At 44.5% G+C, this 71,358-nt stretch overlaps 2 protein-coding genes and 1 non-coding gene across 3 annotated transcripts; 1 reads left to right on the plus strand and 2 right to left on the minus strand.

Moving 5' to 3' along the window:
- The first annotated feature begins 23,497 nt into the window (after positions 1–23,497).
- On the plus strand, positions 23,498–29,842 carry LOC123927049 (agouti signaling protein). Its single transcript, XM_045981530.1, has 4 exons — positions 23,498–23,735; positions 24,573–24,742; positions 25,998–26,059; positions 29,526–29,842. Exons 1-4 carry the CDS (start codon positions 23,728–23,730, stop codon positions 29,700–29,702), a joined length of 417 nt encoding a protein of 138 aa, XP_045837486.1. The 5' UTR covers positions 23,498–23,727; the 3' UTR covers positions 29,703–29,842.
- A 5,718-nt stretch (positions 29,843–35,560) lies between these two features.
- On the minus strand, positions 35,561–48,332 carry AHCY (adenosylhomocysteinase). Its single transcript, XM_045981405.1, has 10 exons — positions 48,178–48,332; positions 43,664–43,854; positions 42,479–42,554; positions 40,844–40,993; positions 39,831–39,943; positions 39,162–39,369; positions 38,986–39,073; positions 38,768–38,885; positions 37,588–37,782; positions 35,561–36,473 (listed from the first exon to the last, which is right to left on the minus strand). Exons 1-10 carry the CDS (start codon positions 48,203–48,205, stop codon positions 36,342–36,344), a joined length of 1,299 nt encoding a protein of 432 aa, XP_045837361.1. The 5' UTR covers positions 48,206–48,332; the 3' UTR covers positions 35,561–36,341.
- A 21,357-nt stretch (positions 48,333–69,689) lies between these two features.
- On the minus strand, positions 69,690–69,794 carry LOC123927333. The gene has a single exon (XR_006815419.1). It is a non-coding gene; the product is annotated as a U6 spliceosomal RNA (small nuclear RNA).
- Positions 69,795–71,358: the final 1,564 nt, after the last annotated feature.

Genomic DNA, 71,358 nt, shown 5'->3' on the forward strand with positions numbered 1-71,358 from the left:
GGATCGTGACCTGAGCTGAAGGCAGTTGCTTAACCAACTGAGCCACCCAACGCCCTGGAGAGAAGAATTTAATCAATTAGAAAGTTTGCAGTCAAAATGGAGGTAACATAAAGTCCTTTTCCAACTCTGTACTCTATGCTTCTGAAATCTCCACCTCTAATTGATTTATTCACTCTGAACAAGAGAAGGATATATACAGCTATATTTGCCCATAAAGACCTCTTTCTTAATTATGCCCTAAACAAGGTCCTTATCTCCCCTGTCCTGTCCAGTTCCCAGTCTGTGTTTTTGCTGATGAATCCTCCAGTTTGGGGAATGACACCACCATTCAGACTGTTAGCATCCTCCATTCCTCCCTTTCTAATTGTTTATCAAGTCATGTTGGTTTTATTTCCAAGTTATGTTTTGACTCTGAATCCTGCTATTGGAGAGAGAACCCAGCTGGAGTTCAGCAATCTCCCTGAACTAAGATGGAGCTGGAGATCCAGGGAGGCCAAAGCAGCTAGAATTCACAGAACACAGTTTCGAGAAGAGAAGAGGGCTTCACAGAGACAAAGCACTCCATAGATCAACAGAGAATCTCCCTTGAGTCTTCAGTTAAATAACAATCAGAACATCATTTGAGGAAACTACCTGAGGCTGGGTAAAGTACCACTGGAAAAGAGCAAAGAGAATAATCCTCAGATTACCAGCTCCAATAAGATAAAATTCACAATGTCTGGCATTACCAGGATGCAAAGAAGCAGGAAAATATGATGCATACTGAGGAGAAAATGAATATAAACAGATCAAGAATTGCACAGGAATTAGAATTAGTAGATATATGTAACAGTTGTTACATATATATTCCATATGTTCAAGAAGTTAGAGGGAAAATTGAAAAGGTTAAGTAGAGGGGCGCCTGGGTGGCTCAGTTGGTTAGGCATCTGCCTTTGGCTCAGGTCATGATCCTGGGGTCCTGGGATCGAGTCCTGCATTGGATTCCCTGCTCAGTGGGAAGCCTGCTTCTCCCTCTCCGACTCCCCCTGCTTGTTTCCCTCTCTCACTGTTTCTCTCTCTGTCAAATAAATAAGTAAAATCTTAAAAAAAAAAAAAGTAGCGTTATGGAAGATAATTAAAAAGATATTTTTGGAAAATATGGAAGATATTTTAAAAGACCTAAATCTAACTCTCAGAGATGAAAAATAAAATATTGAATATGAAAGATACATTAGGTAGGGTTAATATCAAATTAGAGATTATAGAAGCAAAGATTAAAGAGCTAGAAGATAAACCAGTAGAAACAATCCAAAATAAAACACAGAGAAAAAAGACTTAAAAGTAAAAAAGAATATCAGTGAGCTGTAGGAAAACTTCAGGTGACCTACTATGTGTATAATTCAAGTCCCCAAAAGAAAGGCAGTACAGAAAAAATATATGGAGATATATTGACTGAAAAATTTTCTAATTTGATAAAAAACTATAAAGCAATAGAGCCAAGAGGTTTAATGAACCCTAAAGACAGAAGACATGAAGAAAACTATACCAGGGTGGGGGAACAGGTGGTGGGTAATGGGGAGGGCACGTTTTGCATGGAGCACTGGGTGTTGTGCAAAAAGAATGAATACTGTTATGCTGAAAAAATAAATAAAATGGGAAAAAAAATAAAACTATACCAGGGGATGTGATAATAAAATTGCTTATACTTAGAGATAAAAGAGAAAGTGTTAACTTCTGTTCTTCATCCCCGCTCCTTTAGGTTAGGCCCTCTTAATGGTTTAGCAGGACTTTTACTATAATGTCCGACTAATCTCCCTAGTTCTAATTTACTTCCATACTAGTGTTCTCCCTTCTCCGCTATCAGAGAGTTCTTCAGTGGTCCCTGAATGAAATCCAAATTGCGTAGTATGGCAAATAAAGCTCCCTTAGCATGGCATATCTGACCCTTTTTTCTCTTTCTGACCTCAGCATCTCCCCAAACTACATTTGCTCCTGTCCTCTAGCTACATGGAACTGTTTGTGGAAACATCTGTCCTGTCTCTGACCTCTGTGCCTTTGCATGTACTGTTGCCTCTGCTTTGGAATGCCTTTCCTATACTTGGTTTATTAATCTGTGGTCCCCAATCTAAAAGCTTTTGGAAGGCAGGGATTGCCTTTCCTCTATGTAGTGTCTGCTATAAAGCTCAATACATATTTTCCAGTGAATGAAATTATCGCTTAAATTTTTATTTTTATTTAGCAACAGCCCAACATTCTGGGAAATCTGTTATTATATACCTATGCATTGAGACTGAAGATAAACTATCTTTATTTTCAGAAGCTATAAAACTTTCTTCTCAAAAAAACGTGCTGGTTGTTGATACATTTGTCTTTGGCTTTATTTAATTTTTAGCTCATTGAGGGTCACGAAGATTTCAACTGATGATTGTGTTTAGAAGGAAGGCTATTATGTCCCTGAGTGCCAATAATACCAATATGCCTATGAATGGCTGTATTTTCTGGATGGCTTAAATACATAGCAATTTCTTTTATGAATGAGCATCAAATGTGATCCATTTCCATGAAAAGACAAGTGCTCTTTTGATATTGTATATATACTGCCCACAAGCAATTAGGAATATTTTTTACACACATTCAGAGAATTTCTACATAGGTATTAGAGACTAAATGCAGAAGCTCGTGGCGCATTCACTGCCAATGGCCTTATGGAGCATAATTATGTTGAAGAAGGCATAGACTAGAGTTTTATCAAGGTTAATGTTTAAGACCATCTGCATTGAGGTAAGTAGCAATATGGTTTCGCTAAATTGTATTTAAACTGACTGGACTGGGGAGTACCTGGATGGCTCAGTTGGTTTAGTGTCTGCCTTTAGCTCTGGTCATGATCCTGGAGTCCCGGGATTGAGCCCAACATCTGGCTCCTTATTACAGAGAGCCTACTCCTTCCCCTGCCCCTCAGCCCACTCATGTTCTCTCTCTCCTTCTTTTCTCTCTTTCTCAAGTAAGTAAATAAATAAATAAATAAAACCTTTTAAAAAATAAACTGACTAGACTTGAATTCATAAAAAGTGTTAATTTTTTATTTTTAATCCAAAGTCTACCTTTAATTTACAACACACAAGAGAGTTTGGGAACACATATAAGCTAGTCCTGATGTCATTCACTAATTTATTCAGGAACATTCAATAAGTAACCACTATATATTAATCAGCATGCCATGTGTTAGAGACACAGAGATGAATAAAATAATCCTTGACATTAGTGAGCTCCTCATCAAGCAATGATTCTGAAGTGAGATCAGGGAAGGCATATGCCCTTATAAAGATAGACTGTAGTTTTCAAGGGCCAGTTACCAAAGTACCACCCTATCTACCCTGATTCTGATTGTAAGGGAGAAGGATTTGCTCTCTGATGGAAATGTGCTACATGTGAAGACACAGAGGTAGTGGGAAAACTCAAAATATTAACGCAAAACTTCAATATTAACAACCGTGTAAAGGCTACTGTAAGAGTACCCAATTTTACCTAATAGTGGTCAGGAAATATCTGATAGGCAGCAGGAAGTACATGTTTTGAAAAAAGGTCTCAACCACTGGAGATACTAATTTAAGAGTCATCAATTTGCATGCGGGAGCTGAAGCCCTGAGAGTGGACGAGATGACTCAAATAGAGTGTACGAAGCTGGAAGAAAATAGTGAATCATCATCATCATCATTGTTGTCATTGTCATCATCCTCCTAACCATTTACTGAGTGATTTTTACTCTGTGCCAGACATAGTGTTACAGGATCACAGGGTTCTTGTCTCACAGAGTCGAAGAATGAGTCTTGCAGACACAAAAGGGTGAAGTGAAGTGAAAGTTTATTTAGTGAAGGTGAGAGCAGAAAGGAAAGAAGCACTCTGGAGTGAGAGGTTCCCAAATGGGTCTTCACTAAGGGATTTTAGTGTCAGTCTTTTATTGAGAACTGACTGGGAAGCTTGTGGCCTTGAGTTTCTTGCACCATCTTGGTTTGAGCATGGACTATTGATAACACCCTTAATGACTTACTTCTTTGAAATTTAGTCATTTTCTATGATACATTGTAGCTGCCAAAAAAAAAAAAAAATACTCCCTAACATCTAAGGCCACGTGGTCTGTTTTCTTATCTTTTGTTCACTCTGCCTTAGTGCTTCTGCCTACCAGGAATAGTGTTAAAGCCAAGCCAGGGGCTCCCTATCTCTCTCTGCCTATATCTTAACCCTTTCCTTATTCAATAGTGCCAAGTACTTCAAATGCATTATATCACTTAACCTTCACAAAGATCTTACAAGTTTAGGTGTTCTGGAAACTTTGGGCAATGCTAACATTTAGAAGGCTGGCAAATGAGGATGCTCTCTATTAAGTGGATCTGAAAGGAGAGCCATCAGAGAAACAGGACAAGGAAAGGGGTGATGTCATAGAAACCAAAGCAGGATTGTGTTTTGGGAAGACAGGTCAGCAGTGCCACATGCTGCAAAGAAAGGAATCGGGGTGCCTGGGTAGCTCAGTGGGTTGAGCGTCCGACTCTTGATTTTAGCTCATGTCATGATTTCAGGGTCGTGAGACTGAGCCCCACGCTGGGCTCTGTGTGTGTTGAGTCTGCTTGAGATTCTCTCTCTCCCTGTCTCCTCTGCCCACCTCCCACTTGCATTCTCTCACACTCCCTCTCTTCCAAATAAATAAATAAAATCTTAAAAAAAAAAATAGAAAGGGGAGTGGTAGGGAAAGGGAGAAAAGAACAATAGAAAAGATGAGACTGAAGAGCTTAGCCAAAGTGTCTTATTTCCAGAAAGAAGGTAAGAATGGAAAGGTGTGACCAAGAGGTCTAGTGGAAGAGTAGGCCTTGAACAGGGGCAGGGACTCTTGGGTTGAAAGAAAGGAGTAGAAGAGATAGAAAGAACTTAGAGGAATTTATTACTAGGGGGTTCTCTTTTCATCTTAAAAGTGGGAGGTAAAGTCATCTGCTGCAAATTATGTGGGCAAGGGGCTTGAAGAGAGCAAGGAAAGTTTGTGATGTGGCAAATAACTGCTTATATTCAAAACATTGTATCTGATCTTCTGAAGACTCTGCTGAGGACTTTAATCAGAGTTGTAAATGGCAGGAAATACATCCTAACAGCTTCTCCTCTTTTGCAAAAAAAAAAAAAAAAAAAAAAAGTACGGACTCTCTAGATGGGATCTCTTCCTAATAAGATTTTGGAGATGGGGTTTTCTCTGTGCAGGGGAATGGGAATATGCAGTATATAGAGGAGTAAAAAATCATGAATACAGATAGAGCAAAATCATGAATGGGTGTTGTTCTATTTAATTTTTTTCATATATTTGAAATGATTATATAGTTTTGAATCACATAAAGTTTATGTTTTCTCTTTTTTAATTTAAATCTTGCTTAGCATATTGGTTTCTGCAGAATTCATCACTTACATACATCATCATTTACATACAACACCCAGTGCTCATCACAGCAAGTGCCCTCTTTAATATTCATCACCCATCTAGCCCATCCCCCACCCATACATAAATAAAGTTTCTAATGTGGAACCATTCCTGTGGCAATATCCTTCTTGATCATAAACTGAATCTGATTTGTTTATATTTTATTTGGGATTTTTACAACTATGTTCATGGATAAGATTAATTTTTTTTTTTTTTTTAGCTTCAAGGGTATGCTAGTCCTATAAGCTAGCATGATGTGTCAACATGTTTAACAACTTTTTTTTCACCATTGTTTCTTGCACTCTCCTATTTCCTTCTAGGTTTTGATTCTGGTTTGAGTACCTTCCTTCATAGTTCTTTCAGTAAGAGTGTTTTGATGGTGAATGTCTTAAGTCTCTATAGGTCTTTATTTTCTTTTTAATATCTTATTTATTTATTTGACAGAGAGAACGCAAGCATAAGCAGGTGGAGCACCAAGCAGAGAGAGAGGGAGAAGCAGACTCCCCACTGAGCAGGCAGCCCAACGCGGAGCTCTATCCCAGCACCCTGGGATCATGATCTGAGCCAAAGGCAGACGTTCAACTGACTGAACCAACCAGGTGCCCCTCTTTAAGTCTTTAAATACATTTATTTCACTTTTAAATTATAGTTTGTCTAGGTATAGACTTTTAGGTTACCCTGTCCATGGACACCTCTGTATTTGATTAGTTCTAAACCTACTTTTATGTTAATTTCTCAATTCAACATTCCTGAACTATGTAGATAGTATGAATTTGAAACACATGGTTAATGTAGTACATGCTTGGAGAAGTAGTTTCTCTGCAGTATCTATTTCCTATCCATAGTACCTGCTTATGAGCCATAATTTTCTTGTGACCCCAGGGTGCCAGAAATAAAGAAACAGAGGTGCAGCTACTTTAGAAAACAGTTTAGCAGCTTCTCAAAATGTTAAATATAGAGTTACCATATGAACCATCGATTCTACCCAAGAGAAATGAAAACACTAGTCCACGTAAAAACTACCCAAGTATATAGTTCATAGTTCTGCAACTAACTAGCTTGAGTGAATCACGTAATTGCTCTGGGTTAATGTTTTTTTTTAATATGTAAAAAAGAAATATATATTAAATTATTTCAAAGGACTCTTCCAATAATAAAGTTCTGTGAAGTGGAAATGGAAATAAAATTGGAGATGCATTGCTTAGTAAAAAGGTTTCCCATAGTCATATGTGCTCAAGGATAGAAGATAAAAAGTATTTAGCATGCTTATTTATCTCATTTGTCCTTAGAAAACAAAGACTCCCTGGAATATCTTTCACTAGAGGAGCTAAAAGTTCCTTACCTGGTGAAGAAAATGATACTGTGAACTCCAGAATACTGTCAGGACAGCTTTCAAGTCCAGTGGGATGACTATACAGGTTAGTAAAAGGAAGATAACTTACAGAAGGAAAAAAATTCTTTTGTGTGCATCATGCTCCGTGCTAATTACTTTATATAGTTGTGTCATTTACTCTTTATGTATGATGTAGACTTATTGCCCTGATTTTTTTAAACATAAATTTTTGGATAGAGGGAAAATTGAGGGGCACCTGGGTGGCTCAGTTGGTTGGATGACTGCCTTCGGCTCAGATCATGATCCTGGAGTCCCGGAGTTGATACCTGCATCAGGCTCCTGCTTGGCAGGGATTCTGCTTCTCCCTCTGACTCTACCCTTTCTCATGTTTCTGCCTCTCATTCTCTCTCTTTCTCAAATAAATAAATAAAAATCTTTAAAAAAAAAAAAAAGAAAATTGAGGCTCACAGACTTTAAGTGATTTGAAAGTCCATATTCTTATCGTATCTTATCCCATCTCTGTCCAGAGAGTCAAATTCTTCCATGGAACTTTCCTAGTCCTTCCATAGAAACTTCCTTGGCCATTTGGCCCGCAAGAATTTCTTCTTCTGCACTTCTCTGGTGCATATTACCTATACTATCAATCTCACACATACAATTTTTTGCAATGTTGGTTATATTCACTTATTAATAAGTAAGCATTTATTGAATAGCCACCATGGAATCCCACCAGGCTGTATGGATACACAGAGTTAAAATCTAGTGGAGGAGACAATACCATTAGCAGTTTACTCACCAGCCTGGAACACTCCCCTTTTAGCTCTCAGGAAAAGAAAAATCGTACTAGTGAGCCTGAAAGTAGCAAAACTAAGTTTTAAAGGAAAGGAGAATTTTAATTAATGAATTACAGTAGCACACACTCCATTAGCATCAAGGACAAAACACAGAGGAGGTAATGATTGACTGAAAACCTTCAATTTTCTTAAGCAATAGGACTCTTTCCAAGCAGAGGGGATTTGAACCAAGCTCCAGCCCCATGGACAGTTCAAAATAGCTGGTGTCATACTGTCTTAACCCATTCCACAGTAGGGGGAAAGGTTTTACTTATCACTTGCTGGTAACTAAGAATGGCTTCAGGAAGAAGACTATCTATTTCAGCTACTGTTCTAGCCAGTTATGCTGCTAACAACATATCCTCAGATAGTCTTCTTGAGTGCAAGAGTAACTTTCATGAGTAATTTCACCATCTAGTAGATGGTGAAGGTCCTCAGATGAAAGTTGTGTGAGCCAAGTCTGATACATAGAAAACAGTTCTGCCAGGGGCACCTGGATGGCTCAGTCAGTTAAGCATTGGCTCTTGATTTCAGCTCAGGTCATGATCTCAGGGATCTGGGATCAAGCCCCATGGGGTTCTGCACTCAGCAGGGAGTCTGAGGATTTCTTTCTCTCTCCCTCTGCTCCTCCCCCCACTCACATGTGCACTCTCTCACTCTCTCTCTCTCTAAAATAAATAAATCTTTTTTAAAAAACTTAGAAACAAGAAAGAAAGGAAGGAAGGAAGGAAGGAAAAAAGGAAGGAAGAAAGGAAGAAAGGAGAAAAGATTCTGCCCAGCTTTGGTTTCTTCCTGGTTCTTTTAGTCAGTCTGGATCTTACCCTCTGGTAATTATGTTACATTTTTTCCCTTCGATTTCATGTTCTAGGATACTGAGCCCATGAAATTTAATAAGTGCCTTCAATGTGCAAAGAAATATGGTAGATACTTAAAGGAAATAAACAAGAGTAAGAGGATTCCTGCTTCAAAGAGTTGTGAGTCATGTAAATAATTATCTAGAACATGGACCTGGTAAAGCCATGTTCTTGCGACCAATACTTTTGCCCTTAAGAGCCTTATATATCTGCCAGATATATGATCTTATACCTTCCACCCCATACTGTAAAATAAAAATCATTGCTGTCTTCAAGATTCTGGGCTGGGATATGTTAATGAATCCTGGTCTTGCCTACCAATAGGCTTGTCCCAGAAATGAACATTGCAAGCATTCTCTGAAGTGAAGCTAAATTCGGACAGAGTATCTCTTGGTCTTACCATTGTAATCTGAGAAAGAGAGAGACCAGTCCTTGTTATTTTCTAGGGTATTCACCCCATATCCTTCCTAGAAGTGCCCTTGAGGAATATTTCAACCCAAGCCTTATACCACCTATGAAGCAGGAGGTAGGCAGGTGAATAGAATCTCTCTAAAATGTAGAAGGCAGGTTAAAGGAACTGGAATTTACGTATTATACATATTACATCTCATTTAAAGTTCACACTAGCACTGTGGAGTATCATTGTCCCTATTTTACATCTGGGGAAGCTGAGGCCCAAAGAGGTTAAATAACTCGTTAAGGTCACATAGCTAGTAAGTGGTATTGATTCAACTTGGAGAATGGCAGTGGATGAAGTCCTAATTAAGAAATCTGTTGGGGGCACCTGGCTTCTCAGTTGGTAGAGCAGGCAACTCTTGATTTTGGGTTTATGGGTTAAAGCCCTATATTGGGCATAAAGCTTATAAGAAAGAAGGAAAGAAAGGAAGGAAAGGAGGGAGAGCAGGGAAGAGGAAGAGGAAGAGATGAAAGAAAGGAACCTGATGCGTTCTGGCTGTACCAGGGATCTGTCATAGCTAAGTGATGTTTCAAATTATCAAACTGCTCCAAAGCTATGGACAGGAAGCCCCTACACAGCAGGCTCAACTTCAGGGAGACCCAGACAATGCCTGAAATTCAATTGCACCAAATCCTTTGTGTCCAAAATTAAGTATTGTGCATTTCAATTTATGGCTCCTTCCATATTAGAAATGTGATAGAAAAGTAGCCTTAAAGCAAAATAACTCACACCAAGGAAACTCTTACTGAGTTGTAACTCCCTGGGAGGTAGAGATCCTTGAGGCAGAAAAGGCCAGGGAGCAGGAGAATATAAAGGGCCCTGAGCCCCCGAGAGCACAGAAGATCTAGGAGGACAAATAAAGTGGTCTGAGCATGGCACCATAGCTTGAGGTTATTTACAGCTCAGGTTTGCATAAAAAGGAGTGGGAAAGCAGGGCTACCAAAGTCACGGAACTAAAGCTTGGTCTCTGAATTCACTGACGCTTCCCACTCGGCCATTTCCAGGGGTAAGTCCAAAGGAGAATTGCTTCAGAAATCTGACAGTTCAAGTCTGCTCTGGTGATAGAAGGATTTCATCACCAAAATTGGTAAGAAAATGGGCCGATGGTGATGACATGATATACTAATGAGGTCAACTTATTTTTCTGCAAGGAGCATGGCAAGAATTCTCTAAAAGCAATAGACAACCCCCAAATACCTTATATTTAACTTTGAGATTTGGGGTGGCATTGGCAGCAGTAAAGTTTCTCATTATGTTTAACTTGGGTTGAAAATCGAAATGTGTAGCCTTTGGGAATGCACTGATTAATGAATGAGGGGGACAAAGAGGAACCAGTTGATTACTTAGATGTTGCCAGGAATGATCCACAATGAGAAGGGGAGTCATAAATAAATAAATAATTCTAACCACAGAAGTTGGTTTTTTGTTAGAATCTGGGCACAAGGCCTCAGCACTATACCAGGCTGGGCAGAAAGATTCACTGGCCAGAAGACTTCTGAAATCTTTTCCATAGCTGATTTATACCCTTTCAGAGAGGAGTTTGTTTTCAATCTTTGTTTTCCTTTGACATCTAAAGTCCCTTATCAGAAGAAGAGTAAATTCCCTACTGCAGACTAGGACAAAGAATGTAAGGTTTGTCAGTTTCATCTCTGTCTACAGGCCTGATAACTTTAAGGTGGACTTCTTCAGGGCTGGGTGTCTAATGATGGTGTTTTCACTTTTCTCTTAGGATGGCCTTGAATTTATTTTTTTTAAAAGATTTTTTTTATTTATTTGACAGACAGACATCACAAGTAGGCAGAGAGGCAGGCAGAGAGAGAGAGAGAGGAAGAAGCAGGCTCCCTGCTAAGCAGAGAGCCCAATGCAGGGCTTGATCCCAGGACCCTGGGATCATGACCTGAGTCGAAGGCAGAGGCTGGCCTTGAATTTCTTAAACTGACTTTGAAAGACTCAGATATTTTATTTTGTAAGTAATAGTTATGGGACGCCTGGGGTGGCTCAGTGGGTTAAGCCTCTGCCTTCAGCTCAGGTCATGATCTCAGGGTCCTGGGATCAAGCCCTGCATTGGGCTCTCTGCTTAGCGGGGAGTCTGCCCCCCCCCCCCCGCCTCCCTCTCAGCCTATTTGTGATCTCTGTCTGTCAAATAATAAATAAAATCTTTAAAAATACTAGTTACAGATTTTATCTATACATCACTCATGTTACCTGTGCAAAATCAAGAAAATTTACCTGAATGGATATAAACTTAGGGTACCAGTCCCTTATGTATGACAGATAAGGAGTGTTCCTTGATGATAAGTAAATATAATTACATTATACTTACATATCTCTTTACCTGAAACATGGGCTCTTTGCAGACAGAGGCAATGTCTTTATATCCATTTCTAATATAGTGCATAGCATAAACTAAGTCCCCAATCATTGTTTGAATGATTGAATGTCAGAAGAGTATTCATAGGTTTAAAAAATGCCTTTAATAATAGAAACAGAAAAATTATTTTAGCTAAACCTCAGTTACCTGACGTTCTCTTGCCCCAAATCCCTGAACATTTTAGCTAGTGAACTGAATTAATTTTTCTGAATATATCTATGCCAAAATTATATAGTGACATTGAAAAAAACATTTATTAGACATTTCAGTGCCCAATTTGGTGATTACAGATATTGGCTTCTCTCCTTGTCTACACACTACTGGGTCTCCAAAGAGCTCCAGCTGGAAGAGACGCACATATCTCAGATATTCTTCTCCCCAAACCAAGTGTGGGGGCAGAGCTCTGTTGTGGCCACCAGGGGGCAGTGCAGACCTGCAGATGGGTTTCACAGGTGCACCTGAGGAGCCCAATCTTGCCTGAGCAATCCCAATCTCGTATGCCACTCTGCCCGGCAACATTTTCTCCCACTTCCAGGGGATGTCTTTATCCAAGTCTACCTTTGACTCAGGCTCTTTGAATTGGTAAGAGAGGAACCGGACGGGAATAGGCATGTTTCATAGAGCATAATGCACACCCATACACACATACCTTGGAACACTTCTAGTTTCCAACTCCTGAGAGGCAGGTTAACAAATCAAGTTTGTGGTTTCTTTGAACCAAGAAACCTAAATACTTTAAAGGAAGGGCTGAAGGCTGGTGTTAAACACTGTTAACAGGTAAAGCTTTGTTCCATGACATATGGGTTGTGGAAACATTACATTTCTTTAGTTTTCTAGATTAAATATCCTTGGCTCCCATCCACCAATGGGTATAAAATCCAACCTTGGTCCTTTTTCAGGGGCTTATAGGTATTTGGGGAAACTCTCTAATCAGTGCTGGCCACCCTTGAAACTCTTTGCCCAGGACTATTGTCTATTCTAGGACCTTTTCTCTAAGCCTAGCTGGGGCATGGAGACTTCTGCTGAGGCTCCCACATAGCAGTGCCTTTGCTCACCTCCCTGAGCACACAGTCCTCCCCATTCAAGGTTCTGCCATCCCAGGGGTCTATGGGAGAGTGGAAGCAGGACCTGGCTGTCCAGGAAGACTACCATGCCCTTTAGCACCATTTGTTTCAGAGCCAGGCTTGGGAGATTCTCTCTCCTCTGCCCCCCCCCCCCCCCACCCCAGTCTAATCCAAAGAGCACTTCCTTCTCTCGGTAAAAACAACTTTGTCACCTCTGAGACTCTGGGCTGATTTCAAAAACAAAAGTCTCTCAAATGCGTTCATTTATTTTCTGGGTGAGAAAAGTCCTGATCTCCAGAACAAAAGACCTTGGTCACTCTTTTGGGTTGGGGAGTATAGAGAAAGTTAAGAATGATTCATTCTTTCACGAAGAAAAAAAAAGGGGGGGAGGCGATACCACAGATAATAAGACCATTAATTCCTCAAGCAGGTTGAAAAAAGGCCTCATACCTTGTTCCCAGAGTGTGGGGCATCTCCAGGAAGAGGCAGTAGGCCAAACTGTAGGTGGAGATCCATACTGATACTATACCAGCCACAGACTGGGGAATGCTTCAGGTTGGAAGTAAGCAGCAAATGGCTCTGTCATCTTCTGCTATGTCCCAGATTAACTGGAGAGGATGGCACTGGTACTCCCGTGTTCCAGTTCCTGGGAGGTGGTCTGATTTAGGCCTTCTCATTTCCTGATCTGAGGAAGAAGTTTGAAGAACCCATGAGAGAATTGCCCCTAGATCCCATCTAACCCTTGAATAATGAGCTGGATAATGGAATAATATAAGAGAGCCCCCCAATCATTGATTTCTTTTGCATAAATTTTTATCTTAATTCATTAAAATATTGTCATTTTGAGTACTAAGATTTTTGTCACTCCCTTAAATTTTAAAGATTTTTTTATTTTTAAGTAATCTCTACTCCCAATGTGGGGCTCAAACTCATAACCCTGAAATGAAGAGTCATGTGCTCCACCAATTGAGCCAGCCAGGCACCCCAACATCCCCTTAAATCTTACACCCTTGATGCATGTCTTGCTTATCTCACCCTAGTCTGTCCATTGGCAGCTGCTCCTGCCTTAGCTACCTGGAGCTCTTGTAGTCCGAGGGAGGTGGGGAGTAGCCTGGGCCTGGCTATGTGTGAGACCCTTGGTAGGACAAAATCATCTCACCCTGACCTTGGGTCAGAGTTGGGGGCCCAGTATCCTGGCCTAGCACTTCTCTCAGACCCAAAGCTGGACTGTATTGAGGCTACACCTGTGAGGTGCATTGCGACCTTTGAGCATCAACCCAAGAGTTCTTTGACTGATTTTTGTCATTGATGGAGAGAACTTGCTAACATATCACCACTCCTCAGGGGTCATATAAGATCACTACAGAATCTGGATTGTTCTGATATTACTAAATCCACATCTTTAGCATGGCCCATAATAAGACTAGCCCTTCATCATTTCATCCATGTTTCTAACCTTATCTCTAGCCATTTCACCATGTACACTCTGTTCTCATCTCGGGGAACAGTTTGGTCTGCCTGCTGTTTTCCAGGCATAACAAGTAACTTTCACGCCTCCACGCCTTTGCTCATGCTGTTTCCTTGCCTGGAATATCTTTTTTCTCTAAGGTCCAAATTATATGCCATCTCTGTAATTTCCCCTGAAATGTTCCCCTTACTGAATTCCGTAACAGTCCTGATAGACTCCCATTTTCATGTAGCTGTTTCTTCTGTGTCTCCTTATCAGGTGGTGAATTCAAGGAAATGGCTTGAGAACTCAAGCAAAAGCAACTCCTGATTTTACTTCCTCTCCCCATCCTCTTCAGCCCATTAGTTCATTCACCTTTGTATTCGCAGCTCTTAGCACACAGAAAGTACTTAACAAAGGTTTGTTGACTATGATGAAAGCTGGAAGGCAACAGACAAAATGTGGTGGTTCTTTTATTTTCACTTTCTATTTCCCCTTCTCAGAAGATTGATTACTGGTCCCAATTTCCTCTCCTGATTTCTCTTTTTTCTAGCCGTATGCATACCATTCCAATTTTACTTAGCTTTCCTTGGCTAGTTCTCCCAATCCCAACTTTCCCCTCATTTATTCCATTGTTCAGTTCATACTGATTGAACATCTGATGCTCTGCAGGCACTATTCTAAGGCATTGAAGATGCAGCAGTGAACAAGATAGATAGGATATTTTCAAGGAGCTTACATTATGGTTGTATAACTCAGAACAAAACAAGTAAACAAACCAGATATAGGTATACTGTGGGGATACTAAGTTTCGGTTCCAGTCTACCATGATAAATGAGTATCTCAGAGCAAGTCAAATGAATTTTTTTGTTTCAACCATAGTTGAACATATGCTATTAAGTATGAGTTATGTCTAAAAAATGTACATACATTATTTAAAAGACATTTTGTTGGGGTGCCTGGGTGGCTCAGTCGGTTGCATCTGCTGTCAGCTTAGGTCATGTTCCCAAGGTCCTGGGATTGAGCCCCACATCTGGCTCCCTGCTCAGTGGGGAGCCTGCTTCTCCCTCTCCCTCTGGCTGACCCTTCCCCTGCTGTGCTCTCTCTCTCTCTCTCTCTGTCAAATAAACAAATAAAATCTTAAAAAAAAATAAAAAGACATTTCATTGCTAAAAGAATGCTAACCATCATCAGCACTTTCGGTTAGTCCTGATTTTTTGCTGGTGGAGCAGTCCTGCCCTGACGTTGATGGCTGCTAACTGATCAGGGTGGTGGTTGCTGAAGGTTGGGGTGACTGTGGCAGTTTCTTAAAATAAGACAACAGTGAAATGTGCCACAAGAATTGACTCTTCCTTTCACAAGCTATTTCTCTGTAGCGTGCAATCCTGTTTGATAGCATTTTACTCACAACAGAACTTCTTTCAGTCCTCTCAAATACTGCCACTCCCTTATCTAGTAGGTTTATGTGATACTCTAAGTTCTTTGCTGTCATTTCAACAATCTTCACCAGGAGTAGTTTCCATCTCAAGTGACCTCTTTCTTTACTCATCTGTAAGAAGCGACTCCTCATCCATGGAAGTTTTATCCCAGGATTGCAGCAATCCGGTCTCACCTTCAGCTCCGCTTCTTGTTCTCCTGTTATTTCCATCACATCTGCAGTTGCTTCTTTCACTGAAGTCTTGAACCCCTCAAACCATGAGGTCAAACCCCTGCTAATGTTGATATTGTGACCTCTTCCCATGAATCACAAATGTTCTTTTTTTAAAAAAAGATTTTTACTAATTTATTTGATTTTTACTAATTTATTTGACAGAGAGAGAGGCAAGCAGAGAGAGAGGGGGAAGCAGGCTCCCTGCTGAGCAGAGAGCTTGATGTGGGGCTCGATCTCAGGACCCTGGGATCATGACCTGAGCTGAAGGCAGAGGCTTAACCCACTGAGCCACCCAGGCGCCCATTCACAAATGTTCTTAATGGCAACTAAAATGGTTAATCCTTTCCAGAACGTTATTAATTTGCCCAGAGCAAATTATCAGAGCAGATGAATCACTATCTATAGCAGTTACAGTCTTGTGAAATGTATTTTTTAAATAATAAGACTTGAAAGTCAAAATTACTCATAGATCCATGGGCTGCAGAAGGATGCTGTGTTAGTAGGCATGAAGACAACATGAATCTTGTGTATCTCTTTCAGAGTTCCTAGGTGATCAGGTGCATTGTCAATAAACAATAATATTTTGAAAGGAATCTTTTTTCTGAGTCATAGATCTCAACATCATAGATCTCAACAGCAGGCTTTACATATTCAGTGAATCTTGTAAACAGATGTGCTGTCATCCAGGTTTGTTGGTAAATTTACAGAGCATAGGCAGAGTAAATTTAGCATACTTCTTAAGGGCCCCGGGATTTTTAGAATGGTCAGTGAGCACACTGACTTCAACTTAAATCCACCAGCCTCATTAGCCCCTAGCACAAAAGTCAGCCTGTCCTGTGAAGCCAGGCATTAAAATTTTCCTCTGTAGCTATGAAAGTCCTAGATGGCATCTTCTTCTAGTATAAGGCCATTTCATCTAAAATCTGTTGTTTACTGTAGCCACCTTCATGAATTATCTTAGCCAGATTTTCTGGATAACTTCCTGCAGCTTCGGGGCACCTGGGTGGCTCAGAGCGTTAAGCCTCAGCCTTCCGCTCAGGTCATGGTCTCATGGTCCTGGGATGGAGCCCCGCATTGGGCTTTCTGCTCAGCAGGGAGCCTGCTTCCCCCCCTCTCTCTGTCTGCCTCTCCGCCTACGTGTGATCTCTCTCTGTGTGTTAAATAAATAAAAATCTTTAAAAATATATTTTAAAACACCAAACTTCCTGCAGCTTCTACATCATCACTCACTGCTTCACCTTGCAGTTATGTTATGAAGACACCTGTTTTCCTTAAACCTTTAGAACAAACCACTAGTCGCTTTGAACTTTTCTTCTGCAGCTTCCTCACCTCTCTCAGCCTTCATAGAATTGAAGAGAGTTAGAGCCTTGCTGTGGATTAGGGTTTGGCCCAAGGGACTGTTGTAGTTGGTTTGATCTTCTATACAGACTACTAAAACGGTCTCCATATCAACAATAAGGTTGCTTTGCTTTCTTATCATTTGTGTGTTCACTGAAATAACACTTTTAATTTCCTTCAAGAACTTTTCCTTTGCACTCACTACTTGGCTAACTGTTTGATGCAAGAGGCCTAGCTTTTGGCCCCTCTCAGCTTTTGACATGCCTTCCTCACTAAGCTGAATCACTTCTAGCTTTTGATTTAAAGTGAGACATGCAATTCTTCCTTCCACTTGAGCACTTAGAGGCCACTGTAGGGTTATTAATTGGCCTATTTCCATATTGTTGTGTCTCAGAGAACAGGGAGGCCGAAGGAAAGAGATGAGGGAAAAACCTATTGGTGGAATAGTCACCGCACATAAATTTATCAATTAAGTTTGCCATCTTACGTGGGCACAGTTGGTGGCACCTCCAAACAATTAACAACGGCAAAGATCACTGAACACAGATCACCATGACAAATATAATAATAATGAAAAACTTGGAATATTGTGGGAATTACCAAAATGTGACACAGTGTCACAAAGTGAGCAAATGCTTTTGGAAAAATGGCACCAATAGACTTGCTCAATGCAGGGTTGCCACAAATTTTCAACTTGTAAAAAATGTAATATCTGCAAAGCACAATAAGGCGAAGCACAATTAAATGGAGAATGCCAGTAATATGAAAGAATGAGGAGTTCTGGGAAGGAAAGAAATGATGTGATAGGGAATAAGAAGGGATCCCCGAGAGAGGTTGGTCAGGTAAGCCCTCTCTGAGGAGGAGACATTGAAATCTGGAGGATAAGAAGGAGATAACTAACAAAACGTAGGAGATGCTTGAAGTTTTTGCTAAATCAAAAAAAAAAAAGGGGGGTGAGGGGGAGATAACTATATGGGGATCTACTTTAAAAAGCATTCCAAGTGGAAAGGTCAGCAAATGCGTGGGTCCAAAAACAAGACCAAATGACTCATTATAAAGCATTATATAAACAAAATGTTCCTTTTGGGTTTTTCTTAGCTTGTAACCATCACCCCTTTCACATAAGACTGTCTTTGATCCCTTCTGAGAAGTGATTAACTTCCCCTAACCTTCACCTTCCTTACCACTCCAATCACAGAATTTTCTTCTGCCCAACCCCACTGAAGCTCATCTGAAGTTAATCTGACTGCAACTGTTTGGGTGACTGAAGCACCAATCTGTGGGATTAGAAAATCTGTGTGGTCCCTCTGTCAGATAATACTTCCCTTCCCTATCTCTTTCAGAAGGACTAGGTCCTGCTTTACTGTCTCTCAGGAGGGTCGTCTCACCAGAAGACTCAGATGGAAATTTGGGGTTGGGGGGCAATTCTCTGGACATACACCCACAGGTGCCTAAACTTAGAGTCTATCTCTTTGAATCCCAGGAATATCTCCCCACCCCCACAGCCATTCTGGGTACCCCTCCTCCACACTGTATGTTACCCCCATTGGGCTTTTATGAGAGAGTCCAAAAGAGCTGGCATCCTCTCTTAGATGTAGAGCAGCTGCTAAAAGAGGCCAGAGGGCTTCTTGCCGCCAGTGACATGAAATGCTCTTACTAAGTTAGAAGCCAGAATCAAAACCATATGGTTTGCTTTGCAAAGATCACAGGGCTCGAAAAACTAGAGGAAGGAGGGCCAGCCAGGGGCCAAGATTTTTGGGTAAGGGGGAAGCACCTACCCTAATCCTGACAACCCGTACTCAAAAGTATAGCTCTCCTGCCAAGGGGCCCCCTCTCCTTGGACTTCTGGCCCACTTGGACTGTCCTCAAGCCCAGACTGGAGGAAGTTCAAACAATAAAGGCTGGAAGAATGGGACTACTACTCCCTAGAACTTTTTAGGATTCCCTAAAAGCCTCCTGACAGATGCCCCCCAAATGGAAACTGTCCCTATTTGCTCTTGTCTCTAATGAACGGACATATCCCACATCTTAAAAATATTTAAGAAGCAGCCCTTTATCTGCTTGCTTACCATGTATCTAACTAGATTTAGGTTTTCTAAGAGGGGGTCTTAGATTTTTCCAAGCTGCTCCTGAAGGAGAATCCACAAGTATTATAACGAAATTCAAGGGCACCTGGCTGGCTCAGTCAGTTGGGTGCCTGCCTTGGGCTCAGGCTGTGTTCTAGGGGTCCTGGGATCAAGCCTTGTGTCGGGTTCCCTGCTCTGCCTGGGGCCTGCTTCTCCTTCTCCCTCTGACTCCTGCTCCCCCTGCTTGTGCTCTCTTTCTCTCTCTGTCAAATAAATAAATAAATAAACCTTAAAAAAAAAAAAAAGAAATTCATGCAAGTAACTCCTTATACAAGGGTAGATTATATGGACCCACTGTGGCAAGTCTGGATTTGGATCTGCTTGGGACTTTAAATGTGAGGGTTTGTGTTAGTTCCAGTGGGTTCCTGTCCTTACTGATATGTGAGCAGGGATTATTCATGGAAACCTGGGGAAGAGATGCTGCATGCTTGGAGCTAGGGTAGCTAGCAGTGTCTTTTCCTTTGCAGACCAAGACCAGGGCACCTGAGGAAAGATTTAATCCTAATTCTCACTGTTCACTCACTACCTCCCTGCTCCCCGTCTAACCCATGGCTTCAGTGGCTCTATGCAAAAAGCAGCATTTGTGGGCAAAGATCTATGTTCACATGTCCTCATGTGCATGCAGAAGAGTTTGGGGTAGACGCCTTTGTTTTAGGGCCCAGGCTGACCCATAAATGGGAAGAACCTTTCAGGCAGCCCTTTGATATAAAAGAAAGATAAACCCTCAATGCCTTAGAATTGATCGCCTGCTCCATAAGCCTCTCCCATAATCTCTTCACCCAGGGCAGATCCACAATGTGCTGGGTCATAGAAGAAAAAGCAGAAGCAAAAAATAGGACAAATATTGGTTTTCCTAACTTTCTTCTATAACTATTTAATTTGATTGTTAGGGGAACAAAAAATCTGATAAACAGGACTGTTCTCCTTCTGGGCTGCTGTTGAAAGTCAGTTGTTTACGAGGTTCTGGGTGATAAGTGATTTGAGGGTAGGACTTTGTCTTAAGCTTCTTAAAGTTGCAAGGTTTGACCCCTTCCCTGCCTGCCAGATCTCCTGGCTTGCTCTATTATATTTTAAGGTCAGAACATATAACAAGCTCTTGATACCATTGGGTTCCAAACATGTTCCTCAGTACTAGCCATCAAAGACATGGCTTAAAAACTTGAAACATGCAGGGTGCCTGGGTGGCTCAGTGGGTTAAAGCCTCTGCCTTCAGCTCTGGTCATGATCCCAGGGTCCTGGGGTGGAGCCCCGCATTGGGCTCTCTGCTCAGCAGGGAGCCTGCTTCCCCCACCCCCTACCTGCTTCTCTGCCTACTTGTGATCTCTCTCTGTCAAATAAACAAATAAAATCTTTAAAAAAAAAAAAAAACCCTAGAAACATGCACTCACAGGAGACTTAGAATAGCTGGAGGTAAGCCTTTGTTCATTTTCTAGTATTATTTCTCATTGCTCTTCAAGAACTAGACATAGAACAGAAGGGACTGGCTATTTGGGTGTGTTTGGTGAAAGCATTGCCAGTTATATTCTGTTCAACCACAAAAACAGGATTAAACTAAGTTTCAGACAAGCTTGCCAGAGCACATTAGACACTGCTGGGTTGGCAGGATTCTTTTGAAGTTTTTGACTCATACAAGTTATAATTTTATTTTTATATGTTGTATACTTTCTTATATAGACCTCATCTTCTTCAAGTTTCACAATTATACTATGCTTTGGAAAATGAAATTATGAATATCACAATTATATAGGTGAGGAAACAGACAGAGAGAGTAAATGACTTGCCCAATTTTGTCTAGGTCTGTTACCAGAATCAGGACTACAATACCAATTTGCTAACTTCCTGTTCAGTGCCTTTCCATTCTGCTTTAAGAGCAAATATCTTCCAAAATTTGCATTAAGAGAGGAGTATTTGGCAGTCATTGGACTCCTTCCCTGGTTCCCATTATAATTGTGGGGTCTTTTTTTTTTTTTTCCAAGGAAGAGTTCTCTTTTGCCATAACGTGCTCCCTATGCTGTTCATGTGCATGGTTCCCCACCATCATGTTACATACCATTAGCTCAATTCATTCCCCAGTATCTCCACTGAGGATAATATATACCCACGTTACTGATAAAGGTTCATATGCTGTTCATGTGCATGGAACCCCACCATCATGTTACATACCATTAGCTCAATTCATTCCCCAGTATCACCACTGAGGATAATATGTTACCCACATTACTGATAAAGAAGCTGAAGCTCAGAGAAAGCAGATAAATTAGCTTCATATCCCAAGGCTTATAAATGGCAGAGCTGAAACCAGGATCTTCTAATATTTCAGTCCTCTTTCTGCTATACCCTAGAAACATTAGCCATGACTGGCATCAAACAGATATTTTCTCCTCACGCCATAAATATATTTGTGGCCTTTACCCACATGTGTCATATTCTAGGGCTGGGACACCACACAATATAATACAGATCCTCCAGTTTCTCCAGAAGGGCAAATAGTCCTCCCACTGGGTATCCACACATAAATATGTGAGCATGCTTGCATGGCATGTGCTGCCCCACCTCCCCCTGCCAGGGATTTGGTCACAGCTACAGCATCTTGACAACCTATTTAAACCAACCTATAGTAACTGGCAGCACAGAATCATTCTCTGGCAGGCTGAGTCATTGAGCCTCTGCAGACTTTGGAAGAGAGAATCATTAGCAGAAACATCTGGGGGAGGGGGTGGTGGTCCCAGAAAGGTATGTAATAAATTCCATCCAGATGTTGGGATTGGGTTTTTTCTTTTTCTTTTGCTTTCTTTTTCCCCCCCTCCAATCGCACTGAAAGAGTGAGCAAGTTGTTTTCACCTTATCAAGCAAGGTGGGAAGAACATCATTTCCTTTATTCATGGGTGGATCTGCACCAAAGGATTAAGAGGGCTAACAGAATCTAGGTAGTTCAGAGTGGCATCTGAATTATCAGCACTTTGTACACATGAAGGAATTAAACAGATAGGTAAATAATATTGCAAATACTTCAGCAAAATCCAATTCGCAGTGTCCAAGTCCATTCCAATTTACAGCTTCCACACCATTTACCTACAGGGTAGACAGCCTCTTTTGGAATCCTTCTAAGAGATACGGTTGTGCAAATTGGTCCAACAAATAGCTGAATGTGCACGTTGCTCTGTTAGAGAGGGAAAGGCAGACCTAGCCATAAATACTAAATTTTATCTCATGGCCTGGTAGCTTTGTCATGCTTTATGGCTAATAACTGAGTGAGCAGGTAACTCAAAAAGTCCTCTCCAACAGTTCAGGCTCTACTGGGGTTAACTTTTGCTGTGGAGCAGATCTTCCTAAGCTACAGCCTCAGCTGACATCCCTTTTACCCCACACCTGAGCTCCTGCTCCCTGAAAGAGAAACCTGAGTAAAGACAGCTGTGAAAGAAGCAAAAAAGGGTTCTTTCTGGCAGTGGCTGCTTCTGACTTCAGGAAAGTGGGCATTGAACTAAAAAGCAGTGCTTGGAGAGGACCAAGAAGTAAATGACATTGGAAAATGGGAAACAGGGATGAAAGGACCTGACTTTCCTCCCCTCAAAAAGGTGTGCTTTGCAAGGTTCACTTTTTCATCTGGACTGGTGAGTCTCAAGATATATAGTCTTCAGACTACTTATTTGAGCAAGACAAAAGAGTCTTACCTGTTTAGTAGATTAAATAAATAAGCCGGCAAACAAAAGAAAACATTTTTGAGATGTTTTTGCTGAACTCCTGTCAATATTTGTAGTCCCCTTTAAACATGCTTGTTTTAGTGCTTTTAAGTTTTGATTGAAATCCTCAGTGGAAAATAGGTTTCAAAGGAAAACAAAACAAAACAAATAAACTACCCCACACACTTCTACGCCTTGCATTTTGACCCAGCCCACAAAACAATTGGAAGAATCTTTGCAGACCCACCAGAGATCCCTGGATTCACTTGGAGAATCATTGATCTAAAAACATCTTGATCTCAGAGCCCTTCTTTTGACCTGGAATTATCTGTTATTGACCACAGAGAGCTGCTACTGACGACTCCTGGGACAGGACCCTGTATAGTGAGAGGTGAGCCCCAGTGTGTGAAGAAGAAATTTCTCTTTCTCAGCGGGTGTTTTGATATAGTACACTATCTATGCTGGGGTTATCTGTAGACTCAGTTTCTTCTCCTCCTCCTCCTTCCTCCTTCTCTTTCCTTCCTTTTCATCTTCTTCTATTTTTTGTTTATTTGTTTCTTTTATAGTAAAAATTTTCCCAAGCCCTTGGTGCCTAGATGAATTTTGCCTGGCACATTTCACTAATTGGAGTTTCGGAATCACAGTTTCTTATTTGTGTGCAGAATTTTTCTAAATAGCTAAGCACCAATTATTGTAAAAGCAACTGGCCACCATCACGCCTTGTAGACAGGTAGTTGAAATTGCATCAGAGAAGAGAAGGCTTCAGGTCTCTACCCTTCACTGTGTCAGAACTGGGAGCTCTATTGAGATACGTGTAGGAAAGAAGAATCTTCATGGAGGGAGCAGCCATGTTGTAATGAGTGGAAAACACAGATAATATGAAGAGCGAGTCCAGGGAGTAATGGAACCATACCCTGGAAGCATGAAGTTAAAAATCTCCCAACCAAGCTGAAACCGGAGAATGAGATAGTTCCTTTGGCCAGACTTCTCTGAAAATAAGGGAAAAGACTGATTCACATTGAAGGTAAGGAGCGTATCTGCGTCTCTTCTGCTTAAGCCACAGGGATCTCATTAAGGATTGGGACACTAACACCGATCGATGGCTTCACTCTGGGCACAATCCTCAGCAGGAAGGTCCCATGCAAAGGTAATTACCAGGAATGGGGCGGTGGGGGGACACTATAGCCTTTTGATTTGATCACTCAAACATCCTGTCAGGCAGATGTAGAAAAGAGATCAACCCTTAACCTCAAAAGAAGTAAATTGTTTGTTGAAGTATTTGGTTTCAGTATCTGTCAGGTTAGGCTTTGAGAGGCAGATCTGTGGTCTAGGAAACCACATACAGGATTCATGGGAATAAATCCACTCTGGGATCTGTCTGCTTCATCAAAATCCAGCCAGTAGTAAGTCAGTAAATACAGTTAGGCTGTGTCAACAGGTCCATCCTTCTCATACAAACCATACCACTTCATTCCCTCCGGACATGGGAATACAGCATACGCAACAACATACACTTGTCTGAAGATGCCATTTATCACTGCATGTTTCTGAGAGAGTCTTAGGAGCTTTATCCTCTGCACCTTAGTAAAACCTTGGCCACAGTGAGGCACTACTGGGGACCAATAAAAAATTCTGCCCAGGTCTAGGGTCACCTGGGACCACTGAATTAAAAAAATAAATAAATAAAAACCATCACCCCATGCTCTGGATGACAGAGAAAACTGCAATGTATTCCTATTCTCTTGGCTTCAATCTCCCTCCTTTCCTTGTCTCTCTTCATCTCCCATCTCTCCTTTTCTCTCTTCATCCTTCATCTGCCCCCCTTTCCTGTCCTAAGCTTTGGTGGTCCTCCAGCTCTACTGGGACACTTATGAAATGAGTCACAGCACCAGCCCAAAGGAACAAAATGAAAGCAAGAGGATGACACGTCCTCTTGCCAGGACTCCTGGCCCACCAGCCTGACTGCCTTCTATGTAATACTCAGGCCTCCAGGGATGAATATCCTCCACCTACTCCTGGCCACCCTGCTGGTCTCCCTGTGCTTCCTCACTCCCTACAGCCACCTGGCACCTGAAGAAAAGCCCAGGGATGACAGGAGCTTAAGGAACAATTCCTCCATGAAAATATTGGATTTCCCTTCCGTCTCTATTGTAGGTAAGTAGCCTGTCTTGGTGCCTAGTCTCTGGACTCTGGCCCATGAGAAGGGGCTACAGGATGTCAAACATGCTCCCCAGGATTCACTGACATAAGTCAGAGCTCCTTTTTGCTTATTCTTCAGAGTAATCCTCGAAGAATAAAATATTCCTTGACTCATATGGCTTTAAAAAGCCCTGCATACCACCAATTTAATAAACAATTTTGGCATGTTAAAGGCTCTGAGAAACCCTGAAGTCAAGACACTTCGTGAACTTGGTTCAACTTAGTATTTCTGAAATTTTTGAATCACAGAACTGTAAAAATATTAAATGTTAAAATGTAAAATGTTAAATCTTAAAAATCAACAATAAGAATGTAAGAAAATGCTGCAGAATATAACCGAGTGAGGGATGAACTAGTCCTTTCAGGGTTGAGAATTGAAAATAACTGCTCAGGGAAAACACCAGGGGCATTACACCTGGCATGGAACATTTTCTGGTTCAACTTCACCTGATAAAAATAATAGTAACAGTTAAACTCCTTGTGTGCTAGGCACTGTAAAGTGAGTACTATTTTCATTCCTACTTCACAGTTGAGGAAATTGAAGCTTAAAGTGAAATGACTGATATAAGATCACACAGTTCTTAATTGACAGAGCCAGAATTCAAACCCAGGTGTTTAATTCTAGAACACAAGTTCTAAACTAATGTCCCTCACTGCCTTGCGCCTCACTAGGAAAAGAGAATATTCTCGATGTATCAGGGAAGTATCACCTTTGATCACCTTTGATGTGCCAGACTTCTCACTTTATAAACATAACTTTTTTATCCTCAAGACAATCCTGCAAGGTGGATATTACCATACCCTATTTACAGATGAGAAAACTGGAACTTAAGAAGTTTAAGTAGGTTGCTTAAGGAAGCAGAGCTGTTAAATGGCAGAGTCAGGATTCAAATCAGGTGTGCCTGGCTCCATAGCTCTGAGAAACGAAAAAGAGGAATACAAGAAACACAGGTCCATCCGTGTACATGACACTGAACCCATTTTTCAGGGCCTTCTTGGATTTCCTCTTTTCCTTCCCTCAGAGGACACTCCAAGTCAGCAGCCAGGCTATCAAGAACCTGTTGGCCTAGTCCCAAGTTATAATTCATCCAACCAACCCCTCTTCTCCCCCACCGTGGACTTCCTGGAGCCCCCTCCGGCTCCTCCCAATTTATTGCAGTTCGTGACCTCCAGAAACATCTAGCTTTGCTCCTTCTGTCTCTCTTCGAAGCGCTGAACAAGAAATCCAAAAGGATCAGTAGAAAAGAGGAGGAAAAGAAGAAATCTTCCAAGGTAGGACCAGGAGTTTTCATTGTGGGGGTGGGGTGGGACTGGACTTAAAAGGGAATTCTAGCTAGGAACTTAATGAAAGATTTTCCAGCTTTACATGAACAAAAGAAGCTGAAAGCTATCTATAGGCTTCCTGGCCTCAAGCTCTGAATCAGACCCCCACAGAAGCCCAGAGAGCTAAGTTTCACTAAGTGAAATAGCTTACCTGCTAAAAAGCATCTTCTTTTTAAAAAAGATTTATTTATTGGCCAGAAAGAGAGCAAGCACAAGCAGGAGGAGCCCAATGCGGGACTCCATCCCAGGACCCTGGGATCATGACCTGAACCAAAGGCAGTCGCCTAACCAACTGAGTCACCTAGGTGTCCCTAAAAATCATCTGCTTATATGAGCTAGCCCTCTGACTGAGATGTCATCATCTCTCGTTCTTTTGAATGAATGCACTGTTTCCTAAAGTTTAGTTATTTCAGAACGACTTCTCACAATTTTTTTTCTGAAAGCTTTTATTTGTAAGTGATCTCTACACCCAGCGTGGGGCCTGAACTCACAATCCTGAGATCAAGAGTCACATGCTCCACTGACTGAGCCAGCCAGGCACCCCCCACAATTTTTGCCATAACCGAGTTTCACTTATTTACTTAATATATTTGTTTAAAATTAAAACTTAAGGGGCACGTGGGTGGTTCAGTCAGTTACGTGTCTGCCTTCACCTCGGGTCATGATTCCAAAGTCCTGGGATGGAGTCCTAGGGGGGGATCCCTGCTCAGTGGGGAATCTGTTTCTTCTTCTCCCTCTTCCCCCGCTACTTGCGTTCTCTCTCACTCTCAATTAAACAAATATTTTAAAAATTAAATTAAAACTTAAAAATATATAACTATGATAGGAAATCAGTATCACTTGCCATAAATAGAAGGTAACCATAAAAATAATTATAAAGAAAATGAAACATTGTTAGTGGATTTTAGCTGGATGGGCCTGCCTGTCAAATGCTCTAAATCTGGAGCTCTTTCTTTGCGTTAAAAGTCAGATTAGAAACTGTTGGGAAAGGGAGCCTGGGGTGGCTCAGTCAGTTAAGCTTAAGCATCTGTTTTCTGTTCAGGTCCTGATCCTGGTCTTGGATCCAGCCCCAGGTCCTAGAGCTGGCTCCCTGCTCAGTGGGGAGCCTGCTTCTCCCTCTCCCTCTGCCACTCCCCCTGCTTGTGCTCTCGCTCTCTGTTAAATAAATTAATAAAATATAAAAGAAGGAAGGAAGGAAGGAAGGGAGGAAGGAAGAGAGAGTTGGGAAAGCATTAATGATAAATTGGCACCAACCGGAGCCTTTCAAGTTGAAAGAGATTGAAAAGAGGGTCCTTTCTCACTATGTGATTTAATGTCACTTAATAGTCGTGTACCACCTAAAATCATACTACTGTGGCACAGGTTCCCACACTGTGGGAAATACTAGATTAAGGCATTACTGAATTGCACATATTATTCCTGTCTTAGACCTGGCACTGTGTGATCTTGAGAAAGCCCCTGCTCCTTTCTAGACCTTTTGTGAACAAGCTGATCAGGTGATTGACATATAAGAAAACACAGTTGAGGGGCGCCTGGGTGGCTCAGTGGGTTAAAGCCTCTGCCTTCGGCTCAGGTCATGATCCCAGGCTCCTGGGATTGAGCCCCGAATCGGGCTCTCTGCTCAGCGGGGAGTCTGCTTCCTCCTCTCTCTCTGCCTGCCTCTCTGCCTACTTGTGATCTCTGTCAAATAAATAAATAAAATCTTAAAAAAAAAAAAAAACACAGTTGACAAATATATTTGCATGCTAGGTATGGGGACTATACAAGGGAACAAGAGATATAGCCCCCTGTCATGGAGTTTACATTCTTATGGGGAAGACAGACAAACAGCAAGTAAGCCAATAAATAGGCAAAATAAATTCAGATAATGATAAACACTGTAAAGGAATTAAAGCATGGTGATGAAAATGAAGGGAAGAGTCGTTCTCAGAAGACCTCCCCGAGGAAGCAGCACTTACTGAAAAATTAGGTAATCTCAAGCAGCGACTCCCCATAGAAATACTATGTGAAGGACGCCTGCGTGGCTCAGCTGGTTAAACATCTGCCCTGGGCTCAGGTCATGACCCCAGGACCCACACTGGGCTCCAGCTCAGCAGGGAGCCTGCTTCTCTCCCTCTGCTGCTCCCCCTGCTTGTGCTCTTTCATATAAATAAAATCTTAAAAAAAGAAAAAAAAAAAACCAATGTGAGCCACATATATAAATTAAAATTTCCTAGTAGCCACATTTAAAAAAGTAAAAAGCACGTGTAATTAATTTCAGTAATATTTTATTTAACCCAATATATCCAAAATATTATCATTTTGATATGTAACCAATATAAAAAGTGAGATATTTTACATTACTTTATGTGTGTGTGTTTGTGTGTGTGCTAAGTCTGAAACCTGGTGGTGCCCCTTTACACTCACAGTACATCTCAATTCCGATGCTAAATTTTAATAGTCAATTGTAGTCCTACCAACAAGAAAAGAATTATTTAAAGAAAAAATTTTACACTGCTTCTATTTTAAAATGTAAATTAAGGGACGCCTGGGTGGCTCAGTCCTTAAGGGCCTGTCTTCCGCTCAGGTCGGGATCCCAGGGTCCTAGGTTCCAGTCCCATATTGGGCTCCTTTACTCAGAAGGAAGCCTGCTTCTTCCTCTGCCTGCCCTTCCCCCTGCTTGTGCGCACTCTCTCGCTCTGACACATAAAACCTTTTAAAAAGTTAATTAAAATTAAATAAAATTTGAAGATCAGTTCTTCATTTGCACTAGACGCATTTCAAGTACTCAGAAGCTTCATATGGCTAATGGCTACTCATTTTCTGTTTGATGCGTGGAATGCAGGCAGCAAGGTAACAACGGCTCAGCTCAGAGAGGTGGGCAGGACCAAACCTGAGGGCCTCAAGAGCCAAAGTGAAGTTTATGGTTTATTCTAGGTTCAAAGAAAACCCACTGGGAGCTTTTAGCCGGAGTGGTTGCCATCATACATACATACATACATCCTCTGAGAGCCGGGTCTGGGGCAACAGAGGTTGGGCTGTAAATGGGAGGATAGTGGCCTGGCCGAGGGCAGCGGTGAAGAAGTGGGTGGATCCGATTTACTGTGAAGGCAGGACTGAGAAGAGATTGGGGATACACCGGAAGGGGGAAAACAGAGGTGGTGAAAACTCTAGAACAGAGTGGGATTCCCTAGGGAAAAAAGTGGGCCAAGCCCAGCCAGGTAAGTAAATGTTAATGGGTTTGGAGGCAGGGGGTGGATGACTGCGGGAGGCAGGTGCCCGTGGAGTCCCCCGTGGGCATGAAGTCCAAGGGACCGTGGGGTAGCGGGTGGGGATGTCTGGTCTGGGGCCTCCGCTGCGCAAGGAGTTCCCAGGCCGACTTGAGGCCGGTGGGGTGGGCGTGGCCGGCTTGGGCAGTCCCGGCGTTTCCCCGCAGAGAAACTCTTCCATGAAGACGGTGGCTCGGCCCCGGCCCCCGCCACCCACCCCCTGCGTGGCTACTCGAGCGAGCTGCAAGTCGCCGGCGCCCGCCTGCTGTGACCCCTGTGCCTCCTGCCAGTGCCGCTTCTTTCGCAGCACCTGCTCCTGCCGCGTGCTCCGCCCGGTCTGCTGAGCTCGCCCTGCTGCTTCCAGAGACCGGTGATTTCCAATAGCTGTGGCTTCCTGGGACCGGGTGAGGGTACAGTTACTTATATTGGGGCGGAGCTTCCCGGAGGCGGGGCTTCAAGAAGACTGGGCTTGGGCACGGCTAAACCCCAAATATATGTAGGCTGCTCCAAAGTGTGTGGCTGTTTCCTTAAAGGATCGCAAAGATCCCTTTCCCTTACTCCTGGCTCCTTCACAGAGCACGACCCGTGGACTGCGCATGCTCTGTCTCGGGTCGGGGCGGGGGGAGGGACCCGATTTCCACAGCCCTAGCGCTGCCCTCTCCATAATCGCTTGTCTGCTTCTCTGCTGGAGACAGACCTTTTCCTGACCTTTAAACCTGAGAACACGCGAAGCTGCCTGTCAGGATTTCTCTATGAAGACTCACACATGGGCTGTGTCTTTCCACAAGGTCAGCTTTTTCAGTCATAGAGCAAGATTAACAATTATAAAGCAGATTCAGTATTCTAAACGCGGTAACATTTCACCACGTGTTTAACTTGTCTTCTTAAGGATCACACAAAGCAAAGCACAACTCTTTGTGCTTTGCTTTGACAAACAACATAGAACGGAGGACAGGACGTTAACAAGCCAAAGGTGAAAATCTGTGAGCGAGCAGTTGAGATAAGGCCTCACTCCGGCCTGGGTCAGCTCTTGGCGCTTGCTGTTTATTATGTTCAAGAGTAACATAATAAGAAGGAGCTCTGTTCTTTTCAGACATCAACTAGGCAGCCTTCAGCAGCAGCTGGGCTTTGAAGTGATCAGACAGAGGTCACTGTCTGAAGAATCTTCACAATTTGCAGCAAATATCCTCTTTTTAAAAGGGATGTTAAAAAAAAGGGGGGGGTGTAATTTTTTAAAAGGGATTTAATCAGTCTTGAGCCTTTGCAGACCTCCTCTGTTTCCGTTGGTTATCACTTCAGAGTGTGTCAAAAGCTGGTGCTGGTCTCAGTGATATCTGGTCTTAGCTGTAACGCCCTTAGCTGCTTGCATCACTGCTTGACACAGGCCCCTGCTTGACATGAGTGACTCCATCTTGCTCTCTACATTCTACCGCGCGATTCCTCATGACAAATCTGTAAGGGTCATACAGGAATCAAATATGTCTTAAACTAGGTCAGCAGTACTAGTTTGCTAACGTGAAAGAAGGTAAATCCAAATCGTTCAATTGTATTTTCAGTGAGCATCAAACAAAATCAAATAAATCTCAAATCATATGAAATGGCAATTGACATAAATCAAAGATCACATAGAATCCAAACAAGTTAGATACATTAAACTGAATCAAATAAAGCAAAATTAAGTAAGGATTAAATTTTAAAACTCCAGGGCGCCTGGGTGGCTCAGTGGGTTAAGCCTCTGCCTTCAGCTCAGGTCATGGTCTCGGGGTCCTGGGATCAGGCCCTGCATTGGGCTCTCTACTTAGCTGGGAGCCTGCTTCCCCCCTCTCTCTGCCTGCCTCTCTGCCTACTTGAGAGAGACAGAATGTGTCACTCTGTCCCCCAATTCTGTGGTGATGTCCCCCTCAGGTTGGCTCCCCCTAGTGGGGGCAAAGAAGCAGATCTGGGTTTATATTCTTCCCAAACCTAGCAGCCCCACTGAAGAGCATGCCTTTTCTCCATTTTCAGGACAGGTAGGTCTCTTTTGCCCTTGTCATCTGCTGTGCAACAAGCACGGAGGCAAACTGTACAATGATCGCTGTACAGCATAGGCATCACTTGGGAACTTCATAGAAATGCAAATTATAGGGCCCAATCCTAGACCTACTGAATCCGAAGCTCTGGGGGTAGGCCCAACAATCTGTTTCAGTAAGCCCTCTACATGGTTCTGATGCACACTGGGTTTAAGAACCACTGGGTAAGGGAAGAGGCTTTACTGGAGTTACACATAAGCCTGCAGATAGTAGAAAAGCAGGCACAGGTCCCCGCAGAGAGACATGCTGAAGCAAGGCATTCTGTTGGACACACTGTAGATGTATGGTCCCACCCACCTGTTTCTCTCCCTGGTAACAGGACAAGTATGAGAACAAGTGTGAGTGCAGGCAGACCACTAGGGTGCTGGGCAGAGTTGACTTAGGTGCCAGTTATACTTATGGCAGTTGTTGGAAAAAGCCCAGTGCCTCCCTCTCTCTCTGTCAAATAAAAATTTAAAAAAATATTTAAAAAAGGAGGGGGGCGCCTGGGTGGCTCAGTAGGTTAAGCCTCTGCCTTAGGCTCAGATCAAGATCTCAGGGTCCTGGGATCGAGCCCCGCATCAGGCTCTCTGCTCAGTGGGAAGCCTGCTTTCCCCTCTCTCTGTCTGTCTGCCCCTCTGCCTACTTGTGATCGATCCCTCTCTCTCTGTCAAATTAAAAAAAAAAAAATTTTTTTTAAAAAAGAAAGGAAAAAAAAAGAGAAAAAGCCCAGTGCGTAGTACTTGGGGACTTTAGGCCCGTTGTGAGATCGTAACTCCTCCAGCCTGGAGAGAAAGCAGTAGTCCTGGGGGAATCTGGGAACGAGCACAGCTCCCACTGGGTCCAGGCAGCCCAGAGCAGGGTCCTGGGGTCACGGTTGGGAAATGTTCTACATTGCACACACCAGATTTCCAGTAAAAGTCCTAAAGCCCTGCATTTGAGTCTGGACCCATTTGAGCCACGTGCCTGTCCTTGAGCCAGTTTGGAGAGCTGATAGATGAGGAACTGACTGAAGCTGACAAGAACTGGATCACATCAGCACCCCTGGCTGCCTCCATCACTTCAAGCAGATTTCCTAGTCTCGTTCCCTGGGGTAGTCCTGAATGGGTCTCACGTATAAGAGTCTGGATTCCTGAGGTTTCCTGAAACGTCAGACCCCCACCACCACCACCCACCAAAGCAGTGGTGACCGCTGTCTGTTGCCTCTTCTAGTTCCCACTGATACCAACAGGCCCACACGACCCCTCCAATCTTATTACTTATCCCCAACAGGATTTGAAAAGGATGCCAGCACCTCTAGCCTAGCAGGGCCCTGCCACCACGTGGATGTGAGCAAAGGGGCCTAGTACGCAGGGAAAAGCTCTATCTGGAGGCAAGCTGGACACGTGGATCTGCAGGATGACTTTGTGTGTCACTTAAGTTCTCTGAGCCTCCACTTCTCCACATACAACTGTTGGATTTGGCTCTACAAATGCTCTAAGACCCTTCCTGGTTCTAAGAGCCTATGATTTTTCTACAGTATTGTCTAATTTTCCAAGTATTCTAAATTCTCTGCCCTCAAAACTGCTCCCTCACACTCACTGTGCTTGACACACTTAAAATTTGACATGAAACTCTTCATACATGTTACATCATTTGACCCTCAAAACAGCCACCTGAGGTAGATCCTTGTCCGTGCCCCAGTCACGTGGTGGGTTAACAGCAGACCCATGTCTCCTCTTTTCAAACCCCAGACCCCTGCTCCACAACCCCCACCCAGCCCTCAAAGGCTTTAACCTCCTTTCTCCCTTTCTTGCGGGGAAAGCAGGGCAGAGACAGCCATGGCCAGGTTAGGTATTACAGAACGTTCAGCCAATTCCTTTTTTACCCCATGAAGCTTTGACGGTGGAGCCCAGACAGCAGTGGGGACAGGGGACATAGAAGACACATCATCTTTCATTGTGAGTACCAGGTCAGTGTTACATGTGACAGATCAGCAGACCTGAGATCAGAGGTAAGGCTGAAAACAGATTTAAGAGGAGAGGGTTATTTTTTAATACACAGTGTAGTTTTACTGAGTTTACCTGAGGCCATTCCCATTCCTACGAGTAAGTGTACATTTATATCTTAATGAATAAGGATGTTGCTTGAAAGATGCATGATACACAGTGTAGGAGGGGTGTTTTTTTAAGAAGAAAGATTCTAAGAACAGGACATTTCCAAAGAGGAAAGTGGGGAGGGGGGAAGGCCCGGATAACAGAAACCAGAATTCCTGGGAGACTGGAGATGGGGAGTGGGGCACGGGGATATCACAGAAGGTAATTCTAGAAAGGTATTTCCTAGGTCTGAGAGGAGGCTGACTTGAGAGAAGGGAATGTGCTTCCACACAGGGCTTCTGGGAGGGAGCAGCGTGACTGCCATGTGAGCTTAAGTGTCTAACCTCTCTGGCGCAGATGAACAGTGGCCTGCCCCTCTTTTCCAATGAGAAGTCATTGTCCCAAAGACCACCATGGTAGAGTTGCTGAGGAGGTTGCTGTGGGCAGCACTTTCTGGTGGAAGTCTACCTTTAGGTGCATCTGTATTACAGTTCCAGAGTTACTGATCCAAATGTGGAGAAGTCCTGGGGTATGGATAAGGTTTGGATTGGGGCTCAGAATCCTACCTAGTACAAAGGTACTAGTTCACTCTCGTGGTTCCTCTCAGAGCCTGTTTGCTGATCTGTAGAACAGGAATGCAAGTCCCTACGAGGTTATCATGAGGAATAAGCACTTTCTTAGCACAATACGTGGTAAGCAATTAGGTATACAAGAAACAGCAGTGGACATGGTAATGGGTGTTTGACCATTGGTGTCACAATCAGTTGAGAAGTGGGTCCTATGTCATTTGTTACTGGTAATCATGGAAGTATGAAAATTTGAAAAATTATTTACAGTAGAGACATATCATATATGCAATAATGTTTGTATGACCTAGGGTCAGGCCATTTGGCCTCTCTGAACCTGTCCTTAGTAACATGGGAATAATACCACCTCATAGCCGGAGGCTGAGAATACAAAAATGAACAAACCACATTTGTGGAATGTTCAGTCAAGTAGGGACATTTGAGGAGTCTGTATGGCTCAAGGATTAAAACCAGAGGTCTCATCTTAGTGTTCCAAGTCTATCCTTCCTATCCCCCAGGCCACCTTTCAAGCCCTTTATCTCATAGCTTCTCCTAAACTACAGCCGAACAACTCTATCCTACTCCATCCCCTCAACTCACGCTTGCTTTAGCTCTTCTGTCTGGAATACCCTTTCCTTCAATTCCTCCTGTTAAAAATCACCAGTTCTTTCAAAATCCATTTCAAGCATTACCTCTTCCCTGTGCCTTTCTTCTACTACCGCCAGGAACTGAACTCGAAAGCAGCAAAGAAAAAGAAATACCAGGAGATGGCAAAGCTGTTTTGTAAGTGTATTCTCCCTCTAGCTTGCTCCCAGAAGGCTAGTCAGGTCTCAAACCTCCCAATATCTCCATCAGGCTCTCCATCCAGTGAATGACCCTTAGAACAGTCTTCAGTTACCCTTTCCAGGTGAGTTCTTGACTTCCAGGACCAGCACAGAGTTCAATATATGACCATTTCAGCAAATAGGAGGGACCTCAATTTCCTATAAGTAGCCTCTTATAAATTATGGCACCTTAGGAAAAACATTTAATCTCTCTGAGTCTCCACTCTCAACTATAAAATTGGTGTAACATTATTACTAAGCTTATTGTGAGATTAAGAAAATCAATTATGAAGCACCTAGCATCCAGTAGATGCACAATAAATTAATAGCTCCACCCAAGGAGCACTGGATCAATCCAAAGTATACAGGGGGAGAAAAAGAAAATATGAATGGAACACACAAAAAAATAAGGTAGATAAAAATTTTGAATAGGGATTATAATAAATATAAGTGGGCTAAATTCACCTATTAAGTGATAGATTAGGTTAAAAACATGCAAGTTTACAAGACACATACCTCAAGAGATAACTTCACTTTACCCATTCTTCCAAGTTCAAGGGTTTGCTTGCAGTTTTATCACCCCACCCAAACTGCAGACAAACCCTTGTCTTCATCAGCAGGCAACTATTGCTTCTTATTCACGGCATTTATTATTGGCTGTGGATTATCTATATAATAAAGGCTCAGAATTCTTTTAGGCACCAAAATTTTTATTTAACCATCTTCCTGCTGTCTTTTAACATTATAAACATAAAACATTATAAACCAAATGAATCTTTTTGATCCAGGGTTGTGACAGGAACCATCGTGTTCCAAAGAGGTGGCAGATCTATGGCTCCTTTTATGATTCTCTGGCCCCTCTCAACCTCTGGGTGTCACTTCTCTTTTTCTTGCTCTCCCTTAACAGTATACTCTAACCTGTGTAAAATAGAAACTGACAGTACTAACCTCATTGCTTGTGAAACCTCTTAAACCAGAGAATCCCCAGTACTAAAGCAGGCTCTCAGGGACATCAAACTCCCAAAAGTTCCTCCCAGCTCTCTGATACAGTTCATTCTCATCTGTCATGGGCTGAGGAACCAGTGAATCAGTAAACTAAGAACATGTGTAAAGTCCATAGGCTAGGTGAGGGCCTAGATGGTAAAATGCATGCACTTTGTGACCACCACTGCTGACTTCCAACCCAAGTAAGGACTGACTGAGCAGTTCCAAAACCCCTGAGCTCATGGTTCCCTGTGGGTATCTCCTATGTACTTGTGATGACCAGGGCTTGAGAAGGGGCTTCTCAACTCCGTCTGCCACACTTAGCATGAGGGATGCACCAGAGGCCAAAGATGGAGTGACTAGCTCTGGGGAGTTAATAGGGGACATTAACAAACCTATCTCAAAGTTGGTGCCATTTGCTCTTGGGGAAGAGAGGTGGGACCCCAGCAAGGCCAGCAGCTATAAGGCAAACAGCAGGCCTGGTTCTCAGTAGCGGTAATGATCAGGCTTGAAGGGACCATCACGGGACAAGCCCAAGTACTGGGCCTGCTTCTCAGTCAGCTTGGTCAGCTTCACATTCAGCTTACTCAGGTGGGCTTCAGCCACTGCTTCATCCAGCTAGAGAGAAACACAGGAAGATCTAGAATCAGTGTCATGCTCTGGGACCCCTTACCTGCAACCAGCTACAAACAGAGACAAGAACTACTCTGTTGGAGAATCCATCATACGTGTTATACTTATTACCTCACTCTATCCTGACAGCCAGCCTCACTGGATGAGTTGTTTTTGGCTGCCCAGCTCCTTTTCTTCAAGAGGGAACCATGCAACATAACCCCTCCAAGTAGCCCTGGTGAGACCATCAACTATATCTCCTTCCTCACCCTCCACCAACCCAAGCAACTACCAAACGCTGCTCTGGAATTTATCTATGAACAGAACATACTTTCTATGACAGAGACAGGGATTCTTCGATTCCTAAACAGGGAGAGAATTTTTTTTTTCTTAAGATTTTATCTATTTATTTGAGAGAGAGACAGAGAGAGCATGAGAGATGGAAAGGTCAGAGGGAGAAGCAGACTCCCCGTGGAGCCGGGAGCCCGATGCGGGACTTGATCCCAGGACTCCAGGATCATGACCCAAGTGGAAGGCAGTCGCTCAACCAACTGAGCCATCCGGGCGCCCCAGGGAGGGAATCTTAAACAGGGACGGTATCGGTCTCAGCTCGTCAGTGGCAAGTCTATTTGACAAGTGAAGTGAATCTAAAGAGAACAGCCAAGACACAAAGGAAGATGAATCCCTAGGTCCACTGTCTGACTCTTAGACTTCTCTGTTATATAGCCAAGGGTTTCCTTTTAGGTTAAAATGGCGGTTGACTGTTTTACAATATCTCCTTACATTCTTTGTCTATAAATTCATAATATCCTTTCCTTCAAGAGGCAGAGCCAATTCCTCGCTCTTTGAGTGACTCACTTCCATTGAATAGAATAAAGCAGAAATGATGTTGTGGGACTTGGAGACTAGGTCCTAAAAGGCACTTGAAGCTTCCTCCTTTGCTCTCTTATGGATCACTCACTCTAGAGGAAGGCCAGCTCCCCTAGCGGCAACAGCTGCTCTCTGGGAGTCAGTCCCTGCTTTTGGGCCTCAGTTTCCTCCTCTGATAAGTGGAGAGAATGATTTCTGCCCTGTGGAGGACTCTGGGAGGACCCCTAAGAGGGCAGAAATGCACACCCACCTTCTTGGGCAGGAAGTGGACCCCAACAGAGTACTTGTCTGGGTGGGTCCACAGCTCTATCTGTGCCAGCACTTGGTTGGTGAAGGAGTTGCTCATCACAAAGCTGGGATGGCCCATGGCGCAGCCTAGGTTGACCAGCCGGCCCTCAGCCAACAGGATGATACGGCGCCCATTTTTCAGCCAGTAGCGGTCCACCTGTAAGTGGGCAGAGCAGCAGTGAGGGTTGGCAGGACATTGTTCCCAATATCCATCCCTGCCTCATCCTACCCTCTTGTCTAGCAGGCCTTCCTGCCTCCAGCAGTGTCTGTGAAGGGACTGGACTGTCCTAGAACAACCCCCAGCACAGGGTCTGGCACTCACAATAGTAAGAGCCAAGAGTTTTTGTTTTTTTTGTTTTTTTTTTAAGATTTTATTTATTTATTTGATAGAGAGAGACCACAAGTAGATAGAGAGGCAGGCAGAGAGGGAGAGAGAGAGAGAGAGAGAGAGGGAAGCAGGCTCCCTGCCGAGCAGAGAGCCCGATGTGGGACTCGAACCCAGGACCCTGAGATCATGACCTGAGCCGAAGGCAGCGGCTTAACCCACTGAGCCACCCAGGCGCCCCGAGCCAAGAGTTTTTAAGGAGCTCTGAGCTGCAGAGCTCACAGGTCTGCTGTGAGAATGTAATGAGCTGACACGTGTAAAGCCCTTGACACATGGCTTGGCGGATACTAAGTACTCAGTAAGTACTAACTAATGTTATTATCATTATTATTGCCATGTGCCCTGGGTTAAAAGCATACACAAACTAATTATATATTCGTATATAATTATTATATTTGATTCCAGTAACAACCCTATGATTTAAGTACTATTATTATCCTCATTTCACAGATAGAGAAACTGAAGTTTAAAGGGTCAAGTTGCTGCAATTTGAGCCTGGACATTTTGAGGACAAATCCCATGTTCTCGATCACCATGCTTAGTCGAAGTGGGAGGGGAAAAAATATGGGGAAAAAAATATGGGGATGTCTTGGTGTCACTCTAAGATTCTGATTTAAGTGGCCCGGAAACTAGGCCCTCGTCCTCCCCCGTTCCACTCCCCGGGTTGCCAGAGCCTCCTCAGCTACTCTTCTTGGTGACCAGCCCACAAACACATCCCCCTCTGCCTTCATCTGCCCACCCTGCTGCAGCTTCTCACCTGGGGTTTGATGTTCACCTTCTCCACAGCATTTTCGTTCAGCCACTTGACATCAATCTCCACGTCAAAGTGTCCAATGTTACACACTATGGAGTCATCTTTCATCTGCTCAAAGTGCCTGTTGGGGAGTGCCAACCCACGGGAGGCTGTCAGGGACAAAGAGCAGCCCCAAGCCTGCCTTCTTCCTCGCTCCCTGCGACCCCCAACCTGGCACCTACCGGCCAAGGATGATGTCAGTACAGCCTGTGGTGGTGACAAATATGTTGCCCTCCTGACACGCCTCATCCATAGTGGTCACCTCATAGCCTGTGCAGAGATGGTGTCCTCGGGTCATCCAGGGTGGCCCTGCCCCTCTGGCCCCAGTGGCTGACAGCCAACCCTTGCCCTATCATACCCTCCATGGCAGCCTGCAGTGCATTGATGGGGTCGATCTCCGTGATGATGACGCGGGCCCCAAAACCCCTCAGGGCCTGGGCACAACCTTTGCCCACATCGCCATAGCCTGCTACCACTGCCACCTTGCCTGCAATCATCACATCTGTAGCCCGCTTGATGCCATCTATAAGAGACTCCCGGCAGCCATACAGGTTGTCAAACTTGCTCTGAAAGAAGAGGGGGCAAAGGGGTGACGGGGGCAGGCAAGGCCCTGGGGCCTCGGACCTACTCTCAGCGTCTTGGCCTAGTGGGGCTTGGGCTGATCACTTCCTGTGACTTCTCCCCACCAGCCAATGTGCTCGTATGCCCCTTGCTCTGATCAGCCCAAGACATTCTCCCTAGCCCTTCTATGCCAGTCTAGAAGGCTTCCCGAGGATCAACTGTGAAGAGAGATTGCCTAGAATCTGCTTCACTTTAAAGCTCGGGCTGTCTAGCTCTGAAACTCATTGTATAATTCTTCCCTCTTTAATGCACTTACTACCCTCAGTCATCATTACCCCTTTTCCCCTGTCAAATGAGGGCTTCAAGTCCTTAGCCTACAGCCTTCCCAGGGGCCTTTCTTCAGAGGCCTGCTCCTGAGCTGCACTGGGAATGAACGGCTGAACATGACACTGCCCCACGGACTCACCTTGGTGACTGAGTCATTGACGTTGATGGCAGGCACCTTCAGCTTCCCGTTGGCCATCATCTTGTATAGGTTGTGGACCCCCGTTGTGGTCTCTTCAGAAATGCCTCGGATGCCTGGACAAGAGAGGAGGGCATGAGGCTAAGGCCAGGAAGGGGCTGACCAAAGGGTAATGGTGGTGCCTCTGGGATGAGACCCCAAGAGCCTCAAAGAGCCCACACCTCGACTCACCCAAATTCCTCATCTCTGTTCCCAAAAGCTGCTTTTCTTTCTGGGTTCCCATCTCTGTGACTGATACCAGTCACCCGATCCTCTAGCCCAGCATGCAAGGGGAGTTACCAGCATCACCAGCCCTAAGGATCCCGTCTCCCAGCAATCCCCAAGCTCTCCGTTCTTACTGCCACTGCCCTAGTCCCTGCTACCATCATCTTTCACCTGGTCTCCCAGCCACAACCCATCTTCTACACAGAGCCCAGTCAGTAGCCATTTTTAAGGTATATATTTTCAGAGAAATCTTTTTAATACCACCCAATTACTTCTCTTTCCTCTCAGGATCAAGCCAAACTCTTTTCTTTTGACCTGTTAAGTCCTCACACATCCGCCCTTCATTAAAGCTCCGTCCACACCCTGCAATTCTCCTCGGTAAAGGAATGCCACACTGGCTTCCCTCCAATTTCCTGAATAGCCCATCCTTTCCTGCCTCAGGGCCTTTGTACTCCCTACCCCCTCTACTTTCCTTCCCACCCTGATTTAACAAAGCTGACTCCTTCCCAGCTGTTCTCAGCCCTCACACCAGACCCTAGCCAGACCTCCCCCATCACCTCAGCTCCACACCATCAGAAATCAAGAGGCCAGGCCCCAGCATGTCTGCAGGAGCCTGCCATCTTACTATCTTCCCATCTTCCACAGAATCTGCTGCTCTAGGCATGGAGTTCTGCCAGGGTTGCTGCCTTCACACGGGCAAGCAGGCCCCATCTAGCCTACCAATACCCTGCCCACCCACCTACCCCACTTACCTGACAGGAGCTGTGGGTACTTGGTGTGAATGAGGTTGGTGAGGTCACCGCCGTCATCCAGAATCATGTTGAGGGGCCCGTCCTTGAAGTACAGCGTCTGCTCAATGCACCACAGGTACTCCTCGTCTGTCTCACCCTTCCAGGCGTACACTGGAGGTCGGGTGGCACAATACATCGGGACTGGCCCTCCCCACTGAAGGCCTGCTGCAGGCAGCCACCTGAGCACAGCCAATACGATCTTCTACCGAGTTTCCATCCCCGGCCACCTCCAGCCCCTCTGAGGACTCAGGCGGTGAAAAGAACATAACTTGGAAGCAGCTAGATCTGAAAGCAAATCCTGGTTCTCCATTCACCAGCTGGGGGACTTTGAACAAAGCACTTCACCTCGGAGAGCCTGTTTCTTCACCTCTAACAGTACTGATTAAGTGAGATGGAGGCCAAGTACAGCCCCCCAGATATAGGTATCTGGAAATAATTATTTCCTTCCCTACCGCCTTCTGTCTGGACTCCAAGGGCGGGGACAGCAATTAGTGACCAGGGCTCCCACCCACAATGCCTAATGCTGCAAAGTGCTACAGGATCACTGAGCCACACTCAGGTGGACCCACAAGCCAAGATCCAAGATCCATTCTGCACTGAAAGGACTTGAGGGCCCAGCAGTCTCTGTGGTGGGTTGTCCTGGGCTAAGTCTGGCCAAAAACTTACTAATAGCAGCTACTATGCATGGAGCACTTTCTCTGTGCCAGACATTATTCTGACTGCCTCATGCTCCATCTCATTTTTCCTTGCAGTAACACTCTGAGGCAGGCATTACCATCATTCATTTTTGATGCCCAGAGAAGGGCTAAGATGTGCCCAGGTCACTCTGCATGGGCATTCCCGGACAGGCACCAGAATCCAGGCCTCCCCCTAACTGCCGGCCCAGAATGGGACACCGATGCTGGGCTCCTGTGAATCTCCTGTGAGCCAAGCAGGCCCAGCTGCCCTCTCCCCCCAACTACAGCAGACAGTGGTCTTGGAAACAAGGCCTCTCCCAGAAAACCATCATGGAGCCAAATAAGGCAGAGGATTGGGGGAAGCTGCCAATCCAGACTCTCGAAGGGTCCTTCCCCACCCATTCCCTCCACCTAAGGCTGGTTAGAGGGAATTGTGAATGTCCTATGTAATCACCATCAGAGCTAACCACTTCCCTCCCAAAGTCCCAGCAGATGTATACCTGCTTCTCTAGCAGTTTGTGATGAAGTCTCTCCTCAGCCTCCTAGACCATCAGACTCTAAGCAATGGACCTCTGAGGCTATTTTTCCACCCAGTATTCCCCCTGATTCTTTTGGAAATAGACCTACATCTTCCTTTAAGGAACTTCCCCTCCTCAGCATCATGCGGTTCCCAATCATAGGATCCCAGCCTCCCTGGTTATATGATTTGGGATGGGCCAGGAAGTGCATTCCAGAGGGTTTTAGATGACAGTGGGACAAAACAACCCTTTCCTTAAATCATCAGGCTAGAATTCTGTGACCGGGACCCCTCTCCCCTGCCATGGGAAAACCTGTCGCAGTGCGAGTCAGTGAGGCAGAAAAGGGGGAAGCAGAGCCCCATTATGCATTCCCACGTCCCTCAGCAGCAAACAGGACTCACCTGGAATGCCAGCCTTGGCGATGGCAGCAGCTGCGTGGTCCTGGGTCGAGAAGATGTTGCAGCTGGACCACTGCACCTAGAACAGCCAACGAGACAGGGCTGCTGGTCAGACGGCTCATCCACTGGACAGGGATCGAGCAAAGCCCTGGATCAAGGGGGACGAGGCCCAGCGGGCTCTTCAACCACAGGCTGGGGACAACTGGTGAATGGATGGGAGTCAGAGCATCAACAAAACCCGATTTAGGTTTTAAAACATCACCTGGTGCTATGGAGAGGGCAAAGGGCTCCACAAGGAAGCAAGGAGATAAGTGAGGAAGCTGCGTAAGAGTTCAGACAGGAAATGCCATGGTAGCAGCGGAGGTGACGACGGGTCTATTCTGAAGGCCGAGATGACAGAATTTGCTGTGGGGTTAGTTGCTGGCGGGAGAGAGAAAAAGGAGTCCAGGTCCTTGGACGGAGAGAACCTGGAAGGCTGGTGTTTCCATTTACTTACATGAGGAAGACTGCAGGAGGAGGAGGGGAACAGGAAATCATGAGTTTGGACAGGGTGAGGCTGAGATGTCCGTTAGATCTCTCAGCGGAGATGACTGACACAGCGGCTGCCGGACACATGCTCTGGAGTTGCGGGACAAGTCCAGGCTAACACATGTATTTTGGAGTCATACAGACAGTACTTAACGCCATGAAATCAGACCTCTGAGTGTGAACGTTGAAGAGAGGTAAGAGGTCCAAGGACTGAGGGTTGGTAGACTTGGTTAGTTGGTTTTGGCGGCTCTTCCCTGCCGTGTCTCGGGAAACCATCGTACTCCAAAACTCCCAGAGAGGTTGGAAGCGCTGCCAGCCGTTGGTACTTATAACCCAGGCTGAGACAACGAGAGCACACCCATCCTCCTGGCACCATGACTGGTCCATGGCGGGCACAGGACCCTGGGAGGGCCCTTGAGAGACAGTCCTTAGATAACTGAGTGGGACATCAGCCTTGAGTCTTCTCCTACCCAGAGCTCCTCAGTCAGCAGGATGTGAACTGAAGGAACTCAAACTATCTTCGCAGTCAGGGCAAAAACATGCGTAAGAACAGTCACCACAAAGGGTGATGGCACTGTGACAAGCTTGGAGCCCCTACTGGGCCCCAGGGGCACCACGTTGGACGTCCCCACCCCCCACAGGAAATGCTGAGGGCCTCACCTCTGCACCCAGGGCCACGAGGGTCTCAATGAGGACAGCTGTCTCCACGGTCATGTGTAGGCAGCCAGCGATGCGGGCGCCCTTCAGCGGCTTAGAGGCCGAATACATCTCCCTCATGCGCATCAGGCCCGGCATCTCATTCTCGGCGATGTCCATGGCCTTGCGTCCCCAGGAGGCCAGGCTGATGTCGGCTGTAGGACCAAGATGGATGGGAGTTCTGTGAGCCGCCTCCTCCCACCAACCACAAAACACCACCATTCTCACTCATCCACAAAATGGATCATCACAAAACACTCAAGTGAGCAATCTGGTCAGTGCACTCTCACTAACGCAACAAGGATTTATGGAGACAGGGCAATCAAAGACAGACAGACGTGGTCCCTGCCTAACCGCAGCTTACAGCCTTGTGGGAGAACACATGTAACCAAGGGGTCACTACAACACTGTTGCTTGATCTCCTTGACCATATGAAAATGCTGCTTCCCCACTACCGATGTTTCTTTCCACTGGGAGTAAACTCACCTGTGTAACTAATACTCTTGGCCTCCCTCTGCCCTTGGGGAAACCAGAGTGGCACGTCTGATTGGTAAACTTGGGAGGAGTGAAGGGCATGTTTAGTTCAGTTCTCCCTTCTGCAAGCAAGCAGTAGCCAACCAGCCTGCGGGGAGCAAGTTCTTTCACATGGAGACCTACCTAAGCTCCCCTTGCCTGCACCTGCAGAGTAACTGAATTTGGCAGTTTGCTAGCAGGATCATAGGACTTCAACACTCACCTACACTCTCTGGCTTTGATGTTATCAGCAATGACAGTTCTGTTTTGGCTTCTCTCTGCCACCCCAAATGTCTCAAATGTGTCCAGATTCTCAGACAGGAAAGAAGGATACTATAATGAGCTCTCTCACCATCTCAATATTCTTCTAACAATTTCACCCTTTCTCTCTCCCAGGCCACACCAGCTCGTTCCCTAGGTCAGTGGTTACAAACGTCCCTGCTAAGAGTCATCAGGTCATCAGGCAGGGGTGCCTGGGTGGCTCAGTGGGTTAAGCCTCTGCCTTCGGCTCAGGTCATGGCCTCAGGGTCCTGAGGTCAATCCTGAGGTCAAGCCCTGCATCGGGATCTCTGCTCAGCAGGGAGCCTGCTTCCTCCTCTCGCTCTCTCTCCCTGCCTGCCTCTCTGCCTACTTGTGATCTGTCAAATAAATAAATAAAATCTTTATTAAAAAAAAAAAAAAAAAAAAAAGAGTCATCAGGCATCCTTGTAAACCTCCCCTGGAAAAAGATTCAATAGTTCCAGGCTGAGACTCCTGGCGATTTTTATCTTTAGGGAAATTTATGTCCTGGCAATCACCCAAAAAGGTAGTGGGTGGGAGATAAAGAACTGCAGAGAATAATAACAATAAAACTAAGTCCGCTTCCCACTGTACATCTAAACAATTTCAGAGAAGAAATATTCCTCCCCCACACGAGGAACTACTCCCCCAGTGCCTCAACACACACACCCTCCCCTTTCACTCTCCCACCCCACACCCACCCATTCACCTTGGCAGCTCATCACCGACTCTGACCCTCCTTTGGAAATCTTGATTTCAAAACCAGCTCTGGCCTTGTCCCATCTTTCCAATCCTCTCCCTCTGGAGCCCAAACTCCAGCAAGGGCAAAGCTGATCAGGTCAGAACCTCAAATGCATTAATCCTACTGATTTCCAGTCACTCCTCACCACACCACCTTCTATTCTCAATTTCTTCCACAGTGGAAGACTCCCCTGTTGCCTCTAAGAACTCCTTGGCAAAACTCCCTCACCCAACCCTCCACTGCACCCAAGCCAGTGAACCCGGCAGGAGGAAAATTACAACCATACTAAGACCACAAATCTCACAGCACATTCAGCAATCATGGGATTTTCTTTTTTTTTAATATTTATTTATTTGACGGGTAGACATCACAAGTAGGTAGAGAGGCAGGCAGAGAGAGAGGGGGAAGCAGGCTCCCTGCTGAGCAGAGATCCCAGGACCCTGAGACCATGACCTGAGCCGAAGGCAGAGGCCCAACTCACTGAGCCACCCAGGCGCCCCAATCGTAGGATTTTCTTAATATACTCTCCTTAGGCTGGGGTACCTGGGTGGCTCAGTTGGTTAGGTGTCCAACTCTTGATTTTGGCTCAGGTCATGATCGCAGGGTTGTGAGAGGGAGGAGCCCTGTGTCACGCTCTGTGCTGAGCATGGAGCCTGCTTAAGACTCTCCCTCCCAGGGCACCTCTCACCTTCCTGTGGAACTTCATTACTCCACTAAACCTGTTCTCAAGGTCTCCCAAGACTGGCCTGATCCTACATCTAATGGTCGATTATCTATGGTCATGTTTCTCCCTGAAGCACTGCTCCCACTAATTATGTCCTCCTTCTGAAACCCTTTCTTTTCTTGGCTTCTATGCCTGTCATCCCATGGTTTTCTTCCTACCCTCCTGGCTCCTCTTCCTATAACTGACTCTAATGTTTGGAAGCCTTCAGGGCTCCATCATCTCCCTCTTCTCTCTTACCAGGTGAGCTCATCACATTACAGCTTTTAAATACCTTCCCTACGGCAACAATTCCTATGTCATTTCCAGCCCAAACTTCTCCCCTGAACTTAGGACTCATATAATCCAACTTATCTACTCAGCATCTCTACTTGGATACCCAGATCTATGAGTGTCACATTTGAGCCCTTGGGATCCTCCCTCTCAAACTTCAACTTCCCCAATCTTCCCATTTTAGGGAAATGAAACCAACATTTGACCAGCTACTCCAGCCAAAATCTTTAAGATTTCTTGATTCCTCTTTTCCCCCTTCACTGCCTCACCCTCTTCCAGCCCATCAGCAACATTCCAAAAAGGCCCTCAGCCCTGGCCGGCTGATCTCTCCACAGTATGACATGACCCTATTCTAGCTCAGGCACCAATGAGATCTTTACTTAACCTCTCTGGGACTTCAGTTTCACGGGGGCAACTGGCTATTTGATAAGCTACCATTTCCACAGTATCTTTTTTTTTTTTTCTCCAAAGATTTTATGTAAGAGAGCACAAGTAGGGGGGAGGAGCAGAGGGCAAGGGAGAAGCACACTCCCCACTGAGCAGGGGGGCTCTGTCCCAGGACCCTGAGATTATGACCTGAGCCCAACTAACCCATTAAGCCACCCAGGCATCCTGGGCATCTTTAGAAGTACTTCGTACTAGTGCCTCAGTTTCTTCCTCTGTATATTGGGATAAAGTTTACTTCCAAATATTATTTTGTTAACACAAGCAAATCACCAAATACACTGCAAGTGCCCCATAAATACTCATGCCTTTCTCCAGGTTTAATGGTGTCTTGAATTTACTTTAAAAACTGCTAGCAGCCTGAGGCGGCGCCTGGGTGGCTCAGTGGGTTAAAGCCTCTGCCTTCCGCTCAGGTCATGATCTCAGGGTCCTGGGATCGAGCCCGCATTGGGCTCTCTGCTCCGCGGGGGAGCCTGCTTCCTCCTCTCTCTCTGCCTGCCTCTCTGCCTAGTTGTGAAAAACAACACCAAACCACCTGCTAGCAGTCTGAACAGGTTTGTGCTGAGAGTTCATTAGTTTGCTCCAAGTGTGTTCAATTATATAGAGTGGTGAAAGGGGTGTGCTTAGAGGCCTTCAAGGCCTACATTCATATCGTGCTCCAATACCAACCAGCTGTAAGATCTTGAGCACAAGCTACCTTTATTCCTGTGTCTATGCATACTTATCAACCAATGAGAAAGTAATAGTCCCTTCCCTAAAAAACCGTGACATAAAATGAATTAATGTAGAATAAAGGTCAAAGGTGGTGCCCATCCCATAGTAAACGCCCAAAAAACAATGGCAGTTTATCAACTTCGATCCACAGGACAGCAAGGATTTTTCTAAGCACTCCAAGCTTTCTTCGAGATTCGCCGCACGACTGTCCCTGTTGACCAGGGGAGTGACCCCAGAGGTTGAGTAACGAGCCCAAAGTCTCCTGTGAGTGGACTAGTGCCGGCCTCTGGCTAACTCTCCAGGCCTCTCCCCCGCACACGCCTTAGGGACTCCAGCGCCCTCGATTTCCCTACAGGAGGCCCAGACAGGGGTAGGCACTTGTCCGGGTCCACCCAGCGGGCCAAGGGGGATCCAGGTCCAGACGACAGGATCTTGGCCTCCTGGAGTAGGTCCCTGCAGGTGCCAACAGTCCCAGGCCGCAGCCAGGTGCAAGATCTCCGCCTACCCCAGCCCCCTCCGGGCGCAACACACCGCCAGTTGGCCGCTCCTCAGCCCGCGCCTGGGCAATGGGCCTTGCGCGGTACGCCGGGACTTGTAGTCCACGGCCGCCTCAACGACCGGCTCGCTTTGACTTGAGAACTCCAACCCCCAGGAGGCCTCGCGCAGCCAAGATCGCGCCGAGCCAAAGATTCAAGAGGACCATGAGCGCCCCGCGAGGGCCCGCGGCCGCCTGCCCAACAAGCCCCCAGCGGATGTGGAGCCCACGCGGGTAGCTGCGCTCCTGGAACTCACCGACTTTGTACGGCAGTTTGTCCGACATGCTGGCAGTTTCCGCACAGAGTGATGGACACGGGCGAAGGGAACCAGCCCTGGGACTACTGGCTAGCGCAGGAAGGGCGGCGCTGGGCAGGGATCTGCGATAGGCGCCGGCGCCTTTAAATATCTTCCTCTATCTTGCATATTCATGAGTCCCGCTAGTACTGAGCGGTCCGGGGCGGGGCCCAAAGCCGCGGAGGGAGGGGGCAGGGGCCGGAACCGACTTCCAATCCTGCTGAGAAAAAAACCCGGATTTTGTCCGTGGTGGGTCTGGAAGAGAGCTCCGGGAGAGTCCTGAGAGCAAACCCGAGGCTTCCTTTCTTTCATTCGTTCTCAGCCACGAAATCCATAGTCGAAACTGCTATTCTAACCAGCTCACCTCCCTGAGCCGCAATTTGCTCATTAGTAAATTGGACCGCATGATACCTACCAAAAGGATTACACGTAAAGTTGCAATATGTCAGGTACCTAGCACATCCCAGATAATTCCACCCTCCCCTCCAGGTAACCACTCTCCTGAATTTAGGGAAATTTGCACGCATTTTACTACTTTTACTGCATTTGTGTACATCGTTAAACGTTTCATAGAATTCCTTCTGTATTTAAGACCATTATGTAAATGGTACCATACTGTACGTAGCCTTCTGCAACTTGCTTTTTTCTGTCACTATGATATTTGTACGAGTCACGCATATAGCTTTAAAATGTACTTATTTTTGCTTTTGCTGCTAGATACCATTTCAGGTGTACGTTCCATGATTAATTTATCTGTTCCATGCTGATGTGCAGGTTATACACAGTCTATCGCTGTTGTATACATGGAGCAATGGACATTTCTGTCCTTGTCTCTTAGTGCACGTGTGCGGGTGTGTCTGAGGCAGAAATGTACCCAGGCGTGGAGTTTCTGGGCTGACATTGCCAATTTGGTTTCCAAGGTACTTTTACCATTTTACCTGCCCCGCCCCACACCCCCCACACACCAGTGGTATCTGAGATGGCCTGTTTTTCCAGATCTCTGTGACCCCTTGTCAGTCTGACAAATTTCTGTTGACCTTATGGATGTGGAAATGTATCTTCTTGTGTTTTTAACTGGCCACCTGAAGACCCTTTAACATCTCTCAAGGAACCCTGGCCCCCACCAGACCCCCCAGGGGCTATCCATTTTCTTCCTCCCCTTCTCAAACTTTTTCCTTGTTATCCCTTTCCCGGATCTGCACTTCTTAGCTCCCACTCAGTTCTCAGCTATGTGGCCTCTACCCCAGTTCTTGGCTGAAATTTCTACAGCCAAGGAAGGTCATCGGGAAACCTGGCTGAATCCAACAAATGTGCCTCAGCCTGCATTTCCATCCCACTGCAGCACACAATATGCCTTTGCCTTCCTCCTTCCTGTCTCTCCTCCCAGTATTTGTTCCTGTCTCCTTCTTGTCTCTCCTCCCAGTATTTATTCCTGCCCACTCAGTTCCTTCTCTGACCTTGGAAACTTCCTCTTTCTCTAATGCCTTTAAGGATTGACGTTCCTTCCTGTGCCATTTCACCCACACTCATGGCTGTTAGGACCATTCTGTCAGGTTGATCCATGTGTCTGTGGATTGAAACACTGCCATATGCCAGAAGCCCCCTGTTTCCCTTCTCAATCACATGCCCCTTCTCCCCACCTGGAAGTTATTGCTACGGTGAATTTTGTCTTAATCATTTTTCTTTTCTCTCTTCTTTTCTTCTTTCTTTCTTTTCTTCCTTTCTCCTTTGCTTTTCTTAATGGGTTTTATTACCTATGTGACTATCCCTAAACACAACATTGTTTAGTTTGGCCGTTTTTTTGCCTTTGTAAAAATGAAATCATACTGTACATGTTCTTCTGCAACTTGCTTTTCTCTCAGCATTGTTTTTGAGTCAATTGTGTAGATGGTGTAGCTCTGGTTCATTTATTTCCCATATATTCCATTGTATAAATATATCACAATTTACTAATTCATGAAATTGTCGATGGGCACTGACTTGTTCCAGTTTTCTCTACTACACATAATACTGCTCTAACGGTCAGCAGGTATGCTCATGTCCAACTTAGCTGGATAATATGAAACTGTTTCCCAAAGTGGTTGCATCAGTCTATAACCCCACCAACTTTGGATAAAAATTATTGTTCTGTCCCCTTACCAGCACGTCCTGGTATCAATTTTTATTTTTGTCAACCTGGCAGGTATGACATGATCTTCTGTGTGGTTTTAATTTGGATTTCTGTGACTACTAATGAGGTTGAGCACCTATTCGTATGCTATTTATTATATGAATCCTATCTGCGATCCTTTCTCTGTAAAAGTTGTCTTGCCCATTTAACAATAGGTGGTTTGTTTTTCCTTTTCAGTTAATGGGAATTCTTTGCATATTCTGGATACATACCAATTGTAAGGGTTGCACATGTCTTCTCCCGGTTTATAGTTTTGTCTTCTCAACCTCTCTCTGTTTTTTGATAAATAGAAATTCTTCGGTGTGATGTAGTCAAATTTATCTTTTCCCATAGAGGAAGTTTTTGTCTTGTTTGAGAAAGTCTACAGATCCCAAGGTCATAAAGAATTTCTCCTGTATTGTCTTCCCACAGTTTATGATTCAAATATGTATGCAGTTGGTATGAGGTAGAAATTCTGTTTCATTTTTCTCCCCATATGGGTAAGCAGTTCCCTCGGTGCTACTTAGTGCCTCCTTAACCCCAGGGGCCAACACTGCCAGCTGTCACAGATTGTCCATAAATACATGGTTGTTTCTGCATTCTCTGTTTTGATGATGCGTTGATCTATGCCAACTCTACCCTGTTGAAATGACCGAAGTTTTATAGTAGATCTTTTTTTTTAATGTAGGCTTTCTGCCCAGTGTGGGGCTTGAACTAATGATCCTGAGATCAAGACTGACATGCTCTACCTAACTCTATCTAACTAAGCTAACCAGGACCCCCTAAAGCTTTATAGTAAACCTTGATATCTGGAGGGGAAGTCCCCCCCCCACCATGTTCTTCTTCATGAGTATACAATTTATGGACGCCTGGGTGGCCTGGTCGATTAAGCGTCTGTCTTTGCCTCTGGTCATGATCCCAGGTCCTGGGATGGAGTCCTATATCATGCTCCCTGCTCAGTGGGAGGACTGCTTCTCCCTCCCTGCTCTCCCCTTGCTTGTGTGCTCCTTACCTCTCTGACAAATAAATAAAATAAATAAATAAATAGATATAAATAAAATCTTTAAAAAAAAGTATGCAATTGGTAAACAGTGATATACATAGAACTTAAGTATTATACAGATTAATTTTGGCACATACATACATCTGTGTAACCTAGCAAGATAAGAGAATATGTACAAGAATAATTTTTTTAATTTTTTTATTTTTTTAAAGATTTTATTTATTTACTTGAGAGAGAAAGCCTGAGAGGGGAGAGGGTCAGAGGGAGAAGCAGACTCCCTGCTCATCAGGGAGCCTGATGTGGGACTTGATCCCGGGATTCCAGGATCATGACCTGAACTGAAGGCAGTGGCTTAACCTACTGAGCCACTCAGGCGCCCTGGATAATTTTTTTTTGAAGTTCCTGGAGTGGATGTATCACACAGGTTTTTCCATTTTTTCACTATTAGAACTACAATGAGTTGTTCATTCACGCGGAGTTCCCAATATATTTTGGATCACCCCCTTGGGGGAAAAATCTTAGGATTTGGACTAACTGGATCAAAGGACATAAGCATTTTTTTAAAAGATTTTATTTATTCATTTGAAAGAGTGAGAGTGCACACAGGCAGGGACCGCAGCAGAGGGAGAGGGAGAAGCAGGCTCCCCACTGAGGAGGACCCCAGGATCATGACCTGAGCTGAAAGCAAATGCTTAACCGACTGAGCCAACCAGGCGCCCCTGGACACAAGCCTTTTTATTTTATTTTTTTTTTCATTTTTTTAAGATAAACCTATAATGTATTTTTATCCCAAGGGGTACAGGTCTGTGAATCGCCAGGTTTACACACTTCACAGCACTCACCAAAGCACATATCCTCCCCAATGTCCATAACCCCACCCCCCTCTCCCAGCCCCCCTCCCCCCAGCAACCCTCAGTTTGTTTTGTGAAATTAAGAGTCACTTATGGTTTGTCTCCTGATCCCATCTTGTTCCATTTCTTCTTTTCCTACTCCCCAAACCCCCCACGTTGCATCTCCACTTCCTCATATCAGGGAGATCATATGACAGTTGTCTTTCCCTGATTGACTTATTTTGCTAAGCATAATACCTTCTAGTCTGGACATAAGCATTTTTAAGGCTCCTCCTGATTTTATTGCCATATTTTCTAAAAATCACCTGTGGTATCTGTGTTTATTTTACTGCATGTTTACCAGCATTTATATTATCCTTGTTTTTGTTATAGGTTGTGGTTTGGGGGAGGGGTTGTTGTTGTTTGTTTGTTTTTGCTAATTTAGTAGGTAAAAATGATATATTGTTGAAATGTGCATTTCTGCACCTTTGGAACAAAAGGTTCCTGCTCCAGAATGAACCTAGCCAGAACATCCCGCTGAAAGTTTACCAGGGTCTATCTGATTCTGTGCCATATAGCCTGAGCTACTTTATTTTCCAGTTTGTTTCTTCAGAAGTGATTTCCATTCCCCTTTCTCTGTCATCCTCCTCTCCTGGAGGGAACGTCCACCTGCCCATTGCCTGTCAAGTCTCAAACTTCCTTGTCTACATTCCTGCTGTGATCCTTGGGGAAGCACACCACCTTTCTGAGCCTCATTTTCCTCTACTGTAAAATAGGAATAAGAACATCACCTTAGAGGGTTAGTGCTAATCAAAAAGTACGTTACCTTCATGTGGATACACCACTTTACAGGCGACAAAGCACTTTTAAATCCATTTTCTCACTTCGGAAAATTAATAACTTTTTCTATTAAACAGATAATTATGTGAAATGTAAAAAAAATAGAAAAGTATAAAAAACTCAAACTAATTCAGAGAAATTACTATTCAGAGATTATGATTTATCGTTTTGATGAATTTCCTCTAGGTCTCTTCATTACATCTATAGGCTTTCTATATTTGAGATCATATTGTATAAACTGTCTTATACCTCTTTTTTTAAAGATTTTATTTATTCATTTGACAGAAAGATAGCAAGAGATAGAGAGAGAACACAAGCACGGAGAGAGGCAGAGAGAGAGGGAGAAGCAGGATCCCTGCTGAGCAGGGAGCTCTACACAGCCTAATCCCAGGACCCAGGATCATGACTTGAGCAGAAGGCAGATAGATATTTAACCAACTGAGCCACCCAGGCGCCCCATACCTCTTTTTTTATACCTAAATTTATACCTAAAATTATAAGAGCTGGCCTCATAATGCTCTCAATTTATGCCTGGTTGTATTCAAAGTGCTTTGTAAATAGTAACTCATTTAATCCTCATAATACTAAGTAATCCTCATAATACTAAGAAGTAGGTTTTCCTCATATTGCAAATGAGGAAAGTGGCACAAAAAGGTTAAGTAATTTACCCCATAGTGACACACTTAATAAGTAAAGAAACTAGAATTTCGGGGTGCCTGGGTGACTCAGTCGTCAAGCGTCTTCCTTCGGCTCAGGTCATGATCCCGGGGTCCTAGGGATTGAGCCCCGTGTCACTCCATGGGAATCCTGCTTCTCCCTCTCCCACTTCCCCTGCTCTGTGTGTCTCTCTGTCAAATGAATCAATAAATAAAATCTTAAAAAAAAACAAAACTAGAATTTCAACCCAGGTGGTCAGACTCCAAAATTTGTTCTTAACTCCTATATTATGCAGTTTCTCTTCTTACAGAAATTCCAGCCTGTGGATATATCACAATTTACGTAGCCAAGCATCTGTTGTTTCAGTTTCCCTGAAATAACACGTCTCACCTTTGATACATTATGGCTTCAGATAAACAAATAGAATTGCTTGCTTAAGGAATATCAATATTTGTCAAAGTCCTTTTTTTTTTTTTAAAGATTTTATTTGACAGAGATCACAAGTAGGCAGAGAGAGAGAGGAGGAAGCAGGCTCCCCGCTGAGCAGAGATCCCGAAGCGGGGCTCGATCCCAGGACCCTGGGACATGACCTGAGCTAAAGGCAGAGGCTTTAACCCACTGAGCCACCCAGGCGCCCCTCAAAGTCCTTTTTTTTTTTTTAAAAAGATCGATTTATTTTGTGGGGGGAGAGCATGGGAGGGAGAGGCAGAGAGAGGAAGAGAGAGAATCTCAAGCAGACTCCCGGTTGAGTGCAGAGCCCAGACAAGGGGCTGGATCTCACAACCTGGAGATGATGACCTCAGCCGAAACCAAGACTCAGTCACTTCACTGACTGAGCCACCCGGGCAACCCAGTATTTGTCAAAGTCTTGATCCGACTTGCCAAATTACCTTCCAGATATTTGGTTCCTATTCTTGATACTCTTCAAAATTAGGTATAATATTTCAAGTATTTTCTAATTTCTTGGGTGAAAAACTTGACTATACCATCTCCAACCTTTATCCTTTTTTAAATAAACTTTTTATTTTGAGCTAATTGAAGATTCTCACGTAGGTGTAAGAAATTATACAGAGAGATCCCATGGTCCCTTTACACTGTTTCCCCCAGTGATGACATCTTACAAAACTGCACAACCAGGTTGCTGACCCTGATGCAGTCAAGATACAAAACATTTCCATCACCAAAAGAATCCCTCATGTTGCAAATCATAAGAGAATCTTAGGAAACAAAATGAGGATTGCTGGAGGGGAGGGAGTTGGGGGACGGGGTAACTGGGTTATGGACATTGGGGAGGGTATGTGTTGTAATGAGCACTGGGTATTATACAAGACTAATGAATCACAGACCTGTACCCCTGAAACAGTACATTATATGTTGATTAATTGAATTTAAAAGAAGGAATAACAGAAATTTGTAATATCAAATGTCAGTTTAGTAGGGATCATGAAATAAATGTGTCATTTATTTTTTTAAGATTTTATTTATTTATTTCGACAGATTTTATTTATTTATTTGACACAGAGAGAGAGATCACAAGTAGGCAGAGAGGCAGGCAGAGAGAGAAGGGGAAGCAGGCTCCCTGCTGAACAGAGAGCTGATGCAGGGCTTGATCCCAGCACCCTGAGACCATGACATGAGCTGAAGGTAGAGGCTTTACCAGGAGCCCCTAAATGTGTCACTTAAAATGAAAAAAAAGGGGGGGGCGCCTGGGTGGCTCAGTGGGTTAAAGTTTCTGCCTTCTGCTCAGGTCATGATCCCAGAGTCCTGGGATCGAGCCCCACATCGGGCTCTCTGCTCAGCAGAGACCCTGCTTCCCCCTCTCTCTGCCTGCCTCTCTGCCTACTTGTGATCTCTGTCAAATAAATAAATATAATCTTTTAAAAATAAAATAAAATGAAAAAAAAAAAAAGAATCCCTCATGTTGCCCTTTTGTAACCACATCCACTTTACCTGGTTCTATTCCGCAACCACTAAACAAGTCCAACTGTATAATTTTGTCATTTCAAGAATACTATATAGGGGGGCACCTGGGTGGCTCAGTGGGTTAAAGCCTCTGCTTTCGGCTCAGGTCATGATCCCAGGGTCCTGGAATCGAGCCCCACTTCGGGCACTCTGCTTGGCAGGGAGCCTGCTTCCCTTTCTCTCTCTTTGCCTGCCTCTCTGCCTACTTGTGATCTCTGTCAAATAAATAAATAAAATCTTTAAAAAAAAAAAAGAATACTATATAGAGCACCTGGGTGGCTCAGTTGGTTGAGCATCTGCCTTCAGCTCAGGTCATGATCTCAGGGTCCTGGGATTGAGTCTGGCATCACGCTCTCTGCTCAGCAAGGAGTCTGCTTCTCCCTCTCATTGCCCCCCTGTGTGCATGCGCTCTCTCGCTCACTCGCTCGCTCTCTCAAATAAAAAAAAAGAATGCTATATAAATGGAATCCTACACAGTGTAACCTATTTGGATGGCTTCTCCCACTCAGCATACTTCTTTGGAGATTCACCCAGGTTGCTGCATTTATCAAAGTTCGTTCTTTTTTATTGCTGAGTAGTATTCCTTTGTAGGGATGCACTAATTGGTTTAACCAGTCACTGACTGAAAGACATCTGGATTGTTTCCAGTTCTTGACTACTACAAATAAAGTCACTATGACTATCCATGTACAGGTTTTTTATGTGAATGTAAATTTTAATTTTTCAGGGATAAATGCTGAGAAGTAGAATTGCTGGGGGGATCTGGCTGGCTCCGTCAGTGGAGCTTGTGACTCTTGATCGTGGAGTTGTAAGTTCAAGCCCCATACTGGGTGTAGAGAATACTTAAAATCTCTTTTTTAAAAAAGTGAGATTGCTGGGTTGTATTGGAATTGCATGTTTAATTTTTTAAGAATAAACTGCCAGACTATTTTCCAGAAGGGCTGTACCATTGTGCTATGTGTCCACCAGCAAAGTATGAATGATTATTTTTTAGATTTTATTTATTTGAGAGAGTGAGAGCACACATGAGTGGAGGGAGGAGCAGAAGGAGAGGGAGAAGCAGACTCCCCAGGGAGCAGGGAACCTGATACAGAGCTTGATCCCAGGACTTTGGGATCATTACTTGAACCAAAAGCAGCTGCTTAACTGCTTAACTGACTGAGCCACCCATGTGCCCAAAGTACAAGTGATTTAGTTTCTCTGCGTCCTTGCAAGCATTTGGTGTTGTCAGTATTTTTTATTTTCACCACTCTGATAGGTGTATAATATCTCATTGTGGTTTTAATTTGCATTTCCCTGACAGCTAATGATGTTGAACATTTTTTCATATGTATATTTGCCATTTGTATATCCTCTTTGATGAAATATCTCTTTTTTGCTTTTTGCCCATTTTCTAACTGGATTGTTTGGGGGGGGTAGGTTGTTGTTGTTGAGTTTTATGAGTTCTTTGTATATTTTAGGTAGTAGCCCTGTGTCATATATGTGGTTTACAAATATATTCTCCTGGTCTGTAGTTTCTCTTTTTATCCTCTTAAGAAGGTCTTTCACAAAGCAAAAGTTTTTAATTTTGATACAATCCAATTTATCAATGTTTCCTTTTACAGATCATGCCTTCAGTGTCAATTCCAAGAATTCTTTGCATTAGCCCTAGAGCTCAAAGATTCTCTCCTATGATGTTTTCTAAAACTTTTGTAGTTTTATGTTTTACATTTAAGTTATGATCCATTTGAGTTAATTTTGGTATCAAGTGGGCAGTTTGGTTTTGGTTCTGGTTGGTTTTGGGGGTATCTTTTTTGCCACTGAGTATGCAATGGGCATTCAGCTATTCCAGCACCATTCGGAGCAGGTTACCTTTCCTCTACTGAACTGGTTTTGCCCCTTTGTCAGAAATCAGCTGGGCCCATTGATTTCCATCTATTTCAAATCCCCTCGTCTATTTCTCCAATCCATACGTCTGTCCTCCTGCCAATACTCCAGTCTTGATTTCTGTAGCGATGCAATTAGTTCTGAGATCTGGTAAACTGATTCTCCAACTCTGCCCTTTTTATTTTTCAAAATTGTTTTAGTTATCTTACTTTCTTTTTCTTTCCACATAAACTTTAGAACAATCCTGTCCATGTCTAAAGAACTTCTTGCAAGGATGTTGGTAGGAATCGCATCAAACTGTATATGGATTCAAGGAGAACTGACATCTTTCCTATGTTGATTCTTACAATCCATGGACGCAGTTATGTTTCTCCCATTCATTTGGGTCTTCTTTGATTTCCTTTATCAGTATCTTGTCGTTTTCAGCATACAAGTCCTGTACCTGTGGTGTTAGATATACACCTAAGTATTTCTTTCTTCTTTTTCTTCTATTTCTTTCTTCCTCCGCCTCCTGAATGATACAGCATTTTACATTTTGGTGGTCATGTGTTCATTGTTAATGTATACAAGTACAATCGAAGTGGTGTGTTTCTTTTGTGTCTTATAGATAAAAGATACCCTTGCTGAACTCACAGGTCATAGACATTTTGTGTTTGGTTTCGTTTTGTAGGTCCTTTGGAATTCTCTGTGTAGCCAATCCTGTCACCTGCACATAGGGACAGTTTTATTATTTCTTTCTGATCTGTATGCTTTTTATTTCCTTCTCTTGCATTGTTGTACTGACTAGAACTTCCAGCACTGTTGAGTAAGAATGGTAAGAACAGACATCCTTGTTTTGTTCCTGAGTTTAAGTAGAGAGCATTCAATTCAGTCTTTCCCCATTAAGTAAGTTAACCACAGATTTTTTTTTAATGTTCTTTTTTTAAAAAAATATTTTATTTATTTATTTGACAGATAGAGAGGTCACAAGTAGGCAGAGAGGCAGGCAGAGAGAGAGAGGGAGAAACAGGCTCCCCACTGAGCAGAGAGCCTGATGCGGGGCTGGATCCCAGGACCCTGAGATCATGACACGAGCTGAAGGCAGAGGCATAAACCACTGAGCCACCCAGGCGCCCCTAGATTTTTTTTTTTTTTTTTTGTAGATGCTCTTTATCAAGTTGAGGAAGTTCCCCTCTGCTCCTATTTCCTGCCTTTTTTTTTAAAAAAATCATGAACAGATGATAAGTTCTGTTTTGTGCTTTTACTGATATTAATTGATGTCATGAGTTTTTTCTTCTTTAGACTGTTAACATGGTAGGTTATGTTGATCGGTTTAAAAATATTAAACCAGATTTGCACTCTTGGAATAAGCTCCACTTGATCTTGAAAGAATTACATGGTGTATAATTCTTTACAATTATTGTTGGATTATATTTGTTAATATTTTGTTAAGATTTTTTAAAAAAAGAATTTTGCATTTGTATTCATGAAGGATATTGAGCTGTAGTTTTCTTTCTTTGTACTGACTTCATCTGGTTTTGGTTTCAAGATAATACAGCTTCATAAAATGAATTGAGGGGTCGCCTGAGTGGTCCAGTAGCTTAAGCATCCCATTGTTGGTTTTAGCTCAGGTCTTGATCTCAGGGTCATGAGATTGAGCCCCATGTTGGTCTCCATGCTAGGCAGGGAACCTACTTGAGATTCTCTCTCTCCCTTTCTTTCTGCCCTTCCCTCTGCTTGTGCACTCATGTTCTCTTATCTAAGGTAAAACAAATGATTTAAAAATATTCCCTTCTCTTCTATTTTCTGGAAGAGATTGGGTGGAATTGTTGTTAATTCTTTTTTAAAACTTTGATAGAATTCTCCAATGAAATGGGTCTGAAAATTTCTTTCCTGAGAGTTTTTAAATTATGAATTTAATTTCCTTAATAGTCTAGGACTATTCAAATTACCTATTTCACATTTAATGAACATGGTAGTTAATTTGTGTTTTTTGCGGGGGGAGTAAGCCATCTTGTTGAGGTTGAATTTGTGTGTGTAGAATTATTTGCAGTATTCCCTTATTATGCTCTTAATGTCTATGTGGTCTATAGTGATATCCTTGTTTCATTCCTGATATTGGTAATTTGTGTCTTTTCTCTTTTTTTTCTTTGTCTGTCTTCCTGGAGTTTTGTCAATTTTATCAATCTTTTCAAAGAACTGGCTGTCGCTTTCATTGAATTTCTCTACTTTTCTATTTTCAACTCACTTCTGGCCTTTATTATTTTCTTTCTCTTTTTTAAAAGATGTTATTTATTCATTTGAGAGAGAGAGAGAAAGCACAAGCAGGGGGAGCAGCAGAGGTAGAGGGAGGAGCAGGCTCCCTACTAAGCAGGGACCCTGACACGGGACTTGATCCCAGGACCCTGAGATCATGACCTGAGTGGAAGGCAGGTGCTTAACCAACTGAGCCACCCAGGCACCCCTATTTCTTTCTTTCTGCTTGCTTTGGCTTATTTTGCTCTGCTTTTTTTGTGTTCTTGAGGTGAGAGCTTTGATGATTGACTTGAGACATTTCTTCTTTTCCAATACACGCATTTAGTCCTATGAATTTCGCTCTTAGTGCTGCTTTAGCACAAGTTTTAATATGTTATGATTTTATTTCCATTCAGTTCTGTGTTTTTCCATAATTTCCCTTGATACTTCCTCTTTGACATGAGGACTATTTCGACATCTGTTATTTACTTTCTAAGTGTTTGGAAATCTTCGCATTATCCTTCTATTATTGATTTCTGAGTTTGATTCCATTGTGATCAGAGAACACATTCTGTAGGATTTCAATTACTTTAAATGTCTTTTTTTTTTAAGATTTTATTTATTTATTTGACAGAGAGAGAGATCACAAGTAGGCAGAGAGACAGGAGGAAGCAGGCTCCCCGCGGAGCAGAGAGCCCGATGCGGGGCTCGATCCCAGGATCCTGAGATCATGACCTGAGCCGAAGGCAGCGGCTTAATCCACTGAGCCACCCAGGCGCCCCAAATGTCTTAAGATTTATTTTATTTCATGAGCAAGGACATGGTCAATCATGGTATGTGTCCATTGGGCCCTGGAAGCCAGTGTGTGTTCTGTGGTTACTTGCACTATTCTGAGTGAGTCAAGTAGATACCGTGGTTGGTGATATTGTTGAGGTCTTCTGTGTCCTTGCTGATTTTCTGTCCACTTGTTCTATCAGTCGTTGAGAGGTATCTTAAAATCTTCCAACTGTAAGTATGGATTTGTCTACCTCTCCTTTCAGTTCTATCAGTTCTGTTTTTGCATATTTTGGACCTCTGTTGTGTTGTGCATATGCACTTGGGATTGCTTTGTCATCCTGGTGGATTGACCCTTTCATCATTCCGTAGTGGGAAAAAATATATATTAAAAAAAAAGTCAAGGAGAGGGGGGATTCTTTTTTTTTTTTTTAAGATTTTATTTATTTATTTGACAGACAGAGAGCACAAGTAGGCAGAGAGGCAGGCAGAGAGAGAGAGGAGGAAGCAGGCTCCCTGCGGAACAGAGAGCCTGATGTGGGGCTCGATTCCAGGACCCTGGGATCATGACCCGAGCCAAGGGCAGCCACCCAATGACTGAGCCACCCAAGGGCCCCTGGCCCAACTTTAAAGGGGAACATTCCGGGAACAAGATCACAAACTCACATGCCCTTTGACCAAACAGTTCTGCTTCTTAGGAATTTATCCCAAAGACATAAGCATGTGTGAGCAAAATGACACTAAGAGCAAAAGATTGCCAACAGTCAAAAGTCCTTCCGTAGACTTGCTAAATAAATAACGTCCTGTCCAAATGGTGGATTACTGAGGTGCCACCACTTCCTAAAAAGGAAGGTGTTTATCTATTGTTACGGAATGTTCCACCATCAAGATAAAATGTTAAGTGAAGAAAAAGAAAGCATGGTGCAGGACAGTGTGTCTGGTATGTCATTATTTGTCCAAGAGGGAAAAAAACCACAAACAAGTATTTGCCTATATATGTTAAAAAAAAAAAAAAAATCAGGCTGAATGCACAAGTTCTTCCTAGAGGGTCGCCCACCCACGCGCACTCTGCGCACAGTGGACAAAATATTGTCAGATGGGCCTTCTCCCCCCACCCCCCCAGGCGCCAGCCTAGGGCTCTGCAGAGGCTGCAGGGCCACCCTAAATAATAGGCAGAGACAGGCTGGTCCCTGTGGCCAGCCACATTGTCTGCCCTTTGAACCTACCCTTTGGGTGTTTGCTTTTGCAGTCACTTAGGCCTTCAGCTTGGACAGTGGAGAGGGGTGGAGACAGAAGGAGCCCTCCCATTGGCCAGAGGGCCCTCTGGTTTGCCCAAGCTCCTGGGACCAGCACTTAGATTACGAATTAATGGGGGATTGGGGTCCAGATCCTGAGGATGCCTGTCGATGAGGATGAGATGGAATAATGCAGCTCTGGGGAGGCCCCTGTCACTGCCCCACGCCTATCAGGGTGTCTCCCCACCTTCTCAACTCCTCCCACAACCTCCTTCCAAGCCCTCTCAGATTTGAACTCGTCCCTTGGGTGGGTCTTGATGTCCCTGCTGGGCATTGGGTACAGAGGTGGGGGATTTCTTGGAGCGTTTGGAACAGGACTCCCTCAGACCCCCTCAATCTTCTCGTCCTAGACTGCTGCATGGGGGGTGGTGAGGGGCCTATGAGAGTCCCAGGAGCTGGCTGCCCCCACCCGCAGACATGCTTCTCCCCTTGGAGGAGCCCTCAGACTCAAATAGGGGTGTATGCTACTAGGTATCATTATGTCAAAATCGTCCGATCATGTGTCTGATTGTCCCACTGCTTCTGGGGGGGTCATGAATGTATCTGGTTTTGCCCACCACTGTGTTCCCAATGTCCAGCTCAGTGTCTGGCACAGAGAAGGCACCCAGTATTTGTGGAATGAATTAACGCTCTCAGATGTAGGCCCCAGAACCCAGCTTGTGGTGTCTCTTGGCTTCAGCCCACAGACCTGGCTATCCTTGGTTGGGGGGGTGGGGTGGATCAGGAACTCTGCAAATCCAGGTCTCGAATGTCCCCTGTTGAAGTGGGAGCCTTCCCCTGAGGGGGGGTGGATGTTTTCTTGGGTCAAGAAATGTTTTCTTGACAGCTGAGCAAGAAAACATTTCTTGATCCAAGAAAACATCCAGCCATCAAAAAGAATGCATTCTTGGGGCGCCTGAGTGGCTCAATCCTTAAGCATCTGCCCTCCGCTCAGGTCATGATCCCAGGATCCTGGTATGGAACCCACATTGGCTCCCTGCTCGGCGGGAGGCCTGCTTCTCCCTCTCCCACTCCCCCTGCTTGTGTTCCCTCTTTCACTGTGTTTCTCTCTGTCAAGTAAATAAAAGTAAATAAAATCAAGTAAATAAAATCTTTAAAAAAAAATGCAATCTTGCCATTTGCAATGACATGAATGGAACTAGAGGGTATTATAAGCAAAATAAGTCAGAGAAGGATAAAAACCATATGATTTCACTCCTATGTGGAATTTAAGAAACAAAACAGATAAACATAGGGGAAGGGAAGGAAAAATGAAATAAGACGAAAACAGAGAGGGAGGCAAACCATAAGAAACTCGACTATGGGAAGCAAACAGGGTTGCTGGAGGGGAGGCGGGTGGGGGGATGAGGTAACCAGCTAATGGTCAGTAAGGAGGGCTCTCGAAGTAATGAGCCCTGCGTGATGTATACTACTCATGACTCACTGGATTCTACCTCTGAAACTAATAATATAGTATATGTTAGTTAAATTGAACTTAAATAAAAAAAATTTAAAAAACGTTTTCTTGACTAGAAAGTGACTAAACATTTTTTCTTGACTAAAAAAAATTTTTTAATGTTTTCTTGACTCTAACATGATAGAGTCTGGGCTTCCACGATCCTTTTATTCCAGCATTTACTGAGAACCTAGTCCAGGGAACCTAGGAATCCAGTGGTCTGGGATGCTGCCACTCCCTTTCATTTCTCAGATGAGTCCTTCCCTCCTGAAGAGATAGACATTGTCTAAATAATCACACAGAGGAATGCAAAATGAATACGGTTTGCTCTGAGAAATTGTGACGGTGGCCTGGCTCAGTCCGCATCCTAAAGGGAGATCTGAGGAGGGAGGAGTCCGGCAGACAAAAGGGGGCGGGGAGAGGCAGCTTAAGCTACCCAGATGTAGAAATCCCCTCCTCCCAGCTGCCCCTTTGCGGGCTGTCCTGACAGCATTTGCCTCCTATGAGGTCAGCGACTGGCCGGGGGGGAGCCAAGCTTTACCCCATACTTCCAGGAGAGGGCACCCTGTTCCTAGGTTTGGCTTCTGCCTCCAGCAGTCCGGTGATCTCATTAACCTCCCAGCTGCCCTAGGAGGCAAAATACAGGGTATTGCAGGAGAAACTAAGGTTCAGAGAATTTTGACGGATATAATTTGTAGTCTGTTGACATGTTTTGAGGGGTTTTAGCCTTAGGAAGTATCCGCTGTGGGGGTCGATAGTGGCATTCGGTATAATCATACTGGCTGACATTTGCTAACTACTTCCTATGCCCCACGCGATAGGTTAGATGCCTCAATCGTACCTATATTACAGATGAAAAAACCGAGGCTTATGGTGGTCACCTGGCCCACAGTTAGAAGCACTGATGACATCTGACTCTTGGACCCCTGCTGGTAAGCACTGTGCTCTTCTGTTTTCCCATGATGCGCTTCCTGATTTACCCCTCCCCCACTCCCCATCCCCGGGGCGGGGGGGGGGGGGGGGGGGGGGCAGACACTAGAGGTGAAGACACAAAGAGGAACAACACAAAGACCCTTTCCCCTGGAGCTCCATCTTAGTGACCGTGTGTGTTTACACATAAATGCAACCATATAAACCCTCACACCCATATTCATTCACGTATATACGTTTTTCCCACCATCACACAGAGATACACGCTCCCCCAGATTCTCACTCATTCACAGGCACACACATTCACGCACTGTCACATACTCACATATATTCAGACACACATTTACACACAGTTAAGTGTTAGACAAGGATGCGCCCTTGACCCGTGTTTTAACTGCCAGAGCCCTGGGGCCCAAGGTTCAGTCAGTGATCCGGGAAGCTGCCCTTCCTCTTCCCTTCCCTTTATGCCACAAACACTGCTGGCCCCCACCCAAGGGCAGACCACTGGGGAACATGGATGACTCAGGCCTGGCTCCTGCCCTTGAGGAACTTCCTAGCTTGGGGGGCCAAAGACTCACCAAGAACCACCACACAGACCATCGATGTCCAGGCGCATCTGAGCAAAGGGTCTGGGGGGAGGGAAGCAATGATGCACCAGCCTGTGGGCTGTGGAGGTTTCTCAGAGGCAGCTGTGCCCACCTGCGTCTAGAAAGAGCCAGGCAGAGAAGGCAGAAAGAGACCTGCTCCAGCGTGGAAACTTTAGCAAAGTCATGACAGAGTAAAAGAGTGGGGGGAAACAGCAGCTGACATCATGAACTCTTTCAAACCTTCCATATCGATGATCCTGTTTAACCCCCTTAACAATCCTATGGGATAACAATCATTATTAACTGCATTTTATAGATAAGAAAACTGAGGGTCAGGGGCGCCTGGGTGGCTCAGTGGGTTGAATAAATAAATAAATAAATCTTAAAACAAAAACCAAAAAACTGAGGGTCAGGAAAACCCGGCTGGTAAAGCTGCAGAGCCAGGATCTGAACCCAGTTCCACCCAGCCCCAAGGTGCAGACTCACGGTGCCAGGGTTCTGCTGCTTTGGCTGTGATCGCTTCTGCTTCCCACACATAGACCCTTCCTCTCTCTCCTCTGCCACTGAAGGGGGCCTGACAGGTGCAACAATATAGTGTCCCCCTCCCCACGCCCTTCAAAATTCATCTAAGTATCCTGGTGCCTCCTGCCCAAGAAGAACTTTCCGGTAGTGCGCCCTTAGAGACCACACTGTGTTGTTTTGGTTTTGGCAAACAGCTTTGTAAAGTGTGTTATACGCCCCCCCCCCAAAAGTATAAAGTATGAATTAGTTGCCAATTTTTTAACATTGGGAGAGTTCCCATGGAAACCCATATTTCTAGGTTCTCTTGAAAAATGACCAGGTCTGGCAAGTGAGCGTATGTTGTCCTATAGCCATGGGTGGGCAAGCTGGATGTTAACTGCCCTCTTTAGATGGTGTACGTTCTCCAGGCCAACATCCATCCCCGCCCCTGGTCCACTTCAGTTGTTCTGCCAGTCTGGTGTCTGACTCACTTTTCTCAGCGATCCAGGATCATCCCAATGACCACTGGTTGCCAGTCTCATTGGCACAGTGGCCACTGAGTTGTTGCCCCTATGCTAGATGTCCCCCCATTGCAAGACTTCCTGTGTTGCTTATAATGTACCTATCTTCCAGTTGCCCCTGGGATCTGAAAATGCAAGCATTAAAAATAACCCCTTAGGAGTGTCTGGCTGACACAGTCAGTAGAGCACGCGATTCTTGATCTCAGAGTTGTGAGTTCAAGCCCCAAATTGGGTGTGCAGACTACTTAATAAAATCTTTATAAAAAATAATAATAACCCCTGAAACTCAAGCTTCCTTGAGCCTTGGATCCTTGTAGCCTCCCTTTGAGGTGGACAGAGCTGGAATTATTACGCTTTTGACAGAAGAGTAAACAGGGATAAGGCCTTGCCAGAAGCATCCCGGAGTCAGCAGGGGACAAAAGCCTGGGGCTTTAAAGCTACCGGGGAGATAGGGAATTTGACGCAGCAGCAGTCATGTGGTTCGAGGGTCAGATGATAAGGATTGTGCTCTGAGATCCTGGCTCCTGGGGGTGGAAGAGGAGGGTCCAGAGGGAGGACAGAGAGCTTGGCACCCCTGCCCTATGGTGCTCTGAAGCTAAATGTTGGTCGGTCTCTGCCAGTTATCTACCGCTGTATAGCAACCCCCACCACTCCCCCGTGCTTAGTGGCATGTAACAACAATAATCATTACTACTGCCTTTTGGTTTGGGGGTTAATGGAGCTCAGCTGGGCAGTTCTTGCTCTTGATTTCTTTCGCAGTTGCGGTTAGGTGGTGGCTGGACTGTGTCATCTTAAAGGCTTCCTCACACACATGGCTGACAGTTGGTGCGGGCTGCCAGCTGGGACCTCCGTGAGGCTGTCAGGAGGAAACCTGCACGTGGCCTCCCCATGTGGCCTGGGCTTTCTCCTAGCATGGTAGCTGGGCTCGTCGGGGGAGTGTCCCAAGAGAAAGCCAGGCGGGATGGGTGTCACCTTTTATTTTTTTAACTGTTTCTTTTTGGGGTTTTTTGGTTTTTTTTTTAAGATTTTATCCATTTATTTGAAAGAGAGAGGACAAGCAGTGGGGCAGGGGCAGAGGGGAAATGAGAAACAGACTGATCCCTGACTTACTTTTCTCACCAGCCCAGGATCATCCCAATGAAACCCCCCACTGAGCAGGGAGCACAACATGGGGCTCAATCCCAGGACCCCAAGATCATGACCTGAACCGAAGGCGGACACCCAACTGACTGAGCCACCCAAACACCCTTTTTAACTATTCTTTAAAAAAATTTTTTTTCGGGGCACCTGGGTGGCTCAGTGTGTTAAAGCCTCTGCCTTCAGCTCAGGTCATGATCTCAGGATCCTGGGTTCGAGCCCCTCATCGGGCTCTCTGCTCAGCAGGGAGCCTGGTTCCTCCCTCTCTCTCTGCCTGCCTCTCTGCCTACTTGTGATCTCTGTCTGTCAAATAAATAAAAAAAATCTTAAAAAAATTTTTTTTCTAGTTTTATGGAGATATAATTGACATACAATGCTGTGTAAAGTATACAGGGGTACCTGGGTGGCTCAGTCAGTTAAGCATCTGCCTTAAGCTTCTCCCTCTCCCTCTGCCTGCTGCTCCCCCTGCTTATGCGTTCACTCTCTCTCCATCAAATAAATAAATAAAATCTTTAAAAAAAAGTGTACAATATGATGATTTGACAATCATATGTATTGTGAAAATATGAACACAATAAAGTTAGTTAACTGTATAGCTATCATTCACCTCACATAATTATCAATAATTTTTTCTTGTGAAGGTAATGGTAGTGATGAGAACCTTTAAGATCTACTCTCTTAGCAACTTTCAAGTATAAGTATAGTATTGCTAACTATAGTCATCATCTTTTTTTAAAAATTCTTTTTATTTATTTGACAGAGAGAGACACAGCAGGAGAGGGAACACAGGCAGGGGGGTGGGGGAGAGAGAAGCAGGCTCCCTGCTGAGCAGAGAGCCTAATGCAGGGCTGGGTCCCAGGACCCTGGGATCATGACTGGAGCTGAAGGCAGACGCTTAAGGACTGAGCCACCCAGGCACCCCTATAATCACCATCTTGTAATACATTCCACAACTTATTCATCTTCTAACGGGAAGTTTATGTCCTCTGACCAACATCTCCCCATTTCCCCCACTCCCAAACCCTGGCAACAACCATTCTATTCTCTGTTTCTCTGTGTTTGGCTTTTTGAGATTCCACATACAAATAAGACCTGCAGTATTTGCCTTTCTTTGTCCGACTTATTTCACTTACAGTGCCCTCAAGTCGGTCCATGTTGTCCCAAATGGCAGGATTTCCTTCTTTTCTTTTTTCCAAAGATTTATTTATTTTAGAAAGATAGAGAGAAAGAGCCCATGAGTGGGGAGAGAGACAGAGGGAGAGGAAGAGAGAGAATCCCAAGCAGGTTCCGCACGCAGCACAGAGCCTGATGGAGGGCTCCAGCTCACAACCCTGAGATCATGACCTGAGCTGAAACCAAGAGTCGGACACCTAACTGAATGAGCCACCCAGGCGCCCTAGGATCTCCTTCTTTTTATGACTGGATAATATTCCGTTGTGTGGGGAAAAGTGGCATATTTTTTTCTTTATCCATTCATCCATTGATGGACAGTCAGGTGTTTCCATGTCTTGGCCATTTTTTGGTATCACCTCTTAGGATCTAGCCTTGGAATTGATATTGGCATCCCTTCCACCACACTGATATTTGAAGCAGTCACAGAGACCCACTCAAGTTCAAGAAAAGGGGCCATAGTTCGATTGGAGAGTGACACGGCTCTAGAAGAGCATGAAGGATGGGAGCTATTGATGTGGTCATTTTTGAAAAATATATTCTACCACACCCAATAAGGAGGTGGGGAGCTCTGGAGTCAGATGCCTGGGTTAAAATCCCAGCAATACCCTTTATGGCTCTGAGTCTCATTTCCTCATCTATAAAACGAGACTAAAAATAGCACCTGTTTCATGTAATTTCTCTGAGGATTGCATGAGTCAAGGTCCCAAAGGTCCAAAGGCCAGGTACCTGGCACATGGCCAATGTTCAGTCGCTATCACTGTCATCATGCCAAGCTCTGAGGAGCGGGGGTCACCACCCCAGGCCATTGCCTGTTTATATGTGTCTGAGGAAGCCTGGAGGTATGTTCAAGGATGGATGTGTGTGCATGGACCCACATGCCCAGAGAAGCTGAATAAGTGTGTATGTGTGTCAGTATGAGGACTTACCTAGGTGGGACCTTGAGTGCAGGCCTGCCCATGCATGGGGGCGCCTTCAGGACAATGGGAGTGTGTGAGGTTGTGAGACTGGGGAGTGAGAATGACTGAGGGTGAGTGTGTTTAACAGCTGTGCACAATTAGTAATGGATGGGGGCAGATGGAGCCGTGAGGATCCATGAGAGTGTGGGATATGGCCAAGCGTGCGTGTTAGATCGTGTGTGCCTATGTACATGAGCCCACGTGTTTTCTGAATTATATGTGTCTGTGCTTGATGCTTGGGAAAAAGTGAGAAGATGTAGAAACAAAGAATGCTTTCAAACCTTCCCAGGGATGTTTGAATCAAATGAACCCTTGGGGACTGTGACCAGCTGGAAAGACTAAGCAAGCCAGGTGGAGGGGGGTGGAGAAAGGCTTTTCTGAGGTTCCTAATCACACTTGGGCTGAGAACCAGGGGCCCTGTTAGGGCCAACGGCTTCCCCCACACAGTTGTCTCTTCAGCTTGGATGTCAGATCCACACCTGGGCCCTCTTCCTCCTCATTCCCACCACTTAGTAGATCATTTGTTCATTCATTCAAAAAAAATTTTTAGTCAACTAGTTTATTCTCTTTTTTTGTTTTAATTTTAATTCTAATTAATTAATCCTAACTAATTAATTTTTAATTTGTAGGTTAGTTAACATACAAATGTATGAAGCACTTCATGAATTTGCTTGTCAACCTTGAACACGGGCCATGTTAATCTTCTCCATATTATTCCAGTTTTAGTCTATGTGCTGTCAAAGTGAGCTAGTCATTCAGATTTTTATTGGATACCAGGGCACCTGGGTGACTCAGTCATTAAGCATTCGCCTTTGGCTCAGGTCATGATCCCAGAGTCCTGGGATTGAGCCCCGCATCGGGCTCCCTGCTCTGCGGGAAGCCTGCTTCTCCCTCTCCCACTCCCCTTGCTTGTGTTCCCTCTCTTGCTGTCTCTCTCTCTCTTTCAAATTAATAAATAAAAACTTTTTTTAGATTTTATTTATCTATTTGACAGAGAGAGATCACAAGCAGGCAGAGAGGCAGGCAGAGAGAGAGGAAGGAAAGCAGGCTTCCCGCTGAGCCGAGAGCTCAATGTGGGGCTGGATCCCAGGACCCCGAGATCATGACCTGAGCCAAAGGCAGAGGCTTTAACCCACTTTAAGAGCCACCCAGGTGCCCCCAAAATCTTTTTTTTTAATGTTGAAACATTTACTGAATATTTACTGTGGACCAGGAACTTTGCTAGAGGCTGGGGATAAAACCCCTGTCCTAGAGAAGCCAGTGTCTTAGTTGGAGGGGATATTATATATACAAACACATATATCATGGACAAATGTCACATCAAGTGGTGGTGAGGGCCGTGAAAAAAAAAAATCAGAGAGATGGGTGTGACTTGGGAGGTGGGAGATCTAGAAAGGAAATCAGGGAGTCCTGTTTAGGGAGCAGAGAACTGAGTGTCAAGGGGAAGACAAATACTTTAGGCAAAGGGAACAGCAAACACCAAGACCTTAGGTGAGAATGCGTCTGGTACATTCCAGGAATGACGAGGAGACCGGTGAGGCTGCAGCGAAATGAACTAGGAGCAGAGGGCAGGAAACTGGGTCATAAAGCTGCCAGGAGATGAAGAGTCACAAGCTTCAGCAGGGAAGGCGGACTCTCCTTCCTTTCCTTTGGCTTCTCCACCACCCTTTCGTGTTCCTTTCCTGCACCTGCTGTGTCAGCTCACCGTGGACTGGTGGTATAAAACAAATGAAATTTTTTCTCGCAGAGGTATGGAGACCAGAGTCCAAAATCAAGGTGTCAGCTGGGCCACACTCCCTCTGAAAGCTCTGGGAGAGAGAACGCTTTCTTGCTTCTTCCAGATTCTGGTGGCTCTTTGGAGTTCGCTGGTTTATGGCCACATCCCTCCAATCTGTCTCTATCTTCCCATGGCCGCCTCTTCTCCCTCTGTCTCTTCTGTCTTCTTGTCTCTTCTGAGGATACTTCTCATTGGATTTAGGATTCAGGGTCCATCCAGATAAACTCATCACGAGATCCTTAATTGAATTGCACCTGCGATTTACAGGTTCTGGAGCGAAGACATAGCTATATCTTTGGAGGGGCCACGGTTCAACCCAACGCAGTTCATTTTTCTAGAATCTAAAGCAGATCAAGTAGGGCCTCTGTGGATTTCAGTTTCCACCTTTATTGAAGAGGACAATGGCACGGATTCCTGAGGTTGTCAAGGGGGAAAGGTGAAGTCATGAATAAAAAGGTGCCCCAGATATGTAGGTGCTCCATATTGAATTGTTACTATTGGGGGGTGTCCCCATGAAATTAGTCACTTTATCAAG

The sequence above is a fragment of the Meles meles genome, chromosome 16 (genome assembly GCF_922984935.1).
Source record: "Meles meles chromosome 16, mMelMel3.1 paternal haplotype, whole genome shotgun sequence".
NCBI classification, from domain to species: domain Eukaryota; kingdom Metazoa; phylum Chordata; class Mammalia; order Carnivora; family Mustelidae; genus Meles; species Meles meles.

Bases quoted from the DNA above. Each gene is read 5' to 3' on its own strand.
- LOC123927049 (XM_045981530.1), top strand. The intron at 24,743-25,997 runs GTAAGTAGCCTG...CTCTCTTCGAAG, and splicing joins CCCTTCCGTCTCTATTGTAG to CGCTGAACAAGAAATCCAAA. The intron at 26,060-29,525 runs GTAGGACCAGGA...GTTTCCCCGCAG, and splicing joins AAAAGAAGAAATCTTCCAAG to AGAAACTCTTCCATGAAGAC.
- AHCY (XM_045981405.1), bottom strand. From the start codon at position 48,205: ATGTCGGACAAACTGCCGTACAAAGTCG. The intron at 39,944-40,843 runs GTAAGTGGGGTA...TCTCTTGTCCAG, and splicing joins GTACCCACAGCTCCTGTCAG to GCATCCGAGGCATTTCTGAA. The intron at 36,474-37,587 runs GTGGGTGTGCAT...GTTTCTCTCTAG, and splicing joins TCCACTTCCTGCCCAAGAAG to CTGGATGAAGCAGTGGCTGA.